The sequence below is a fragment of the Pomacea canaliculata genome, linkage group LG5 (assembly GCF_003073045.1).
Source record: "Pomacea canaliculata isolate SZHN2017 linkage group LG5, ASM307304v1, whole genome shotgun sequence".
NCBI lineage: Eukaryota > Metazoa > Mollusca > Gastropoda > Architaenioglossa > Ampullariidae > Pomacea > Pomacea canaliculata.
The window spans coordinates 10265385-10337473 of record NC_037594.1 but is presented as its reverse complement, the minus strand read 5'-3'; the positions used below and the strand labels follow the sequence as shown (position 1 = coordinate 10337473).

Here is a 72089-nt window from a genome sequence, read left to right as displayed (position 1 = left end):
CTATCATTCTGTATACATATTTTTTGTTTTATTATAGAATTTTATAATAGGCAACATGTTTGATGGACTGTACAGGATATCCAAATAAATGTCTATACACTTTAATAGCTGATAGCTCAATGTTTCTTTTCAGATTTAACCCATTGGATTGGAATTAATATTGGCAGCCAGACTAACCTTCGAACAAAGGAAATTCCTCCTAAAAATAAATGCTGCTGGAAATGTTAAAACACAGCTGTTGAAGTACAAAGACAGTTTCTTGAGATTTTCAATTCCATTGTTTTGCCTTATCGGCAGTGCCTGAACCAAAACAGACTTGATGTCTGTAGATTCTATTACATTTTAACCATGAAATGTATGTTAATAACACATTGTCTTTGTAATTATTCAAAGTGTGTATACATGTTTTTGGGAAAGAAGGAAACCATAACAAATAGTGTACATTTCAGCAGCTTTTTATTTATTTGCACATGCTTGTGATATCAGTAAATAATGATACAAAATATATGTGTTGGTATCATTTCCTTTTTGAAAAATTGAAACATGGATTATACAAATTTATGAAGAAAATACAGCATTCTAAGTTTTTTAAAAATACTGGAATGCATCTGAGAGAAATATTTTAACCAAGCAATGAAAGTTAGACACCCACAACTTTTTTGGCAAAAAATTACAGTAGAGAGTTTTGAAAACCCTTATGTTTGCATTCTCACAAAGACAAAGGACTTATTTTTGTCAAGCACCAAAATTGCAATGACTCAATCATGAAATACATTAAGAGAAACTGATGTGTTATGAAATTTTAATTCTGCAAGTAGGAAAATAAAATACAAAGATATTACTTCTATGAAAATGACAATTTTACATCATCTGACATTCAGCCTTAATAGTGATAGCACGGTATGACATTTTTGGGACAACAAGATTCTGTATCCTGCTCAAGACCTGTCGTTAACCCATGAACTTTCAACTAGCTTATTACTTACACGAAGTACTTCATGCTCTAGAAACAACTTTTGCTGATTTTATTTGTTTGAAAAGTAGCTATAATTGCTCATTACAATATTAGCACAAATTATCAGCATTAGAAGAATTCTGAAGCTTTACGTTCCTAAAGCTAGTAAAAGCATGACTGAATTTAAGTACATGAACAAGAAGAGAGGGATTTTTTTTTAAACTGAAGAAATAAAATACAAAATCTTTTTTGCATACATTTGTGCTCTGCGTGACAATATTTTACAAATTTTATTCAGTTGTTGTTTACATGTTTAAATATCACATCCTGTGTATGAATTTGCTGTAATACAGGTATCACAACTTGAAATGTTTCAGTACTGATGCATGAATAAAAACTATATGCACATGCTTATGTATTTATAATCAGATCATATTTGTAGATGTTCTAGGAGATCAGGCAACTACCAAGCATAGAGGTGAGCGGAATGTCAAATTTCGATGTGGCATAAATATCCACTTTAAAAAATTGTGCAAAATTAAGTAATCACAGATATAATAATGCTGATTTTGGAACAGCCAAGATAAATATTTTCTGTACACATGTAAGAATGCATAAAAAAATGTGAATAGAAAAAATACACAGACCCTTAGAGGAAGGAGAGAACTGAAGTTTTGAAATATAGTTTTGCTGCACCTTGTGTGATTAAACGTGATGTTCTTACAAAACCAGTAAAAGAAAAACCTTTATTTATCTTCTAGTGACCAGGCAAATAAGAGCAAAAAAATGGCCCAAGTACAAGCTACCTGCTAAACCATATGAAAGAGCAACTGATTTTTTAAATATTTCTATGTTATATGTGCAAATGTACAGATTACCAAAGTAGAATACTACAAAATGTGCAAAACTATGCAATAATTCTAACAGCTTGCTCCACAATATAAAAGATGAAGCTGATTAGAAGTGCTAAATAAAGTATGGTGACTATTTCTTAATGTGTATCCATAACTCTGATGATGCTAGTCTAGATTAAATAGACATCACCAAAAATCTGATTATTTTCATATATATACTACTGCTGAAAATAGATAAAATGGTATTGTCAATGAATCAACATTCATGCAAAGTTTGAAATCAATTTCTCTGGTGGACAGTCTCTGACTGTACAATAAAGCATTCATAGAGGGTAATAACTATCACCATTTTTTTTTTAATCTGGATGCTGAGGGGACTGCACATTGGTCTTCAGGTTTTTGGGATCAACCATCTCCAACGACCTCAGCTAGGACAACAATGTTCTGTTTATCATCAAGAAGGCCCAACAACTTTACTTTCTGCACCAGAAAAAGTCTGGCTTAGGAAAGAGATTTTGGTCCAGTTTTACTGGACAGTGATTGATAGTGTTTCAATATTCTCAATCACAAGTATGGAATGGCAGCAGCACCCAGAAGCAGAAAATTGCAAAAGTGTGGTAAACACTGTTAGATTGCTATTGGATGTGACCTACAGTTTGTGCAGGGCATGTAGGATTGATGCATCACACCCAGCTAATGGATTGTTTGTCACATTGTGAGTGCAAGAAGATCAATGTCTTTGACATTTTTTATTTGCATTTCGTATCTGTGTTTGTTTGTGTAAGATTTGTATTTGTGAAGTGAGTGGCGGTCATCATTAACATATATTCCTTGTGCAATGTCACTTGGCAAATAAATGAATTTTTCTTCTGCAATGTTAAAATTACTACTAGCCCATCAGACACATTGTTTCAGGAGTAAATAAGTGGGTTAGGGAAGAGCTAGAAATTGGAATACAAAATAATGTTTACTGAAAAAAAAAAACCTGCAAAAATATTAGATCCTTTAGCAAAACAAATTACTGTACAATGCTGGGTTTGGCACAAAAACAATAATCTCAGCATTTCATGGCAAGAGGAGACGCTCCTGAATAATTCAGGCATTACAGTAAACCATTTATGAATGCCATAGTCAACCAGAAGCTTCTTCAGAATTCATTTTGGTTTCTAGTCTCTGAGATGATGGCAAGTAAGGCATTAAAACAAACTGCCGCATGGTAGGGTACTTTAATTTGTTAGATACTTCTTTGGCACGAAATGGTTAATAATGCACTTTTTATAAGGGAAAGCAAGGTAGCATATTTAACAAACTAATAAAGCTTGACTCTTTGGGTTTTCTCAAGAAGTTAGGCACACAAGACAGCATGAAGTGATGCTGAAGGTCTATTAATGTAAATTAGAAAGTAAATTATAGAACATCTTGCCTAGATTTTTAGTACTATGCCCTGATAGCAATACATGTATAATGCACAATCACATGGGTTTTATTATCACAGCAATGAAGTCCTGAGATAACATACTGACAAACACACACAAGCCCTGAATAACGTGCTTGTCAAGGGATTCTGATCCAGCTGATCTTGTAGAGAGTACCCATTTTTGTCACTGTCAAGGTTGCAGTAGTTACAGTCTCTTTTGCAATGTCTGCTAAGTATGTTACATCAATAGTAAAATTTTAGAGTGTAACACTGAGGAACTTGATTTGATGAGGAAGCAGATGGATGGGTCATCATCTGGATATTTGAAGATAAGGTTTTGTGAAAACTTGGGAGGTGTTTTGTGAGATGTGTCCCCGAGAGTTTAAAGAAGGACTACTGTTTGTGTTAGAAAACCCTGAGGTAGTAGTCTGGGAAAACCAAAATGATGGCCCGGTCACTCCATTCCGTACTTGTGGTAGTCTTGACGCAGACTGACTGTAAAGAAATGTAGGTTCTCAAATATTACAAGTTTTATGTAATGTGCACTCATATATTGTTAGGAGGCAAAAGATTACCTCATTACAATCACATAGCAGGTGAAAGACTATATAGGATGATAAGTCTACCTTCTGAAACGAGACATCTTCCCTCTCAATCCCCACATGAAACTCAGATGAGTGCAATGTTGCTTTTTCATTTGTTTTTTTTTCCATGTTTAAAAATATTTATGGTTCTTCAACATACGTGTCTTTTGTTTTCCCTCCTGAGCTGTCTTTGGTCTTAGGCAGTGATGCTCCTGGTTGGCGAATGTCATGAGTAGCTGGCATAGTTGCATAATTAGGCATAATCCACTGAAAATAAGAAACACATTAATAATATCAATCATGAAAAGGAACTTGTAGAGAAAACAATTTAAAATGTTTTGCTGCATGATATATAGTTTTGTGGCCATCCAACTGTTCATGAAAAAGAAACGACATGAAAAGGTTTGCTGAGTACTGTAAACCAAATCTTCAGTTGCAGTTCATACAATCTAAGTTGGCAAAAAAAAAAAAAAAAAAAAAAGACCACCTCCCCTCAACTACAAAAGCTGACAAAATCCATAATATTATCACCAATGTTTTAAGAAAAAATATCTACAAGGTAAGCTACAATTGTGACACTTGATAATCTAGTTGACACAAGCAACTAAAAATTGCATTTCTTTAAAACAAATCTGTATTCTACTTGTCAGGTCATTTGTTGTATTGCTTTGAATGTGTCGTATGTTGTATTGCTTTGTATTTTAAATACAAGTATATTAAGTTTTACAAAAAAGGTATATAAATAGGTCTGTTGCAACTGCCCAAATTCAAGTGTGTTTGACAGAAATATTTCTTAAAATCAGCACCTTCATGTTCTCACTTATAATTGTAGACACACCTGTGCTAGAAGGTGAAGACCACAATAAATAATTGTTCTCTTTCAAATATTCTCACCTGGTGTCTATGGCCATCAAAAGGACTTTCCAAATGAATCCTGTCTTCACAAAGTGATTGCAGCAATGAAATGCCTTGAAAAGAAAAACAGTACGTAGGACTGTACTACTTCATGCTAATAAAATATTCAAGGCTTTAGGATTTTATTCAGAGAATGCTTAAAGTCCTGTAACCTAAACAAGCAATCACACCAGCTGTTTTGAGAATGGTATCCATCTTTCCATTTTTACTGCCTTTCCTTCTCCAACCCTTTAAAGTCAGGCACTCATTTACTTCTTCAATTTCTCCCTATAATGATTATTATTATTATAATGAATATCATGTGTAAAGTACCATGAGCTTGGTCATAGGGCTAGGGATAAAGAACTATAAAAATAACCTTTATTATTATTAATATTAATATCAGAATGTACACCATCATTTGCATACTCAGGTGTGCATGAAATTCAGTCATTTAAAAAAAAATCAAGCATCATATTGAATTGATAGGACAACAAATCATAGCTAAAACTTACGTTCACACTATGTCCAAATAAACTCTTTCTGCCTCACTCCTTCCTGATATAAATTTATTTTTAAAATAGAGGATCAAATTTCAAATAAATTGTGAGCAAAACAAAACATTCCAACTCACCTTTCTGCTCTATATGATTATAGCGTTGAATCCACTGATGTAAAAGCAGGTTGTAATAGCGTGGTTGTTCAAAGTATCCCAAGTACTTTTTGGTTGATGGGGTTGGAAACACTCGTACAAACCCACCCTTTCGATTGTCTTCATCAACAGATTCTGTAAGAATCCTCACATCATCAGGAGTCAAAGTGTCAAGGATAGTCTGGAGTGCCTGCTACAAAAAAAAAAAAAAAAAGGAAAAAAAGACAAATATATGAACTTTTTTGGTAAATTCTTACATCAAGACTTATCAGATAATATGACCATAGGAGATGACAGGCTACATCTGCTCTTTAACCATCGAAAGTTCACTTCCTGATAGTGAGCTAAGCATATGCCTGGTCGGGTGTGCAACAGCCCTCGGATAGATATAAAAGCAACAACAAACCCAACGCAATTTTCAACCAGCACTCAAGCTTATTAAACAGTAAAGAGGTCAGGAATGGATGAGTAGGATCCTTTACATCATGTCATCTGATATGTCTTGAAGAAAGAATTTACAATAAAACTTTCATTTCTATTTTGACTTTACTATATGACGTAACCATAGAAGAATAGAAATCAGAAAGAGTAAAGCAAAACTACCTATCCACTTGTAGCAAGTTGTAGCATGCTGTGCCACTGAAATCAGGCCCAAAAGGTTGAAACAGAACTTTTCAAAGGTGGAGTCACAACACAAGATTACAGCAGACACAATAATTGTACACTACAACAGAAGGTAAGACTAATTGCAAACACCCATACATCCTGAGTGTACAGGAGAACCCACACTGGAGACATGTGTAGAAAGAATGTCATAAGCATCATTAATCAATGCTTTAAACTAGGACAACAGCTAGGATGTGAAGCAAATCCTTGTCCTGACAGACTTGAAGAGGCAAGAAGAGTTGTGCTCTGTTCTCTCAAAACAGCCAAGAGTGCCACAGATTGATGTGGAAGGCAATATATGTTTTGTTCCAGTAGTAGGTTTTCTTAAAACATACACTTATGCACTATCTTTAATGATATCTGAAATTTCAGATTCATGTTTTGGAAGTAGAGCCACAGTAAAAACCTGGTATGCATTATTTATTAATTATTAATAAACACAAGCAATCATTTTTCATCTAAATGTGAATCCACATTATCTATAATAATCAAAATCACAAGATACAGTAAGTCGGTTGATTTTGCTGATAAAACTGACAGAAAACAGGAGGAACATCCACTCATGTCCCCCTGTTGGATCACCACCTTGCCGCGGTCGGGGGGCTTGCGTGTCTCGATGACCCTAAGAGCTATGCCGACAGGAGCATCAGCTCCTAGCAGGGTCACCCAAGTCGGACAGGTCGAAGGGTAGAGACCAGACAAAGAGTGGTCCATGAGTGCTGAAGTCGGAGGTGGTGGGCCGCAAGGCGCACCCTGAAATAACCACACCACCACGCAAAACTGCCTATGCCACTTGAAGACAGTATTGATAGAAATGGTGCTCGCCCTGTGAAGATCCGCCAGGCAGGTGCAGTGCCGGGCTCCGTGCCTCAAAGGAGCCCACCCTCAGCTACTGGAGGTCCCTTCAACTCGTCTCGTGGAGCCAGGGGACGAGGAAGGAAAGCGACTGGCCAGAGTACCACCAAAACCAAGGACAACCCCATCAACATCATACATTGGAACGCAGAAGGGGTTGCCAACAAGAAAATAGAACTGGAACAGTTCCTGTACCAGAACAGCATTAACATCTGCTGTATACAGGAAACCCATTTACAAAAAGAAAAGCCCTTCAAGATCAGAGGGTACCAGACATTTAGGAGTGATCGTCAGGGGAGAAAGAAAGGTGGAGTGTTAACCTTAGTCAGAAACAACATGAATGCAAGCGAAACGAAAAGATACATGGACGAGGCAGAATACATAGAAGTCAAGGTCACCATCACAAACAGCGTCCTCCATGTCATCAACTACTACTGCCCCAGTGACAAGATGCTGTCCCTTGACACTATCCAGGTTCCAGACAGCGGCTTCCTCATCGCCGGAGACTTTAACAGCCAGTCCCAGAGTTGGGGATACAACATCCTTGATAAGCGAAGAGAAGATATCGAAACTTGGCAAGACGAGAACCATCTAATCCTTGTCAACGACCCCACAGATCCACCAACCTTCTACTCGCGCCGCTGGCACACAACAACAAAACCAGACCTGGCTCTCTGCACAGACGACATCCACAAGAATTTGAGCAGAACAGTCTTAGACCAGCTGGGAGGAAGTGACCATCGCCCAGTACTCCTTACCATCACAGGAAGTACGACACCAGAACCCCCGCAGCACGCCAGATGGAATCATAAGAAGGCACAGTGGGGGCTGTTCAGAATACGAACAAATGAGCTCACGAAAGACATCAAGGTGGAAGGACTAAACATCAACAACGTCGTCAAAGATTTCAATGCCAGTATCATCAAGGCAGCCAAAGAAACTATCCCACGAGGGGTGCGAAAGGACTACACTCCGTACTGGACAGCAGAACTTCAGAGAGCTCACGATGACCTGACAAAAGCCAGAGAAGAAGCAGAAACCAACCCCAATCAAGAAAACAACATCAAGCTGCAAGAAACAAATGCCAAACTGCTAAGAACAAAAGTAGAGTGCTAGAGAAGAAGCTGGAGAGAAAAGACAGCAGGGCTGAATATGGAGAGAGACACCACCAAGCTGTGGAGGCTGACCAAGGCACTAAATGATGAGGGTAGCAAGGGACAGAAGATCACCTTTGAAGAAGATGGACAGACACTGACAGATAAGGCAGCAGCAAATGCATTTGCGCAAGCATATGCAAAGGAGAGCAGCATCACCATCCCACCGCATCTGCAAAAAGAATTCAGAAAAGAAGAGAAAGAAAGGAAAACAAATGGGGATGTCCATGAGTCGATGCAGCAAGATATCACCATCCAAGAACTGAAGAATGCCATCAAACAGCTGAAGAAGAAAAATCTCCAGGTCCAGACAACATAACGAATGAGATGCTACAACACCTTGGCAGCACAGCCCTCACTAAACTACTGGACATTTTCAACCATAGCTGGAGAGAAGGCCAGGTACCTCAGTGCTGGAAGGAAGCCAGGATGATCCCTGTTCTGAAAAAAGGGAAGAACAAGTCACGAATCTTGAGCTACCGCCCCATCAGCCTGATAAGCTGCGTCTGTAAAACCATAGAGCGCATCATCAATCAGCGCCTGCAGTGGTACCTGGAATCTGAAAGCATCATCATCCCAGAACAAGCAGGCTTCAGAAGATACAGAAGCACCGAAGATCAGACAACGCACCTAGCGCAGGTCATAGAGGATGCTTTCCAAGCCCAGAAGGTCACCCTAGCGGTTTTCATTGATATGCAGAAGGCTTTCGACAAGGTCTGGAAGGATGGACTCCTGGTCAAGCTCCAGCGAAGCAACATCAGCGGCAACATGTACCGGTGGATTAAGTCCTACTTGCACAACCGAAGAGCCAGGGTGCTTGTAGACGGACACTGTGGCCGTAAGGTGCTGCTACGACACGGAGTACCACAAGGGGAGTACTCTCGCCGACCTTGTTCATACTCTTCATCAACGACCTGGTACCAGAGCTTCCAAGGGGAGTCCAAGCAGCACTGTATGCAGATGACCTGGTCATATGGTGCTCAGAAGAGTATGCAACAACAGCAACCTACAGGATGCAGCTTGCACTAGACAAAGTGGCAGCCTGGGCAGATAACTGGTGCGTTACCATCAACCGTGACAAGACAACAGCCACTCTTTTCTCTCTCTCCACCAAAGCGCAAGCTGGCAGACTAAAGTTGGGAGACACTCCACTGACACTTGAAGACCAGCAGACGTACCTGGGAGTCACTTTTGACAAAAGATTGACATGGAAGCAACACATCCTAAACGCAGAAGCAAAAGCCAGAAGAAAGCTGAACATCATGAGAAAGCTGGCAGGAACACACTGGGGCGCCAACGAAAAGATCCTGAAGACCGTGTACCAAGGTACTGTAAGACCACACCTTGAGTACGGATCAAGCACCTGGATGACAGCAGCCAAGTCACACCTTCAGACTTTGGACAAGGTGCAGAACCAAGCACTGAGAGTAATAACAGGCGCCATGAGATCTACGCCAATAGACAAGATGGAGCAGATAACAGGCATACCCCCATTAAACAAGAGAAGGGAATGCAAAGCACTCGTGCAGGCCACCAAGTACAGGCACAGTGAAGACCACCTGATGAGTGCCAGACAGAAACAGCTGTCCTCGGGAAGGCTGAAAAGATCCAGCTTTGTGCAAGAGACGCAGGCACTACACAGAAAATACCAAACAAAGCTTCCTGCACAGGTCCAGGTACCGACTCTCTACCTCGATCCTCCTCCTTGGAAAGACAGAACAGGGAACATTACCATCTGCACCACAGTTCCTCACCTCACAACAAAGGATGAGCATAGCGACGTGAGCAAGAGAGCCCTGACGCTAGCCATGCTAGAAGGAAGGTACCCCCAGGAATCATGGATAAGGGCCTACACAGACGGGTCAGCCACAGACGCTATCCAGAGGGGAGGGGCCGGCGTGTACATCCAGTTCCCAAATGGACAGTGGCAGGCAGCAGCAATACCAACTGGCCTCCACTGTACAAACTATAGAGCAGAAGTAGAAGCCCTGGTCCACGCAGCAAACATCATCAGCAGCAGAGCAGACCATGACAGCCAGGTCGTCTTCCTGACCGATGCTCTGTCGGTGCTGCAGGCAGTCAACAATAACAAACTGCCAGACCTAGAAGCCGCGCTGCTAAACATCAAGTGCCTCAGAACGGCTCTGCAGTGGATCCCATCACACTGCGGGATAGATGGGAATGAGGAAGCTGACAGGATGGCTAAGTTGGGTGCAGAGGACGAGCAAGAAGACAATGCAGTCAACATGTCAGAGATGAAAACCATCATTAAGTCTCTGTACAGGCCACAGCAACCACTGGACAGTTACCATCAGCTGTCCAGACCGGACCAGGTCGCTATCTTCCGCCTCAGGACTGGGCACAACAGGCTGCTTCACCACCTACACAGGAAGTTGCACCTAGTGCCGTCCCGAGATGCTCTTGTGGAGAGCAGACCAGACTGTAGAACACATCCTACAGGACTGTAGGAATCTCCGTACCCTGAGGAAAGAGACGTGGCCACAGTCGGAGACCCTGCACAACAAGCTGTACGGGCCGGTGGAGTCTCTGCAGAAGACCACCGATTTCATATCAAGAGCTGGTCTCCAAGTGTGAAAGAGGCGAACGACAAAAAAAAAAAAAAAAATCCACTCATGTATTCTATCATGTTTTGCTTACTATCCCACCAACAATTTAAATTTAAAAGAGACCGGATGTCATGTTGCACAAACCAAGGGAAGTAATTTTTGTTTGTTTGTCCCTGTACTATTAACCGTTTGCGAAATTAAAAAAACAAACAAACAAACCACTGTACACATGTGTACAGCGTGACTTCTTAAACAAAGTTTGCCACCGTCTTCGGCTTGCTGGTGCGACCGTAATGAGTTATAAGACTAGACCTAATGGGAAAGATTACCATATCACTGTTACCCACATTTCTTCAAAGTAATCTACGTCCCCCTGCTCACCTCATCTTGATGTCTAGAGCAGTAATAAATATGCTTGGCTCGTTCATCTGAAGCCAGCTGGTTGGTAAGCAATCGCTTATCTATGCAGAAGTTATTGGGTGGTATATGTGCACTGCAACACAACAAACCATACTGTGACAGCAGTAACCTTACTTTGGTTTCAATTGTAAATGAATCCTTTGGCCAGGATTAATTTCTTGCAGCATACTTTGCTAACTCTCTTCCTCTTTAAGGCATTTTTTCCTTTTTCATGTTTGACTAAATCTTTTATAGTAAGAATACTTTTACTCTTCCTGCAATCAACTTTACATGCTCTTCCTGCAATATTTCCCTTCAAATATTATTCCTTTAAATTTCTTTATATGCTTTATTATTCCTTTCTTGTATTTTTATTTATATATTGTTTGCAAATGTCACAAGTGTATATATTAGTGTGATGGTATGTGGGAGGCAAAAGCAACAAACCTTAAATCTGATGTTGCAACATTCTGCTGGTTTCCATGTGAAACATCATTTTTGTCTGGAATTCGTAAGCCTGCCAGGTTCAGCATGTCACAGATCAACCGCCCCTTGACAATGACGTCTAGCTGTGAGTTGGAGTGCAGGCTGAAAAGTTGAAAACACTGTAACTATCAAGTATTTGAAACTGTCTTATGACTTTGTTCTACAGATCTATGGTTCACAGATTAATAGCAGCCATTCTATAAAACACATACTTGCACATGGTGAACTATATCAGTGTTTCCCTTTCCACACTCTTTAGATTGACATAATGCCTTTACTTCTGCTCCTAGAAGCTCAAGAGTGAGAGAAAAGGGTTGGGTGGGAGTAAAGAAGAGGAACTGGTATATCAAACAGAAAGCTAACCTGGGTGATATGTTGACTTCCAGCACCCAAGGCTTATAGTTCTCATCAAGCAGGATGTCAAAACCAAAAAGTTCATGGACCACATAACGGCTTCGAACACTACTTTTAATCATGCTGTTAATTGAAGACTCTGCACTGAACATAAGAGTAAATGTTTAAAAACATGATAATGCTTAAACAAGTCCCTCATGTCAACAATTTTAAAACCAATCAATGCATACAAAAATATTTCAAAATGAACGGTTCAGTTAACCAAATATATAACATCACAACAAAAGCTTTCCTCCTGAAATCAGGCAACAAAATGTTTAGTGCCAGGAGAAGATTTTCTTAAAAAATATAATTATACACTTTTATAATATCATTAACACAAAATATGCACTTCTAATACATTCCTAGTCAAGCTACAATTTCTTTTACTTCTTTTGTATCTACTAATTAGTTAATCTTATTTTATAATAGCAGATAACTGATTTTTAAACATTCAACCTGCAAATGTAATCTCTGCTGTGTGTCTTGTAGATGCTTCTTCTCTAAGAATATAATATGATCCTTAACTCTTTGAGTCTGGGCCAGACAAATGGATCTGGCCCCTTCAGCCTCTATTAAGACTGTGCTGCCCACCCATGTCCATCATATTCAATCATTTTTAAACAATCATGTTTGAAAAGAGTTGCATCTTTGCTGAAGCGATAACCTTCCTGAACTTCGCTGTCTTATGTCAGAATAAGTACTAGTTGAATGTGTCCCTTCTGTGGTCTGTGGGGGCCATGCAATGGTGCTTGTGGGTGAGCAAGCATCCATGTGTGCCTGCTCGCATGTATGTTTTGGTATCTATGGTGGCTCTGCAAGTTGTGGATCATGTCCAGTCAATGTGGGCAGTATCGTGTGTATGTGCTGGAAAGGGAGTGTGGAAACAAAAGCATGCCAGAAAGAGGGGTAGTGTGTATGTATGTGCATATGTATATGGAGGAAATTTATGAGGGTGAATAACCAACTGTGTGAGCAGTAGTATGCAAGTATGAGTGCATGATCAGTATTTGTCAAAAGATTGGTGACCATCATCATATCAAACTTCTTGTGTACAATCACTTAGTCAATAAATTCTTATTCTTATCCCTTAATATAGGAATAGGAAGATGTTAACTTGAAGATTTGATTTTTTTCTGGAAGTACCTTTTCAAAAACAATGATGACACAAATGCACATGAAAAGACAGGCAGCAATTTTTCTTCTTTCTTCATTTTTTTTAGCCAATTTCTGACCATAATATTGTTCTTCATCATCATAAGTTATGTTTATTAACTTCTTTATTGCATGTAATGATCAAATTCACTAAACAAAGGGCTAAACATTGCAGTGATTATCAATTGTGTCTAAACCTGTATCAAAATATTCTTTTTGGAAATATGATTTCATATACTTAATTTCCTTTGGATTTACAAATGTTATTTCACAATAGAATGTGGTAGGAACAGTTTCTTTCTCTTAACTTTGAATTTTAATTATAACTTTGATTTATCTTTCTGTCATGTCTAGTTTATTTTTTTATGAGTTTTTTTTAAAAGTCCGAATTTGTGCATTCCTGGGGATCAAAATCAAAGGTCAAGGCCCAGGCTCAACGTATTAATACTATAAAACATAAAATAAGTAAGGAGTTACCTGATGAGAGTTTTGACTACTTTGTCCTTGATATTTTCCCAAATAGCTGCTGTATTGACACCATGCCTTTTCAGGTAGCTCCATAGTGACTTGAGGCTCCTGTCCAAACAGCATGTATTATAGGGAAATATGTACTTTTCAGTTACTCTGGGTGTAAATTTCAATGATAATCAGCGAAGAACAAACAGAAAAAAGACAGTCCTACTTAAATATTAGAATTACTCCATGACAGATGCAAGGTATACTCTTCTATATGCATAGTAACCCTAGTGCTCTTCCATCCCCTTATCAAAAATGAAATCCCCCAGAGATGGGGAAATTGATAAACCTAATTTCCTTTGGATTTACAAGAAAGTGCTATTTCTTAATGGAATGAGGTAGAACAGTTTCTGTCTCTTAATTTGAACTGTAATTATAATTTTGATTTATCTTCCTGTCATGTCTACCTTTTCTTATGATTTATTTGAGGCCTCATATTTGTGTGTACTGAGAGATCACAATCAAAGGTTAAAGCAAAGATACAAAGTATTAAAGCACTAGACCAAAACAATGCATATGAGTAAATTTTAGTATCATTTGTAAAGTGTCATGGGTTTGACCAATGGGCTGGGATGTTTGTGGCATCTGCTTTACTGATACTTGTCTCACAAACATTGCTCTTGAAAATTATGCCCTTTTTATGATAATTGAAAGGAAAGAAACATCCATGTGCACACAGAAACCTAATGAATAAATAGCCATGAAGCTTGATTTACCACTTGTGACCTTGGCACTCTGTGTTATCAGCGTTGCTCTGATATTCAGCATTATGTTTGTTGACACTGTAATTTGTCAGATGCATGAACTTGTTGCCCAGACTCTTCGCAGACTGTGAATACCTGAGAAAAATATGATGACAATGAGTATTACAGTACTAGAAAGCCTGCTTTGAGCTAATTTAACAGTACTTTATCTCCTACTGTTTAAAAATATAACAGTGACTGTAAAACATGTAAGAAAAATGCTAAATTATTTTTTTAAGACTGAAGAAATAAAAACAAGTAATCTGAAGTAATCTTAAGCTAAAGAGATGAAACTCACAAACAAAAATGATAAAGCAAATACCACAAATATAGCAGAACAGTTGGGGAAACTTCTCATGAAACTTAACAATCCACTTTGTCAAAAATATATCCACCATAAAAACCCAGTACAGTGTAATATTCCTCAAGATACCATTACAATAAAGTACATTTCCTTTCACAGTCATTTGCAATATTTTCCCTTGCAATAGTCATAGCGATTAGAATAAATTCAAAGTGATATTATTCTGTATATTATACATTTATTTGTCTTCTCTTTGAGTGGATATTGTTACTTTCTTCTATGATACCATAAATTAATACTGTGAATGCTATTTTTCTTGTTAAAAGATGGAAGGGCAATGTATATTCTGCACTTTGCCCATGGCTCTAACAAATGTTATCTCTTAAAATAAAGAATGGGTCTTTAAAAAAAAAATGTTGCGTTGCAATGTAAAAGAGAAATTTTAGTCTAACTGACATAAAGATATAGAAGACCCAGCCAGTCTCAACAGATGGTTCTACAATAATATAGATTTACAAAGTATAAATAAAATAAGGAATGAAAATGTTATTACTGTCTTACAATATTGAATTAATATAAAAAATATCAAGATATAGACTTGTCAAATCTATTTTAACATAAAAGACAGGGTAGTAAGCCATGTTTTGAACATCGTGGCTTAAGATATGAGGTTTATCTGCATTACGCTGCAAGGTGTTTGCTTGTTAATCTGCACCCCAAATAGGAATGTTTGACAGTACATACTAAATGTTAGTTCTTGACCAGAGATGACGACTCTGCGAACATACATTATCAACACAAAGAAAAATCAGATCACACATTTTCAATAAACTCTGTGATAATGATTGCTTACTTGCAAGAAGCAAATCTTGCAAGGCCATCCTCGAAAACATAAGCTCTTAGTGGATCATAGGAGGTGACATAAACATACACCCGCATGTCAAACTTGCTGTCATTGATCAAAAGTGGCTTGGCTAGATACCTGTCAGCAATAAACATTTTGTTAGCCATTTGCTCAAAGTATATACTCATGCAGACAATAATAATTTGGTCTTCCTCTACCCTTACATCAATAAATACATACAAACATACTGTTTGGATTAAGTAGTTTTATCTTTATCTAATTACCTGAAATCTATCAAATTATGCAAAACTTTAAAGAAGAAAAGTCCAGCCATCTTACAACTGATGTTGACTGTTAATAACATTTAAAAATTGCATAATAGGAAAATGGTCACCTAATTTATCCTTCATGTAAACTTTATATTTTAAAATGTTTACTAGTGCAATAATGATGTTAACACTGCTTTATATTAAATCTTTACAGTTCATGGGTTCTTTCTCACTCACAAAGAGGACGGAGCTTAGATGTCTTTGTAGGAGGAGTGGGTGGGAGGAGGGTGAATAATCCCAACCCTCAACTGTGAAGCTGAAAGTCACAAGTCTGTGCCCCATGATTGGAAAACTCCTCTATGCCTACTTACAGGAATGGGTGCTTGATATACCTGAGTTCATTGCAGTGGGAGAAGAGGGTGTGCGTTCTACATGCCATGCCCTTGACATAAATGAGCCACCTACATTCCCTGTCCTTAAAGAGTATTTGGTTCAGCTTGATCCCCTGCTGGTGTTATATCACAAAAAGCCATCAGTAACAAACACAATACTACCAGTGCGGCAACACTGGTTTCATAGCTGTTTCTGAGACCTTAAAGCAGGCCTATGAAAACTGAGTTCTGAGGTCAGTCAAGCTGAAGTGGTTGATACAAGGCATAATCTTGTACAAATCATATTACAAAATGTAAGATGCATATCCATGTGAAATGACATGATTTAAATGTTTATAGATAATTAGTGACTCTATAGCATTTGTGAAAATTGTTCTGGTGATATACAATTATCTTCACATATTCACACCAGTCCCAACTAGTTCAGTGCACGATAGCCTATTATAAGGTCCTAATTGCTATTTTAGATAAGCAAGTGCAATAGTTTCATACACGTAGGACTCCAAAGGAGTTTACACTGTGCTGTGTCCAATGCATTTTGAAACAAATTAGAAACTTGAGCTCTGTGAACACATTTTTCATTCTCCCATGTTTATAGTTCTCATTCATAATGAAGTCCATTTTGTCAGCTAATTATTTCTCAAATATGGGATCAAAGCCCATACAGCCCATGCCATACAAACATCTTATGCTCCACACCATCTGCAATGTAAAAGTGTGGAAGTGTAAAAGCTAAGATAATGAAATAAAAGTATGCTATAGCATCACATCCCTGACCTACAGACAAGTTCAAGGTGCTTCACAAATCCCATTAGAAGATGTGAGGTAAAATGAAGCCAGATAACTAACAATACTTTCCATGAATAACCTATTTCCGATGGTGTAAATAGAAAAGGACAAAGCAGTCAAATAAACTCACTTTTGAACGATAACAGCTCGTCTTCGAGGCAGCTGGCTCCATTTGTTGATGACTTTGATGCCTATTCCTCTGGCCGAAGCAGGCTATGAAATAGAAATATTTACTGCATTGAAAATTTAAAAACAGGAGGAAAAAACCCCATCAATTTTAGAAATTATATGCTTACATAAAAGTATGCATAAAAATATACACTTGAAAAATGCAAGCAAGGAAACAAAAATCAAGGGGGACCCCATCAATCTATGGATATATATATATGCTTTCATGCAAATATACCAAAATATATGTGCAGAACACATAAATTTTTGACATTTGAGAATATCATGATCTATACACAGATGTGCATTTTTTGTATGAGAGAGGACACATAAAAATATACCTGCACAAACTGAGGTTACGTACTGCTGGAATTCACAAAATGACAGACATGACAGATGTCATTACACCTCTATTGCTCTTCATAAGTGTTGCATTTTTTTTTTAACATTTTTTTAACAACAAACAATCCAAATATGCAAGACTGGGTATTTTATTTCTATATACCGGTTTAACAATCCATTTCTGGCGAGAACTGCCATCTTCAAAGGCACGTTTCAGCAGTTTAAAGTCAGAAGGCAGCACAAAAGTTTGTGGAAAGAAAGAGAATTCCCGTTTTCCAAAATTTAACTGCATCTTTGATAAGTTTCTCCACAGTCGATCCTTGCGTCCTAGCTGGAAAGAGCCTGGAAAGTGGTTTATCTGTAAAAAGAACAATTTCTAAGAAATTTAGACAAATAACCCAGAATCACACTTTATCAAAATTCTAGGTATAAAAATTCTCTAATGAAGTCAGTAGAAATCAATGCATGCAATCCGTCTTATAAAGCCCAGTTTCCAATAAATATACAGCAAGAATGTGTGTGTTTGTATATCAGCACACATATTCTGCAACACCATTCAAGTGAATGAAATTTCTTCTAATGCTCATAAATTTTTCCTGCTGTTTTTTTTTTACATTATTTTTTTTGCAGACAAAATCTCTGCTTCCCACTATGGAGAAGAGAACACAGGCATTCAAGACCTCGAGATGCTGTGCTGAATCTTGTAAAGGGAACACAAAACCAATAATTTTGGAACATGCTCACCATCCTGGTAGGTCACCAGGAATCCCTTCTCACAACTGTAAAATAGTTTGGCCAGGTAACCTTGCACAATACTTTTTTAAGTCCATCCTTCGGGGTACCTTGGAAGAGGGTTGACACAAAAGTGGACAGAGGAAGAAATAACTGGCAAACCTAAAGGAGTGGACTGGTTGTTCTGTGCAGGAATTTGTATTCGCCCAAGGACCAACAGACAGCATAATCACTTGTCAATTGATACCAGTCAAGGGATGTATGTGTGTATGTATACACCATGATTGAGAATAGTATTATTTAAGGACATTGCTAAAGAATGAACTCATATAAAATTAGAAGACTTACTATGTATAATTTCTGTACGTGTGGCCGCTAGTTTATAACATCAATGAACAATTACCTTCTGGTATTCTCGTAAGGATTTAAATCCTGTTGACTTCATGTGTTTTCCAAAGCAACCAATCCAGTCATGGTTTTCTAAAGCAGAATAGACAGAAATAATGACAAAATTGATTGCTTAAGTTAGTATATCCCATATTTCCTTATTATAGATTTATTTTCACATATATAAATCCACATTTTACTTCATCAAAACACTGTAACACTTAAAAGATAAATGCTGTCAACACTTATGAACAAGCCTAGATAAAAACTGTTTTTTTTCAAAAATTCCAAAATGTTATGCAACAAAACAATGCTAAAAATATGAAGAGATGAAAGAGAAACAATGAAACTTTATTTTATCATGATGCCATGAACTGTAGATCCCCACTAAATGCTGTACAGCTTCTGAACTGTGGGTATCTCCTTTGTTCAGATTTGTAGGTTCAGTGCTTTATACATCAGACAGTTTTCCAGCCAAGTTGTTGCCTATGGTTATGGGCACTGACTGACTAATCCAGAGATTGGTATAGAACTGATAAATCAATTAGTTGTGGCCCGAAAATAATTTTAAGATTCAGACCCTTGTCTCCTACTACAACCATTTGGTTTGTTGTCTGGCCTTAGTGATGGGTTTTGCTACCTTAAGAACAACTAATGATATGAAGAGATGACAAAGATTAAAATCACAGAAAGGGAAAGATAATGAAAACAAATCTGAAAGAGAGAAGAAGAGACCTATCATCATATAATGATCATAATGAATAAGACAAAGAAAGAAAGATGATTTAAAAAATAATAATTTGTACATGACAGCAGTACATACTTTTTGTGACACGAAAGTGGGCTCTTGCTATGGCTGATTTCACAATGTTTGGTGTGATGGGGCTCATGCGCCACTTCAGCAGCTTTCGTATTGCCCATGGTAATTGTTCCACTATATATGCAACAAATACATACGCACGTATGTGCGCACACACACACACACAACAGAAAAAAAAAAGATTAATAGTGAAGTCACAGAAAGAGATCAATGGGGGTGGTTTGACATCACAATGATAAACATGTGACTAGGGCAGTGCATCTACCTAAGGCCCTGCACTTTTGATAGTTGTCAGGGGCCCAGTGTTTTTGATTAATAAATAGTAAGTAGGCTCCCAATCAACCCCCATGCCTCAGGCACCGCAAGGGCTAAGAACCGGCCTGTATGTGACCAAGATAGGGCCATTTAGACTGTGCCGCCAGCATATGTAATTTCACTCTGAATGTTGCCACTCTCTCAAAGGCTTCCCAACAAGAGTGTTTCCTGTCACTTCACCCTCTACTTGCTCCCATCCTATCCCAATCTCTCAAACCCTTTTCCCCCAAATATTTAATAAAAGCAAGGCATAAGTACTTTCCTTTTCGTTCAAATAAATCAATTAAACCAGCTTGTTTAACAAAACAATTATAGCATACTTAGAAATAGTAATTACATTATCATGACAATCCATGCACATTATCCTAATGAGAACCTACCATAAATATACTACATAAAGTCAAACCAAGATCAGATAAATCTAAAGACACCTTTCTTTTCGCTTGCTATCTTCGGTGAGTAAACAATGAGACAAAATTTTGGTCAAAGGAAAATACAAGACTAAAAAAAAAAATTAAAAAAAAATAAAATAAAAGCAAATCAAAAGAAAATATGAATTCTTTTATCTTTCATCACCAAAATCACCTAAAATGACAGTATCTTATTCTTAGTCTAATCTCTTCTATATTTCTCATAAATGGTACCTTTTTCTCCTTCTCCCACAAAATTTATGGTGGGCGGAATATTAGGAAACAAACTCGGGCACAGAGCTGGTTTCAGAACGGTCTCTTCTAAAGAAGTCTGAGTTTCGATACAGCAATAAGCAGGCTCTTCATTTGTTGTTTCACTCTGAGTAGTAGAATGGTGCTTTGTGGCAGACTTAAAGCATATGGTAGAGGAGGTTTTGTTAGACAGACTGCTGGTAGTGGTGACATCGTCTGAGTCAGCTGTAAAAGATAGTAGGATACATTGGTCATATACATGCATGCATACACTTTTGTAAACCTCTAAATTGTATATGTTACATGCTATACTATTTAAAGGTATGAATGTTTAAGGAAATAAATTTTTTCTTTTTGTTTTGTTAGATGCATTCTACTCTTCTCCACTTTGCTCAGCTCATATATAAGCCCAACATGCTATTTCCATTGCCATTCTCTTTCGATAAATTTCTCTTTTCTCAACCAGGAGAAACAAACATACTAACAAAATATTACAAAATAGTCCAATAACTAACAGTTATTCAAGAAAGGTAACAGGCTTTGTCATATTTTGCTTACTCAATATTTGTAATGGTTTCTTTTCTTTAATGAAAACAGGACATAAAAGAAGATTTTTTTGTTACCAGCAAATATAACAAAAAATGTAAGCATAAACTTTTACATACTATCACTATCATCTTCATTATCATCCTCATACAGGTCATCGATACCATCATCTTCATTCCAGTCATCACAGCTTGCCTCACCATCTCCAGGTAAACGCTCTCTTTGAAAAGAGTATTTAAGCAAACTGATTAAATATTGTGTGTGTGTGTGTACACGTGCATGTGGATCATATCAAGAACTTAATAACATCCTGATATAGCTGTTCATAAATTTCTTAATGACTAGGCGAAAATCTAAGCTCTTCAAATTGAAGACAATGAAATAGATGAATGACTTATACCAAAGAAATTCATAGTATAGAAATACATCACACTTAAAGCCATAACTAAAAGTTATGCCTGTTGAACATGAATAAGTCTTTTGGAAATATAGCTATTGTACATGAGCTCATCTGTTTCTATTTTTTTTAACCTTTACTAATAACACGCATAAAACTTTCAGTACTGCATGGACACAATGTGCGAAAATACAATGCAATACAAAAATTGTCACATTTTTTAGCATTTTATTTAATGTACCTCTCCTTTTAAGGTACACACACAACTCATTTCAGACATGTGCCTTGGTACATAGTTTTGTCAGCTAGACAGTGCCTGGAGACAAATTCAAGGCCCTAGTAATCACAGGTCTTTGCCAGCTCACCCTACCTGCTATACACTGGAGTGCCTTATCTCTAAATCTGTCAAGTATGAGATCTAGTCTTGTCCATATGCACAGTCTTAAAACAAGCGAGTGAAATAACTGTCATCCACACAGAACTGATCTTTTAAGCATGAATGAACAAGAATAATAAGCAAAGATAAATGCATTATAAATTTCACACACTAAAACACTCTCTAACATACATACACAATGTTTAAATTGAGGCAGAAGGAATAGAAAAACAGTTGTGTTTAAAAGCAAACCAAAGTTAAGCATTTACAAATCTTCAAAATTGCCTGAAAATATTTATGAGTTTCCCACCCTGTTCCAACACTAACTTTTTATACTTTAGGACAGTTACTACTATTTCTGAAACCACTGACAGCAGCTATAAAGTATCTTCACAGTCAAAGGTGCACAATACTCGTCTACTTAACAGCTATCTATCTATAGATCTGTTATGTTGGAATATAGATGTCACAATTAAAAAAAAAAGAAACTGTTATCAACATGGATTATAAAGTCCCTTTCTAACCCCAAGCATTAAAACTATCATTCATTTTAACTATATCACTATAAAGAAACTTCAAGATTGATAAACAAAGCAAAATTTATGTGGTTTTTGTTCATTGTTCATTTCAAATTAATGCCGGCAGAGAAAGAGAAGTAGAAAAATTTGTGTCTTACTCTGATGGTGTGGAGTCCTCATCTTCCTCATCTGAATTTTCTTGAACTGGATACTTCTTCTCTCCGTTAACATCACCATTAACATCACCATTAACATCACCATTAACGGAAGGTGCACCATCTCCTCCAAAACGTTCTTCACCAGCTATAGGTAATTCCTTTACTTTTTTTTCATTGTTGGATTCTTCTAAAGGTTTCTTGTAACTGAGTTTACCAAGTGTTGCATGTTCCTTCCATCCAGTTTCTATTTTTGTGCTGCGCAATAAGCTACCTTTACGACTGTAGACAAGTGGGTTACTATCTTTAAAATCTCCATCACCCTGGTTGAAAAAGCCATGAAGAGGAACAGTCAGGGGTCCTTTCTTGCCATATCCACCTTGATGACCATGGCCTTTCCCACCAGTATGTAGTGATGATGGAAGGCTTGGCTGAAGCTTGAGCGTGTTGATATCCTTACCGACTGGTGAAGACTTTTCTATGTTAATTGATACAGATAATGGTGAACGGGTTTTGTTACTGCCAATGCGGAATGTTTTGTGTGCATTGCCTCCAGCCAATGAGGCATCCTTATGAATAGTGTAATTAGCTTCAACATATGTGCATTGTGGGTAATTTGGATTCCATTTACCAAAAGTATTAGACTTTTGCTGTACATCACAGCTCCCTGCTGCTGCCTTAGCAGCTTGAGCGACATGATTAGAACTTTCTGGAGGGACCAGTAGTCCTTTCCCGAACAATGACTGGCTTTGATCTGAGTTATTTTGCTTCTGGATAACTTTCCCAGTAAACTGGTTCAAACCCGGGGATTTTTGAAACTGAACATTAGAGTTCCCGGCTTTTAAAGAAGAATGGCAAACTTGTTGTGGTGGTAATGTTGCATCTGGAGGCAAGTCTTTGCGCAAGCCACTCTGTGGACGCATGAAGGTGTTATACTGCAGTGAACTTCCTGAATAATAATCGAGTGCAGCCCTACGATCATTTGGAGTGTTTTGAAGGTTAGATAAACTGGCAGAAATGATTGCTATGCCACTAGGTGATGCTATATATCTCTTTCTTTGTTTTTGCATATCATCATTTGCTTCTTTAGCACTAAGAGGTCGATTGTAAGGATTGCTTATGCCTTTCACTGATTTGCTCTGTGAAATCATGGTATCACCAGTTATGGCACTTTTCTGATGCTCTAATGCATAGGTTGGTGACTTTTGCCCTGTAGCATGAGAGTTAACAAGGAAGTAGTTAGTAGTCAGTGCATTTTGTAATCCAGTTACATCAAGTCTACTTTCTAGCTCATAAACAGTTTCATATGTCTGACTGTGAAGTTCTGCATGTCTGTGCAATAAAGAATCATCTTTAAGAATAGGCTTGTCAGCCTTACTGTGCTGAGGAAGCTGATTCCTAATGGACAGGTCCTCAAGACTGTTCTGCAGTTGGTCCATAGACAAAGATTATAGATTTCCAAGATGGTGTTAGCCTGAAAAAAGTCAAATCTCTCATATTAACAACTGAAAAGAAATTTTAAACAATGAAATTTAAAATATTGTATACTATCAATTAGAATTTAGAAAGACAACCAAGGAAAACAAATTACTCAGTTTGCCAAAAAAAAAAAAAAAAATCTGGCTTTTCTAAAAAATAACACAGGAGGAAAAAGTCTAAGACTAATATGTATTCTTTAGAAATATATTTTGCAAGAAATAAAATATATAAAATGCAAGAACTTAAATAAACCCTTAGAACAATAGTTAGGTTTTTACATCTTTTAATAAATATTTCACCTTAACAATAACTAAATTAGGAGCTGCAGACTGTTATAGTCACCTGCTCATTCTACTGATGATTATTTATATTCTTGGCGTAAAACAGTTCTGTCACTGTCATTTAAAAGGATACAATACATTGAAAAAAAAAATAATTAACTTTTAATCTCTGTATCTCTTACAATGTGACACGTACGATCATCCATCTGGTTCAGACGAACCGAGCTGGATTTTACATTTTCACTTTCCTAATCCATCAGTGAAGGTGATATGCCTGTTCCAAAAAGATGTCTTATTTCAAATTAATTCTTTTATCACGACAAATACATGTTTGCTGCAAGAATGTCACGGATGTCAATTAGGTTTTCTTCGCCAAGATAATCGAAATCGTTTGGCAGCCTAGTGTAAAAGAACTTTTAATCGGTTAAATCCAACAAGGGATGTTGAATATTTAATAAACAATGATTACTCGCCTCGGTCAAAGCCTTTGTTGATAACGGTCACCCATACTTCGCCAGCGCTGCGCGGCGCAACGCTGCTCACGTCGTCCATTGATCAACACTGCCTGATGCTTAGATACAACTACTCATACAACGAGCGTACGTCTAGGTGCTCCAATCAGCATGGAGTTTTCAAACTCCAAACCAATGAAATCACCGGTAACTAGACTGCTGTTCTTCCTGAAAAACATTTTTTTTAAAGGGAAGTAACTGTTAGAGTGATTAGGTTCACAGGTTAAGTATTTATGTTGGTGACTTGTATTCAAACGTACTGCAGCGGCCAGCGGTATTAAATTATTTCCATTCACAAAAACGCGCAGAGCTCAGTCTATTTCTTATTGGATTACATCTGAAGATTTTGATTGTGTATGTGAGAGAGAGAGAGACGACATGTACAGTGAAAATACGTTCTATTTATGTCAGGATAGCTGATAATATGTATAAATAGTGATCGCAATGCAAAGCATCACATGTTGCAATTAAAAAAATAAGTACAGAAATAAAAAGTTTTCTAAATTTGAAATAATATTCCCCAAAATATTAGAATTGATCCACTATCATTATTACTGAATTGACTTTATTAAGCTCGATCTGAATGTAGCACTCTTTATATATAGTCGTGTACGGACTAGCTGTCAGTTATGTCTTCGGTTATAGTCGGCATCGAACGGGACTGACTGACTCTTTCTCACTCCGGCTGGGTGCATAATAGCCTGCCTTGAACTGCTACCCCCTCCCATCCCCCGAGCAGCCACTGGCTAATGGGTCTCTAAATTGTTACACCTGAAGTTACGAAGATGCCTGAGCCACTATAATTGGGGGCACAATGACCAGACAGGGCGGGGTAATATATGTGTGTCCAGTGGCGCCACGTGGCCTGGGAAAGGGGGTGGATGGTTCTGGAACGTTCGACGGTAGAGAGGATAGGTAGCATATAGTTTTACAGTGGAGAGGGGCTTTTTTGGATTTGGAAGTGAGAATGGAGAGACTGCAGGCCATGCAGTCGCCGAGTGAAACTCTGAATAAAAACTATAGTTATGCGGCAATTTCGATCTTTGTTGTTTTCTTGTACGACTAGTCCACCCCTACGTAGCCATCATTGACTGACGTGTTGGTTACATTAATAATAATAGGATTTGTATAGCGCATTTCCCAACACGGAGGCGAGCTTAATGAGCTTTAGAAGAGACCAGGGGCAGTGGGGAGCGAAGCCGTTGTGATGTAGACGTCACAATCAAATACAAACACATTATTATACATAAACGAACATCCACAGCTAGGTTAGAAATTCAAAAACTCGAAGGAACGCGAGATAGGAGAGTTAGGCAGAAAGAACAAGAAAATGGATGAGTTATACTATGTAGGTGTTTAATTTCGTGGAATAGAGAAAAATCGTATTACCTAAATTAACTTTTTTCGCCATTTAGTCTGTAAAAATAAATATTTACATAAAAAATTTACACAAAATATTTTCTTTTATTCTTTATGCGCTCCATCAGCATCCTAAAATTCTTTGCAGAAAACACTTGAATGACGCGAGTTTTTTTTCTTATCCAAAGTCCAAAAAAGGTTATGCGTGTAGGCTCATATGTATGAACCGCCCGCCCCCCCCCCAAAAAAAAAAAAAAAAACACAAAAAAAAACGATTATACAGGGCAGTAACAAAATAATCAGCCATGAAACTTCGGGCAGATCTGTAATTAATGCCTTTTATGAACAGTCCTTGTCGAAACCTTGCAATAATTAAATGAACTTGGCAATCGAACGTGCGGACGATGTACAAGACTGGAAGAACAGCACAGCAGAGTCCTACTACAGAAGATTAGTCAAGAAAAGTCAAGGATTCAGAAGTGAAAGGGAATGCACCGACCATGCAGTTCTTCGATCGTCTTACGCACTAAACGTATAGTGAAACAGTCACTTGAATGGAACTCATCACTCTACAGAAACTCTGCCGATCGAAGTTTAGAGAAGCATTTCAGCTTCCATTACCCCATGTTCTTGAAGATTCTAAGAGCATATCGATTTCCACAGAAAGTGACCAACATCCCGAGAGAGACGTATACATGCACCTACTGTCGAGACCTCTATCACAACATATAGACTTTAAAGACTTTTTTTGTGTGGCAGATCTCGGTAGATATATGTGATATAAATCTATATACATGTAATTTGTAAATTTTAGCTTCCAAAACCGATCCATTAATTAATTCAGAGCGACTGTTCGGGTTAACCTGACGTTGAAAATCTGCATTTCTCGTGCTAATTAAAGTAGCAGTTTTTCAGAACCAGAAGAAACGCAGATTGTCGATCAGCGTCCGATTAATCCGAAGTGTCGCTGATCATTCTCTCTCTCTCTGATTGGTGTTGACTGCTGGCAATGTTGTGAGGGTTCCCGTACCGAGAGAAAAGGCGCGGGCGCTGCCTTACGCCCGCATTTTGTACAGGGCAGCTTGGGTACTACGTCACCCGCTGTTGCTGCCCGTCTCGCGCTGCGCGCCGCTCGCGCGACCACGCGTGGGGTGGAAGGGGGTGTGGGGTGGGGAGGCTAGGCACTGTCAGCAGTACCTGCTGACCTAAACAGCGCTCCCGCTACATTATATTCAACACGCATTGCTGGGTAGTGGGTGTTACACGAAAATAAGTGTGTCATGTGCGCTCTTATTCATGATAGTAAATGTCTGGAAAGGACGCCTTTATTTGGCAGTGGTAACTGGTATACCGAGCATCTATATAAATCTGGATCCCTATACCTGTCCCAAATGACCAAATTAGGCAATAGACCAATACTGCGCATGCGCATATCGATTTTCTACCTCTGACCTGAGTCACTTCCGGGCCGGCGACGAGCAAGGAAGTAAAGTTTCAGCTAAGATTGCCGTTAAGCATTTTGGGATAAATCTGTGCAGTTTGAAACAATTCATCAATTAGGAGAAAGGCAATGGCATCTAAAAGCAAACTTCCAGTCATTACACAAAGTAAGCTTTGCATTTTCTAGTTAATTCACCCTTTCAATCGCTGATAGTGAAAATGCAGACGACAGAGTTTTAATGGGCGTCTAACAATTTGAACATTTACTTCAGTGCCACGACACACACCAATATATGCCATAAAATTGACGAATATAAGTTGTAGCTGAAACTTATAGACACATCAGAACTATAACTTCTTACATTACCATTTCACTATTTTAAAGATAGCATGAAATTACTGTGCAGAGACAAACATACAGCATTATTATACATCACAGTTGTAACAAGTCTTGTCACTTTATAAAATTAACTGTATTGCTTTGACGTAGGTAAACGCGCATTATATAGCGGTAGAACACAGATTCCAGTGTTCTTTTTACAATTTTCAGTATTGATTTATTTGACACGGTTGGAGGCCCAAATCATAAAGTCAAGTCTCCACTCCCCCCCCCCCCCTTCTCAAACATGTATGCTTGCATACACATACAGAGATAGGAATAATAATATTTGCTTTGCCAACATACATGGCATTCACAGCAGCTGACACATCTGAAGTAGTCAGACATAAAAAAATGGTGCAGTGTTATTTTTTTCCTATAAAGTTCAGCCAGTTCAACATAAAGAGCACTTGCTTTTTTTTTTAATATCACTTCTAAATCTAACTATGTGCCTTATTTAGTATATTTGGTTTATGCCTATGTTTAGGTATATATATATACATGTGTGTGTATATATTATACAGAAAAGGTCTTTGCGGCACTTCCAACTGCAGAAAGAGGAAAACCTGTTAAGATCACTGGAGACCCCAAAGGAGAAAACTTCTTGTATTGCAATGGTCAGAGCATTTTCATTAGGAATATTCAGGTTAGAAGTTCGTTTATATTTTCATTTGACATGTTTTACATTTATTATATGCACATTCCCCAAGACTTCCCCAAGTCACTACTTGGATACATTTTAATTTGTCAGAGGGAACTGAAGCCATATTTGTGTTTTTTGTTTCTTGAATAAAGTTCCATGAGTAAAGCAAGCAGTAATACTCTGATCTATCAGTTTTAGGCATAATTATCTATGTCAATGTGTCTTTTGAACCGTGCTTGCATAAGACCGTTTTTGTTTTTTTCTGAGACTATAAGATAATATATCTATAGCTCTTTAGTTTGTTTTATTTGGCATATAGATAAAATTTCCAGCTTTTAGGTGGTACAAAAATATTTTTTTAGAATTTTGACATTAGTACATTTTTTTTTAAAGATTAGTCAAATGTATATTTTTGTTTTAATCTTTTCACAGAGTATTTGAGATAATAACGTGTGACTGTCAGATTACTAATTATAGGAAGAATGCTACTCCATGTCACAGAAGAGAAGCCATAGTATGTTAATTCCAATAGTACTGTCACTTTGCTTAAGTCAGGGGTGCCTAACCTATGCCCCTCAAATCCAGCCTGCTCATTTTAACCAGACTCAACATAATTTCATTTTTAACATCATGATTCTGGCAAAACCACCATGTTCTGGCCTGTGAGATTTTCAGTGTGGCCCTCGGGCAAGAAAAGGTTGGGTATCACTGGCTTAAGTGCATGCCCTGTCAACCAATATGGAGCATAACTGTAGCCAGACTATACTTCAAACTGAAGGACGCTGTACATCCATACATCTAAATGGACAGGAGAAGTAATATTAATTGTAAATAAGTACTTGTAGCCTATATGCAGATAGACAGTGTGGGCTTTATGATTATTATTTCATTTGCATTTCTTTCCCCTTATTTTCTTAATACTTACAGGAGCTTTCCAAAGTGGATGTATACACAGAACACTCCAAACCTACCACCATTGCACGTTATTCACCCTCCCGCTTCTACATTGCTTCAGCAGGTAATAAATAAATTAAAAGAGATGAAATGAAAATGAAAGGAATAAAATGTTATCAATGTTATCTATCTTGATAGATATAGCTAAGAGAAGGAGTTTGAACAAGCAGTTTTATTATAATTAGACTGTTGCAGTATATTTGTTGGCATTGTAATATTATTTTAATATAAATATAAACTACAATGTAATTTATCAACTACCAATTAAAAATCTGTCCTAATTAAAATACATTTGAAAGACATCAGTAGTTAGAATAGGAAGTATGGTAAAGGGATCTATCAATTTTTAAAACTATTTTTAAATGATTATTTTATACCACTATCATTTAGAAGGATTAGTGGGGAGGAAAGGATTATTACAGCATTCTTTTAAAGATGTGTGAGAAATAGTTCTACAAGAATTTACATTGTAAATAAATATTAAGCATTGACATACTTGCATGTGTGGGCTTAAAATATAAGCTTCTTTGTAAGATAACTTTTAGCTACCTTCTTAGTTACTCATAAAATATGATATGATTTTGCCTACTCTGTTTGTGTGCTGCTAGACATAGCAGGAAAAGTTCGAATTTGGGACACTGTCAACCCTGAACACATTTGTAAAGCAGAGTACCCTGCTCTCGGTGGGGCAATCTTGGATCTGGACTGGTCAACAGACAACCGACACATTGTAGTTTGTGGAGATGGACGTGAAAAGTATGTATAATACATGGCATGAAAAATACATGTTGCAGCATTCACATTCTGACTTCATATATAGCATTCACATTTTCATAAAAACGTTGATGCTAGCATTAAAGTTAACAATATTATTTGCAATATTATTATAATGCAGTATTATTTTCAAACAACTGATTTTACTTATTCTGGGTGACTAAAATGAAAGAGTAGACCAATTGTCCACTGGGGGACCTTCTCATGTGAGTGCAAGACTGGCATAAGTTCTCTGCTATGTTCCAGCCTGTCTTCCCGACACCTGGTACCTCCAGTACCAGTTAAGGGATGAAAAGAAGAAAAAGAAGATTTTATTTATTACCCGATACTAATTCCCCAAATATGAGTGAATGGCAGGGTTCCAATCAAGTCCTATCAAGCTGTTGTAGTGCAGTTCTCACATGTTGTGGAAAGCTCATATTCCGTTATAATTTTGAATTCTTTATCTTAGATGAAGGGTGTTGGCAGTGGCAGTGATAATGACTAAATTTATTAATCCCAGCTGGCAGTTATACTCAGAAACAGTTACAAAAGTTACAGAAGGAGAACAAGTGCTGGTTATTGGATAAGGAAAAGGTGTTGATCATTTTGGAATTTGTTTCTTTTAAGCTGAAAAAGTCAAGCAGTTCGGTGTCTTAATTACTTTTTTGCATTTATTAATGTACAGCTGGCTGCATTTCTGCAAAGGTGTTTCATTCTGCATTTAGAATAAATTTCCTTTCTACTATGTCTCTTGTGGCTACTTTCATTTCCTGTTTTTGATCATATTGTTTTCATGAAATTTTCTCCATACAGCAGATATTTATGTTGGACATGTTTATTATAAAAGCATTAAGCTCATGTAAATAGTGATTTCAAATGTATTCCGTTAAAATTATTTTTTATTAATAATTTATATAAAATTTAAATTAAAACTGGTTTTTACATTGTAACTATAATGTGCAGGTTTGCCCATGTTTTTGCAATGGAAACTGGCACTTCTGTAGGTGAGATTATTGGACATTCCAAAAAGGTCAACACTTGCTCATATCGACAGTCTCGACCTTTTCGAATTGTGACAGCAAGTGAAGATCGAACTGTGGCTCTGCATGAAGGACCTCCATTCAAGTTTCAAAAAAGCTTTCATGTAAAACACTTTTGTCTTTTTTCTCTGTGTTATGATGGTTAGTTTTGATTTTATGGAAAATAGTATTTTTACTGATGTTATTTTTTTTATTTCTTTTGATTTTATTTGAAGACTACAGTATTGAGCAAAAATGGATTTCTCTGGATATATATTCAATAGATATTGAATGTTAGAACCCTTAAGGCAAAAGCTGCTCAGCCGTTTTGTGACAGCTATTTGACAAGATTTTTACACTATAATCTAAGACTTGCAGCTTGGGTAAAAGCAGGAGATATTAGATGATAGAAAAGACCACATATCATTTAAAGAGTTGACATTCCACACCTAAGACGAAGATTGAGACTGAGTAGTTGATTCTTCTTCGTGTCATAACTGCTCTGCTGAATTCAGGAAGCCTTATGTTTGCTTTACAGAATCACTCAAATTTTGTGAATGTTGCAAGATATTCAAAAAGTGGGGATGTCTTCATCAGTGGAGGTGCGGATGGAAGGGTATGATTATGAATACATTTTAAATATATTTGTCTGATCCCTTAACTTCACCTAACAGTCCTTCGATTAATATTATTTAATGCCATATAGGCCTGCCATATCATTTCACCAGAAGTGAGCTGGACATATTTAATAAAAGCCAGAACAGTGTAAGCATTAGTAAATAATTAAAGTCTCACAAATGATTTATAAACATGTTTAAATTTAAAGAGAAGAATATAAAATTTCTGAGATACATTTGTTCTGTTAAAAAGATAACAAGATTTAACATTTATGCTTTCATTCCATTCCTTGCAATCGGTATTTAAAAGAGAACAAACTGTTTTAACATTGTTCTGCAGCTCTTCAAGTTTGATGGAAAGTCTGGTGATGAACTAGGAGAAATAGGATCCCCTGCTCACAAAGGTGGCATCTATGATGTGAGTGTTTTACTATTTGGTAATCTTCGGTGGTCAGTATTTATTATTAAATGTCACTAAATTTCATTTGGTCATGCCTCTGGTGTAAAACTGACTGCATGGCATAATGGTGATTAGGTAAACAATATGAAATAGACAATGCCAAAATGATGTAAAATACAGTCACAGTTGTTGTTTTTTTTTTTTGTTATCTCACTACACTCTGTCCAATAAATATTAGGTATATGATTCCTAACTAGTAGATGGTGTGAGAGGTAACTTTAGGGAAAAATTCATTCTGCCTCAAAGTATGATAAGAGGTTAGGTTGGTTAAGATAAGATAAGATAAGACTTTATTTGTCCCAGAGGGCAATAGATAACAGGTGGAAAGATAACAGCTGTACATCAAACATAGCTTCATCTTTGCAAATGCTTCTGTTCTTTCTTTTGTGTAGCATGTATGTGATACCAATTTTTTCCTCTTATGATGCATTTCTGTGACAGTTCTCATGTGTGGTTGTCATGGCTTGTCGTAAAACACCAGTCTCCCCTCCCCCTTAAGATCTAGTTGGTTGTGTGGGATTTTTGAAACATTCTAAAGACAGCTAGTTTAACTGGTTTCTTGAGCAATCAATATTCTGTTTAAGCACTACAACTGTACAGACTTTAGTCCAATCATCTATACTGGCTTGTATGTTTGACACCAGCTGACATTCAGTCCAGATGATAAGCAGATCTTGACAGTGTCTGGAGACAAGACTGCCAAAATATTTGATGTACAATCAGGAAATCTTGTCATGTGAGTTGTGATTTCTCTTCTCATTAATATTTCAGTCCCTAAAACTGGTAAACATGAACATGTAAATACCTTCACACTCCCAAGCATTGTTAAATACACATTCACTTTTACACACACATACAAAAGAATTCTTATATGCTTGTAAATATTTTTGTGGGTATTAAGTTGTTTTGTTTTTCTTGTGGAAAATAGTTTTTGAAATAGCCGATTGTTAGAAAGTAGAAACATAAAATTTACATATATTTTATTATCCCTGTAATGTCTTCAAAATTATTTTCTTATTACAACATGCAGTGTTAAATCTTTAGCTACTGCATCAAGTATCTCCCTTCTTTGAAGGGCAGCCTGGTGGAGCAACAGTTAGCGCCTATCACCAATACAATGAAGGTTGACTGTCCTGGGTTCAGTTCTCATCTCACGCTCGCTGCTCTTTTTCTGCATGTGGCATCTGTTTGCAGGGCTGGCTTTTTTGCTGTGATATAGCCTTAGTTGTTGGTTCGGTGTAAAACACATATTTCCCCCTCCCTTCTGACGTTTTAGTTAACATATTTGAAATAGTATGTTTGCAAGCGTCTGTTGTATGTGTGTGTTGTTCATACAGAGATTTTGTCATGGGGGACAAGGACTGGCAGGACATGCAGTTGGGATGCTTGTGGCAAGGTCCAAATATCATTAGTGTCAATGCTCGTGGCCACCTGATATATCATAGCCTGGAGACACCAGATCAACCACTCAGGGTTGTCAAGGTGAGTTTCTTATGTGATAGGGGAAAAAAGTGCACTTTTTGGATGGGAAGGTATTGTAATGATAGAAAATGACTGTGATAAGTTTTTAACTTTATAGAGACAACAAATACCAAAACAGTCACAGACATATTATAGTGGAGTGTTTTTGAAATAATTTTTTTTAAATTTGTATTTATTGTTAATTTTATTGAACTGGCCTGCTATGAAATGATTGATTTGTTTAATAGTTTACATTCACAAAGATCATTATAGAATTTTAAACTATTGTATATAGCGTTTGCAAAGATGGCATTAAAAGTGCATTGTGTCTTTGCATGAAACACAAATCAGTCTTTGCTGCAATCACAGTGGCACATGGACATTTTGCATACTCTGTTTATTATTTCTCCATTGTCCAGCCAAGATGGTTTCTGAATAGTAATAACTATGAGTGTGTGAGCATCAACTAGACATGACCTTATGGGGGTTTAAATGGTTGCACCACTCTTGGAATCTCTAGAGTAAGAAGGAAGTAGTATCAAGGAGGGGTATTGATTTAAATATTTCTATCCCTAGCCATGAAAGCTCCAAGAACAGTAGTAATGCTGATGGATAACAGCAAGGATTGTTTAAAAAGTAAAGCAAAAATGATCAAATAATTCAAAATTGAGGAACAAAGGATTTAGACAAACTATGTAGGATCGGAGAGAAAGAAAAGTGGGAGGCATTCACCAGTTGCAAGTGATACTGGCAGAAGAAATGTGTCTTTTACCCTGACTCGAGTGTCTAAACTGTTAAAGCTCAAGAAATGTCTCTTAAACCTTGACTTGAATGTCTAAACTGTTTTAGCTGAAGGGAAAAACATTGGAAATAAGTGTGGCGATGAAAAAGCTCACCATATTGTTAAACAATATTTGCAGGGTCACATGAAGCCTATCACATCTTTGGCTGTGACCAGAGATGGCAGTAAATTCTTCACTGGTGGTCTAGAAGGCATTGGTATCCTTTTGTAATAGTCATTACTGACAAGACTTGACTAACAAGGAACATGCATTTTAATTTTTCTGAGACAAATTTGTAGAAGGAACCAGGAAAATAGAATGGAATGATTTCATGCTATTTTTGAAGGGGAGAAAACTAAAGTGTGTATGTCAGTGAGACTGCTTATGATAGCGCATTATTTCTTGACCAAAATGAGTATGGTGGGAAGCTGGTTCTGGCACAAATGATATAGTTCAAGGGCCTGGACACACATCAGAAGTGACAGACCTTGCAGTGGATGATGACATACTTGTCAGCATTGGTGTTGATGATTTTGTTCGCTTCTCGTCTGTTAGCACTTGTCAGTTCAGGTTGGTGCAAGCTTTCTTTCTCTTTATCTTTTGATAATAGTGTGTCTACTTCAGCATGTTCACCTTAACACAAAACAGAATAATCTGGATGTGAAAAAAGATTTATTAAGCCTTTTCCATTTTATATCTACTTTATCCGTACATTTATTTTGTGATTTCTGACAATTTTGTTATTCTTTGTGTTGGTTTCTAGAGATGGTCAGGCTTGCAAACTGGACTCTCAGCCCAAAGCTGTTGATGCCTGCAATGGTGTAGTTGTGACAGCATCTGTGCAACATGTAAAAAAAAATCAATATTGCCTTCACCTTTTCAGATTAGATTAGCTGGTTTGCACATGCTGACTGGATAGTTAATACCTAGCAGTCAGATAAACTGTAAGTGGCTTAGTTGACTGAGCAACTAATACCATGAGATGTTCTGTACACTTGACTCCTTATCTCCATGTTTGGAACTTGCATTACTAGCTATTTCCCCTCTCATTTATTGCCAACACTTTTTTTGTTCATTTATTTGCCACTTACCTTAATGTCTTGCAACTTATCGTCATTCATCCCTAGACTGGTACGAGCTGGCAATCAGCACTGCTGGTCTGCTAGTACTGGTCTTTGTTAGGTGGGAGAGAACCTAAATAGATGCAGCCTCTGACAAGGATTGCTGCCTAGACTTTCTGAGATGTAAGCTAGTTCTACATGAAATGTCCCGTCTAATGTTTTGTTTTCTGTATCTTGAAACTAGCATCAGAGGAATATATCTACGCATGTGTGTGCATATGAGAAGAGTACATAACCATGCTTATTATTAAAGCATGGACATGTAAATATATGCTCTAGCCCGATTTGTAGTGAAGGGTTAAATCTGGCTCTGTTTGGCCTAGACAAATACTTCCATGAAACATAAACATATCAAAAAGAGAAAAACCTTATGAAAATATTTTTTTGTTTTGTTCCAGCTGACTGTACTTTTAAATGGTAAGAAAGTGTTTACCTTGCCAGTCAAGTCTGAGGCACTCTGTGTTAGCATTCACCCTGGTGGATTTTTTGTTGCTGTAGGACACAAGGTATGTCTGAAATTTAATTTCACTCCTAAAAAACCCTTTCCTGTTTAATGATCATTGTATCAGCAACATTTTTAGTGCCAAAAACGAGACGTATATTCTCTAACGTTTGTGTTGTTGCTTTAGGACAGCAAAGTTCGAATTTACTCTCTGCAAAATGGAGCCTTGAGTGAAAACCAGACAGTACCTGTGAAAGGTGAGCCGTCTGCCCTTGCCTATTCACCAGATGGGGCTTATCTGGCAGTTGGAGCAGACCGCCAGGTTTTGGCCTTCTCTGTCCCTGATTACAAGGTAAGTCAAAATGTATCCTGTTCCCTCTCTTACAGATAATTTGGAAAGGGGGAATATTGCAGCTTACCGATTCATTTTTTTTTTTCAGGAACTGAGTAATGGGGAGACTCACACAGCTCGTGTCAAATGCTTAGCATGGTCACCAGACAGCTCAAGATATGTTACTGGTGGTCTAGACAGTATGGTCATTCTCTGGGATGATGTTAACTGCTCTTTTAAAGAGAGGCCCAAAATTAGAGGTAAGTTGCACAGACCTTCTTCAGATGATCTTTGGCTTCCACCAGGTATCATCAAATAACAGAAGCTGCTTTAGTTACATCAGCAGTAAGTCTGTCTTTAGTTTTTTTAGACTATTGAGAATTTTGTCATTGTTACTATGGCAACAATAAAAAAACTGAAACAAAATGTGAATGTGTGCTTATTGAGATGCTGTTTCCTTGTCTGAAATACTTGTTTGATGTTATTCAGCTTTAACAATTTTTTTCATTATTTCAAAACTTTCTTTGATGCATTTTGTCTTGGTTGTGCTGAAAAGAATTTTTCTAAGCAATTACATTAAATGTTTTTGTAAGATACTCATTTTTATTTCAGCACACACAATGAGTCATGCCAACCAAATCGCTTGGCTGGATTCCCACACTGTCATCACAGCAGGCCAGGATGCCAATGTCAAGCAGTTTTCTGTTACAGATTAAATCTGTGTATCTGGCCAGAGTAGGCATATTTTTTTAAGTTGTGTAAATATTTTTGATGTTCTTGCAAATACTTTAACACTTGTTATTCGATTAGTTGACAGGATGCATTTTGCACTTGATGTGTGTTTTATGCACCAAACTGTATGTTTTAGGAAGAGACTTTTATCTTTATCGGTTAATAAGATTTAATATGATCATGATTTGAAATCTTATTGATTTTTCTTTTGTTGGCATTGTTAAAATCTTAAGGACTAATCTGTATTTATGGTGCAAATAACTAATATATCTTTAAATGTTCAGAAGGGACTGATATTGGCAATGTTTATAAGGAGTGTGCTCATTGATCTAAAGATTGTGTTAGCGACTGGACTGAGACACTGCAAAAATATCAAGTAACTGAATCTCTCAGAAACATCATATTATGAGATTTACTTTTCTTCTAGTTAACTCACCTGCCCTGATAAAACAATATTTAAATATAAGCCAGGTAATATAATTGAAAAAAAAATCTGATTCAACTAGATGCTTCTATAAGTTCATTAAACCTCAAGAAGTCACGAACTATATCTTGCATCTGTCCATGGAAATATTTGTTACCTTGATTCTTCTTTCAATACTTACAACTGTGTGAGCTGTTAGCTAAAATTGCTCAGGACTCTTTCATGTTAAAATTTTCTGCTCAGTAATAGAGTAAGTGTGAAGTGGATTGGTTCTGCTTGTGAATTTTGAGAAATATACAGTAGACAGTCGTGAACATGGTTAAAATGCTTGCACATTAGTTTTGCCTTTGCAGATATCTATGGAAACTGTTTTCTTCAGCTTTATATTATAGCTGTTCAATTATTCCCTGATTACTTCATATAGTTCAGTGGTCCAAAAGGTAAGTGAATAGAAGGACTGAGTATGTATGAAAATTAAATCTAGAAATTAAGGCATCAGGTTACCACCTTTCAATTTATCCCAGTAAATTTTGTTTTTTTAAAAGAAATTTCAACTGAAATATTGCAGTAAAGATGACAATCAAAATCAGCAACCATTAATACAGTCTGCCGAGATGAAACTATAGGCACTGTGCAACATTTGTTGCTGCATGTTACCATATTAGCAGACAGAAGCATGGAGTAAATTGTCCATGTTCAGTGAGTTAATAGATATTAAAGTTGTATCATCAATCAATTAAATGAGCTAGATTATTTAAATTAAGCTCTCAAGACACAGAAAAACTGGGCAAATATAGAGCAAAGAAGTGCTAAAGAAAGGAACATGTTCAAGGCTTTTAGCTTGCTTAGAATGTTATATAGTCAAAGGTATTTTATCACTAAATGCATGCAGCATTTTTATCAGCAAAGATGGTGCTTGTTTTTCCTTATGGAAAGAGCAGAATAAAATAAAGTATTTGCTGTAAATATGTTTAGAATTTTTTGTGAATGCATTGTCACCTTATGAAGACGTTAAAAAAAATTGGGGATGACTTTGCAATCCTTATATGATTTAACGTAAGTGCCTGGGTGAACTGGTTAGCAGTCATAAACTGATGGAAATTCCTGGACAGGAAAGAATAAACAAATTCTTAATAAACCCACCCATGGGATGGATTGTATGGTAGCTTGTTTTCTCCCACGACAGCTTCAATTTCAGAGGGTAAATAGACCCAATGGGCACTTCCTTGTGCAGAAAAGATTAGAAGGCTGTTGTGTAGAAAAAAAAAAAGAATGAATGTCTTAGGAGTTGTGTGTTCAGTATCAGATCTCACAGTAGAATGTAGTACATACAACTTTATTAAGAACAAAGGAAATCTTTCACTTGTATTAATAAGGCCACACACAACAGCTGGCTATATACAACTATATCTTTTAATCTGGTTGTAGATAATTTCGTAATTGAATGCATGATAAAACTCAACAACATGTTTAAACATGTACAGATAGAATCTATAATCTTTAACTGTACAAGTGCCAGTCAAGTACATATATTAACTCCCAATCATAGTTTGAGTGCTTGTCACTTTCTTGTGCTCCTGAAATTGTACCAGAATGATGACAAACATCTTGATAAACATCTACATATTTAAGCATGTACTGCAAACCTGCACCATTATGGGTAAACATAAAGTATGAAACATAAAGCAACCATCCATCGCCACTTTGTCAACACACCATTCAAGATGGACAACTTTCACAGAATTACAGAAAGACAATTTAAAAACACTGGAATATTAGCATTCCTCCCTCCACCCTTTGAAGTATTCTGACTACATCTGCATAGACAATTAGATATGGGTGGAATGGAACTGTCCTCTTCTTTTTTTCACCTTATCTTTCAGAAGGTGCTGCCATTTCTGCGGTCTGAAAGCTCAAAAGTGTATGAAATGGAGTGAAATTAAAAATCTGTTACTGACAAAACACCAGCCAAAGCTTACATAATGAATAAACACAAGGGCGAGCTTTTCATAAATTAGTCTTGAGAACAAATCAACATCACTGCAGATGTTTTGCAATGAGTCTCATCCTGAAGAATGTTAAAAACTCAACAAAGCCCCTGGTTTTCAGATGCCCCTGTTAATTGGAAATGGCACAAATTATGATTTCCTTGTACACTATGGGTAATGTGTAATATGGTATGGTATAACCTTTGGGAATAATGCCCCCATTGTTTACTGCAGAGAGAAATTGGTGTTTTACAGTCAGCAACTAAGGCTATATTACAGCAAAACATCCCAATTTGAGTACTCTCTGATGGCAAACAGTCCACATGTAAAGGTCCATCAGTTCTAAGCAAATGCAGTGGCTTAGATTCTATTTCAATGACAGCTGACTGAAAAAGTAGATGTCACAAATGTGGTTTGCAAACAACTGGTTTAAGTATTTGTTAGGTTGATGCCATCAAATCTCTGCACAAATCTTAATTCCTTCCAACAATATAGCAGCAAATACAAGACAAGCTGTGGTATTGAGTGGGTCTCATAACCTGCCCATCATGTTTTAATACAAACACACATTCACTCCTAGAATTGTATATGCTTCTTTACAGACACCTGGTGTATGATATACTTTTGCATACTGAAGGACAACATAACATAAAAATATTTCACATTACCATTCTCCACTCCATCAAAAATTCCCCACAGTTAGAAATGCCTTCTTTGGGTGCAGAATTAGAAAAAGTTTTTTTCACAATAAGGGTTTTTAAAAAAAATTTTTTTCATGAAGATCATGTAAATTGTTTTTAGACGTCTTGTAATGAACCATTGTCTTTACGTGCTGGTTTCAAGTTTTTATTGCAGATTTGATAGGAGGTTCCAGACTATGATAATTGAGTTATTTTAACAGTAGGATAATCATAACTATCCAACTGGCCATAATGAACAACCATACCAACAGCAATCATAAACACGTAAAAAGGTAGCTAAAAATTAAGTGACAACAGAAATCCCATAATAGTTACCCAGATCAAATCCCACCATGAACTTGTACGGGAACAAAAGGTAATCTGAAGTTAGAAATCAAACCTTAAGAGGCAAAATTGTGTTCTCAGGCAGTAACACTAATTACCTAAAACAGCTTGTTCACAACCACAGCTACACTCGGCCAACAGAAATATAAGGTCAGCTAAACCAAAGCATGCAAGAGTAGGTGTAGTAGTGGTATCACAATAACAGGATGACACATCCTGAGTTTGAATTGTATCCAGTCCTGTTGACAGATGCACTGATGCTGACAATGTAGTGTTACGAAACTCAGACAGCAGCTTTTGTCACAAAATCACAGGGAAGGCTAAAGGATGCAGTCTGTCTCCTTCATTAAAAGGATGGAATGTAAGCAATACAAATAATGCCTCTTCAATCTTCTTGGCAAATGTCATCCCTTTACACCCTTAAACTGACGTTATGTTGCATAGGCATCCACACCATGCAAAGAGATGACAACATCCTTCAATGTTTCAGGGCTGGTTGTGATGATTCATGGATGACTAAGCCTCATAAATTAATATGGATCAATGGACTGAGTGTTCACTAGCAACTAAATGTTTCCTCCATGTCCCAAGCCTTTCCATGCCTACTCATCCCCTGTCACAGACACACATCACTAAACATTAGATGCAGCAGATATTTCAAGCACGGAGTGCAGCTTTAAATAATTCCCATACATAAAGTGTGATGACATTTTCACAGGTGAGCAGAGCTTGTCTTTGAATGTGATCTTCAAGCACTTGCTTCATTTCTTAATGTTGCCAAATGATGCAAAGGCTTGATCTGTACGCTGCTGAAAAGAAGACTGCATGGCACTTGGAGCTGTCATGCCCATAGGGCTGGTATTCAGGCCACCCATCATGCCAGCTGTCATGGTCATTCCTGGTGGGATGCCATAGCCTGCACAGGTGATAAGTACTGCTGGTATCAACAGTCATCATACAATTTACTGAGGCCTCATACAATGTCATTACAAATGGATAACAGACTTCCTAAACTAGGCATACAGTACGGTAAAGGTGACAATGACATGTTGAGGCCTACGTTTAGTTATATTTTAAATGAACTTTACTTCACTGCTGACATGACAAGACAAATGGGTGCCAAGGTCTTTCTGTTTATTATGCACAACTCAAAATCAGTATAATTAATAATTAGGTATCTGTCCATACCACACAGATTCCTGTTTATGCTTTATTTCTGGTTAAACTTAACCATTGTAATTATCCCCTTTCTGCTGCTCTAGCTACTCTACTCATAAAGTTCTAGCAACTCTCAGAACATGGCAAAATCTCTTATACATCACTTTTGCGTTCTCCATCAGCTCCCCATCCCATAAAGTACACATTAAATATGAACTGTCCATCCTCTGTGCTGTTCTTATCATGCCTACTTTCATTCTATTCCCCTATAATGCTTTGCTCATCAGATTTGCATTTTGACAATGCCTGTGCCTAAAGCATATTGTTATCAAAACTCTTTTTCTTCTTATTATTTCATCCAGTTTGAAAAAAGTCTAAACTAAAATATCCAAAATCTGCAATTTTTTTATAACTACAATTATCTTAATTTCATTTTAAACCAAATGCATCCCTTCTGTAATACAGTATTTTGAGTAAAAAAATTGTCTTACCCATAGGTTGTCCCATCATTGGATGTGGGGCCATCATGGGCATGCCTGTAGGGCTCTGCAGACTCATGGCAGCAAATCCTGGAGCCAGGCCTGCCATGCCTTGCCCTCCAATCATGCCTGGTGCCATGCCTTGCCCTCCCATCATGCCTGGGGCCATCATGGTATTTGCCACCATTCCTTGTCCCATGTTTGTCCGCATCATGCCAGTTGGAGAAGCAAGTCCTGCAAAAGATCATCTTTTGATGACGCAAAGTATTCTGCCATGACCAAACCAGTCTTAAAAAGCAGAAAATCACTATTCAAAATAAGTATGTATATATAAAATGAAAAATAGTGGGCAGAAAAATTCTGATGCAGGGAAAGTGATGAGACACACCAAAATCTCCATAATATGAGGGACTAAAGTGACAAGACTTTCACAAACCTTAACTGATTAACTAATTATTTATGGTAAAACCTCCCTATTAAGACTTGCTAAAATCCACCAAAATCAGTCATAACTGAAAAGGGTAAGCAGGGAAATCAACCAGTCTGCTTTCATCCCATGACTTCAAACAGTTATATATATATAAAAAAAACAACTCTTAAAACCATATCACAGTGCTTTTCTTTATCCCTTTTGCTTGGTCATGGTTACATATTTCACGACTGTTGTGCTTGACTGAGGATTTATAAAGAAACTAACACTCCATGTAAAGCAATCAATCAATCCACATGGTAGACAAAGATGCCCCCTTGAAACGCACGTGAATCTCTTAAAGTGATTTCTGCAAAAAAGTTGCAATATAGCACAAACAATTGGTCACAAGAATCTTACTTTTATAAACACATAATTCAGGACATGGTCATTGATGGTGAACAAAGAGACAACAATGAATAGGGGATGGTAATTTCAATCCAAAACTATTATCTCCCCAGCCATAGTGACCTCTCAACTGATTGGAATTGACCCCACCGGACTACATCATTCCATGTAAGACCACATTATCCCCAACAGGGAAAGTCAAAACGACCCAGGCCCAGACTAAATGAATGCTTGATTAGAGACATTTGTCTGCATACACACTTAATATGAAATTTCCAAACCCCAAAATAAATGATGACAAAAGCTTTCATGAAAAAAATGATTAAAGAGAAAATTGTTTATATGCCATTGTGAGATCTGTTCTTTGTGTATTGCCAAACATCTTTGTTTAGTAAGGTAGTTGAACCTCTTAGAGCAACGTACTATTTGACATTAAAAGCTGCTTTTGTCATTGGTGATTGGTTTTTCTTTCGGGCCTGGGTCAATTTGACTCATGTGGGTAGTAGATACGGTTTAAGGTCAAAATGACTGGTAACCCTATGAACAAGCAGTTTCATTAAAAACTTATTTTACATTATTTCTGTTGAAAGTTGTAATACAGTCAAATCTCGCTACTATGCCACCCCGCTACTATGCCACTCTCGGTATTATGCCACTTTTGCTCGGTCCCGACTATAAATTCAATGTAAAAAAAAAATTACTATGCCACCCCCTACTCTCGCTACTATGCCACTTTTTTGTGATTGTTAAAAGGCACAAGTTGTGAAATTCCGCGCAGTGCTCGACTATTATACTGTATGGTAGTGTGGGACATCGCAGTTAGTGGGGATGGAACATAGCACGCACACAGGGAGGGTGGAGGCTGGATGGGGGGGGGGGTGGTGGCTGGCCGGGTGACAGCCACGTGACAGAGGGAAGGTGTGAGGGGGTCGACTAGCGACAGGATGCAGGTGCGCGGATGTGGTTGGGAGGTGGAGGATGAAGAGGTGAGGGGGAGAGGGGGGGGGTTGGTGTTTTACGCCGCGTCAGCAACTATGGCTATATTACGGCAGGCAGCCAGTCCTGTAAACAGATGCCACGTGCAGAGAAAGAACAGCGTGCCCGAGACGAGAAATGAACTCTGGGCAGCCAACCTTCACTGTATTTGTGACAGGCGCTAACAGCGCTAACCGTTGCGTCACCGGACCGCTCCAGGTGAGGGGGAGAATGAGAGGAGACAGCTAGCGAAGCCGACGATTCTTGAGAGCTTTGGACCAGACCTGGTCAAAGGCCTCCTGTCTCTGACCGGCCCGCCCGCCAGTATATATACTATATATATATACAGTATTAGGTAAAACTGAGTTAACTATATTAGTCCGGCCCTCTAAAACCATCCCAATTTCTCATGCGGCCCCTTGGGAAAATTCATTGCCCACCCCTGCTGTGGACTGACGGGTAACTTGAACAAATAAAGCCGTTTTTATGAACCCTCGCTACTATGCCACTCTCGCTACTATGCCACTTTTGCTCGGTCCCGGTAGGTGGCATAGTAGCGAGATTTGACTGTAAAGGAAAAATGGTTGGTCAGAAGCAGTCTATTTGAAAATGTGCTCAATTTTTTTTCAGCACATGACTTCCACAAAAAAAAAAGTTGAATTAAGTACAAAGTGTTGGATGTAAGTCATACAGAGACAATGTTTATATGCATGTGGAAAAAAAAAACTAAGAGGGGTGGCAATATGGAAGGTCTTAGTGAGGAGGTTTTATTGTATTAGAAACTAATTTCTATTACTTTTTGCATGTCACACCAAACATAGTTTCTTTCAATATTGCTATTCATAATGTTATTGTCCGAAGCAAACTCGATTACACTAAAAATAACTGGCAATGGTATGAGAAAATGCTTTCCACTGATAATTCTATGACTGGAAAAGTTGTTTATAAACGAATGTGCATGAAATCTGTAATCATGAAATAGGACAAATACTTGAAGGTACTGTCTGCACCCTCAGATAAAAAGCATGACACAGCTGCAGAACTTTTAGAAATATAGGGTTGCAACAGATTGTATTAAAATATAGCCCAGACAGTTTAGCAGATCACACAGATGGTGAAGCAGAATACCTTTTGAACATTACCAAATGGATGCCCAGGCAATAATTACTAAACTCAGTAAAATTTGTGGAGGAAAAAAAGAGCAAAAATAAGAGGAGGAATTTGAGTTAACTCCCAATTAAAATGTGATAGATGAACATTCATGCAAAAAAGCAAAGATAAGGGAGGTACACAAAAAACACTGTTTTCAGGCTGTAACTCAAATGTGAAGTCCACAGAGGAAAGAAGCTACTAAATATACTGAAAAATCATAATCCCAATTAAAAAGTACTTATGAAAGAAAACAGCTGACAAAAAAAGTGTAAAGTCATTCAGGGTTTTATGTATGCTTGTCAAGTAAGATAAAAAACTTTAAAACATTTTGATCTTAAAATGTAAATGTTAAAAATAGGTGAAGAGCTTATTGCCTAATGGACCAAACCTTTCAGCTTCCATAATAAAGCATCAGCAAATAGTTTCCATTTATTTCCCCTGTTAGAGTCCATGATAAAGTATGTATTTAGCAAATTACATTTCCAGATGCTGACCCAAACGAACTGCTATGAAATTGAGTATACTAACCACAAGGCTGCAGAACTCCCCTACCATTTGTTAGTAAATGTTACTGTCACTCATTAATGTCGACAGTCCAGATTTTAAAACTATCAAAACCGATATTGGGCCAATAATGCTCTTAAAGAAAATGAATTTTTGAGTAGTAAATACTGAAAGACTTATTCTGATGAAATAAAAGTATGAACTCAACACCTTATCTCACATATTACTGTTATTTTGATCATTACACCAGCTGGCAAAGACAAATCTCAGAGAATAGTTATGTTGGGGTGGTGAACAGTGAGTAGTTGTGAAGGAGCTGAGACTGTACCCAAGTCATTGATTGCTGCACTGAAAGTGTGCATGCGCTCTCTCTCTCTCACACACACACACAGAAGATTTTTTTTGTTTTTATTGTCTAGCTTATTTTCCCCCTCTAGGGGCAATGAGAGAATATTGGGACAATAGGAATGGACAATTAAGCTTGCATCTTTGCTTAAAGTAAGTGGAAAAACATTCCCCACATATTTTGTAGGAACAAAATAAATCTAATAAAACTTTCCTCGGTTCACAAATATTCATAAGCATCAAAAGGAAGTCACTTCTGTTCTAGGGAAATCAAAATGTGGTATGATCAATCAGACCTGTTTACTCAGTCAAAAAGCCTAAAGGAAAAACCACTTGATATTGTTTACAGACATAACAATTGGTAAGCGAAAAACATGGTAAGATATGAGACAAGAGCTCTGTTACTCATCATTAAACATTTGCTCGTTGTAATACAGCCTATTCTCCAAAAACAACAACAGCGCCATTTATATACCTTCTGTCCCCAGAATGTGTAATAGGATGAGACCACTTAAAAAAAAAAGTCTCCAAAGCCAAGCAAGAGACATACAGATTGGCTAGCATGCATTATCAACAATCTCATCTTCATGCAAATTAGGCCTGATATTCCTGTACACACCTGTATTTGCAACATCGTACCATCTTACAAAACCTTGGATGGAAAAGCAGAAAATGAAAAAGTTAGTACGGTTAGTCCACACTTCTTGTTAACTCACAGCAGATATTTTAATTACAGGTATGGCTCCATGCATATAGTTCCACATGGCATCAATGGTTAATACTGTTACATGGAAGAGTGTACAGATTTTACATTTCAATTCTGTGTGCAGTATTAGCAAGAAGCAAGTAAAGCAGCAACATTCCCCTTTTCTTGCTTTTATGTGAAATAAACAAGATCCATGATCTAAAATCTCTAGGTTTTATAAGAATCTATCACTTCTATTACTTCATTATTTCTTCCCCACTCAGATTCTGTTAAATACTATCACAAATCAAAAGAATGCTGCTCCCATTAGAAATGGAAAATTTGGTAAAATTGTTTGAAAAAATATCTCGTCCTTTTAAATCTGATATAATGAACCAGAAAAGTAGCAATAGCCAGGCATTATCATCGTAACATTTCCCTTGTAACAACTTTGGGAACAAATGCCCATCACCATATTTAAAAAAAAAAAACAACTAAAAAACATACCTGGACTTGTCATTTGCTGCTGCATCTGGTTCAAACTGGGTGTAACCATCTTATTCTGGCGAGCAGCAGGATTCAAAGCATCTAGACTGATATCCACTTTAGAATCAGACCATGTGCTAGGCATGGTCTTCTGGAACCCAAACCACAAACATAAGCTTTGTTTATTATAAAATATAAAGTGGTATAAGACATAACAACACCCTGCATACTTAAAAGGAGAAACAGTTTCACACTTTTACCAGTCTGCCAAGTAGCCAACACTTTACTCAGCATTTACTGGCATCGTAATTACATTTAAGTGAGGAAAATTTTTTTAATACAAGTAACAACACAGAAAAGTTCCCACCACTAGGAAACACCAATGTCTAGGTGGTTGTAGGTTGGTTCGGTTAATGCCTGAAGCAAAATCTTCCTTGCAAAAGTGACCAGTGTGTTTGGCAAAAAGATGCCATGCAATTCACAAATGCCAGCTGACAGCTGCAAATGTTTACATTCTGCCACGAACAGTATTCTAACAAAAATTATGTACGATGAGCAAGGGGGTCTTTTTGACTTGGATTCTGTTAAAACTGATGAACCATTATAGTTCATATCTCTGTGGATTTTATGACTATTTTGGCTGTATAAAAACAATAGGTTAAATATTGCAACCACCCTAAATATGAGCATGTTATTTCCATTGCAAAATATTAAGAGAAAGTAGGTAGCATTAAACTATAAGCACAATGCAGCTTTTTCTGTCTTATAGGAAATAGTAATGGTGTGACTACATGCAAGGGTTGTGCTAAATATAACCAGGAATTCTATCTAGGTTATCTTTACATGGGATTATATGGCAGTGACTGGAGCACCATACTTTTAACCATGTTAATTTAGAACTACTCCAGCAAATGCAACACTACAATACCAGTTGCAATTTCTACTATTTTTATTGTTAACACAACAAAATCTGTAACAGGGGATGCTAGTGTAATACATATTATCAGTTCCAACTTAAAACTGCATAAATGGGTAAACATAATATTAAAAGTTGCTCATGATGTTTATACCAGTGCACTGAAAACTAAACAAAGTTTTGCAAATGGGCATTGTCAAGTCATAACCATATGAATGATGCATATCTATAAGCAGGTATTAATATCAACTACATTACTACAAGAATGAACAACGTACTGTGCTCACAAAGCCAACAACTTTGAGTTACCTGCACCCAGCACTACAGTATTATAAATCTGCATAAATTACCTTGAATATTTAAGCTGCTAAAGAAATCACAGAAAGAATTAAAGACCTACAAGCAGTTACTTCTGTAGGCAAGCAGCTAAAGCCTAGCTTTGCCTCACATTTCTCTGTTACTCTAGCGCAGGGATAGCAAAACTCTTTTCAAGTTCACCAGATTCTGCTATAAGATACTGTAACCCATTCTGTTTTGTAGTAAAAACTTTATTTTAAAAACAGTTGTAAGACCTATTTTATTTAACAATGTAGAGGTACTGTATTGAGACATCAACATCTCTAGTCAAAAACTGTCTACAAATGCAGTATACTGATCTCTATTTTCACCAGCAGAAAGCTGCACCAAAATTTTATTGCTTACCATGTCTGGAAACATGGAGTGCTTACAAGCATGCACAGATAAAAGCTAGTATATCACACACCTCACATTTGGATGCTATCCATTCTCACTTCATAATCTCAAACCTATTGAGAATGTCCCTCCCACCAAATTGCCTTTTTTCTTGACATGCAGGTCAATGCAGTAAGTAAAACTTGACTTCCATCCCAAAATAACCCTATTGCCCTGTAGCCTCAGAAAATGATGTTAAATGGACAACATTCAAGAGGTTTGAACAAGGAAGCATTTATGACAAAGGTGTAAGATGTACCATAGCTAAGTGCAGCATTTAAATGAGATGGAGGTAAATCTGAACTTCTTACAGCTACTCTCACACCAGCCAATGGAACTCTACATGTCCCATAGCTGGGTAAGACTAGTTTATACTGCAATTGTAAAATCCTAACATATAATCATGATCCCTAAGCAGTAAGGACAACACTAGCATTCGTGTATATTAAAATCATGCAAACAAAAGACCTGACAAGCTATATATGTTCATTAAAGGCAGTAAAATGACTCGACCAAAAATGTAAAGAAAATGACTACAAGCTGATACACAGCATCAATGAAGAACATTTTCCTGAATCTAGTTGCTTTGTTGTCCTTTATACAAACTTATGTTGTCAAACTGCACTTTGCATTGATTCATTTACACAATGCAAGCATTTATAGAGTTAGCCATCATGCTAGGGAGGCAAGGAGTTGATGGATTAGCTATTTCTGTTCTACATACTGCTGATGGCATGCTTTTAATGTATTTAAACATAACTGCGTCTACCACCTCATGAAATGCTGCTCTTTTTTACCCATAGATGGAAGCGATTAACCTCTGGACTATGGGTATTTGAAATATTTCATGAAGCGCTGATGAAAATTTGCCAGATAACCTGATCCCATACCATGTGAGTTAGGCTTTGCAAGGATTTAAGAATTCTTAGAGAAGACAAACCTTGGAGGAAGTGACCACTGTCTCTGTGGTACTGACAGTTGTGGCAATTTCCTAGTCAGACAGGTAAGTACATTACACATATACCCCAAAACAAAACATTCAATCCGAGCCTATGCAAAGCAATAGAAATGATGAAAATAGACATGAATTCATGCGTGTGAATGTACATATTTAAAAATCCAAGTGCCTGCATTCTTGTTTGGAATCTTTATCCAATCAGATGCACACACTTTTCCCTATCTCCCATCTACACACTGACCACGAAGATGATTTGGACTATTACTTTTTTTTCTCAGAAGTTAAGAGAATGGTTTTAAGAATGAGTGATTCATTTTTCAGCCACCCTAACATTTAAGACATCCACTGGCATTACGAAACACATATTGTAAATGCTACTATGACACTCTTTCAGAGAAAGATGAAACACCACAGTGTGCTCCAAAATGCAACATATCACATACTTAAAAAGAATAACAATGCAAACCCCCCCAAAACAACAATCAACAATAACACATAAACAAAACAAACAAAATACGGAGAGATATAAAAGCATCTGCCCATGCTTGACCATCTTATGCACACACAAGAAGACTGTACTACTCAGGCCACAAAAATAAGTGATAAAGATATCTTTCCTGCTACAAACAGTACCTATGCACCCCAAACAAGCATCCCTACACAGCACACTCAAATGCCTGTGTGAAATATACACAAAACTCACATTAGCCATACTTTGTTGCTTTCCTCAAAAACATTCTCTAGAAATAAGTGCTGCAAAAAATAACACAGCCAGCTAGAAGCGAACTACACAAAAATTTCTCTTTTAATATGTTGACAAATCACTTTTAATCCATTTATACTTGAACCTACAGAGCCTTCTGGATTGTGACAAGAATGCAACAGATACTGCTGATTTTTTTTTTAAAATTTTTAAATCAAGATACAAAGATTTCATCCAACAGATCATAATTAAACCAATGCATGTTGAGCATTTTTTTTTTGAGGGGCTGTCCCGATTACAAAATGAGAGATTACATAAAGGGGTCAACTGCTTCCTCCACTATCATGTGCACCAAGTCTGCCCAATGTTTAAGAAGTCCCTTCAAAAGCGTACCAGCATTGAGAATTTTTCGGACTCTGTGTCCAGTAATAGAGCGTAGTTGCCCCTAAACATAGCAACTGTAATATTGTAGTTTTTAAACTGTAAGATAACACGTACCTCCCTCTTGTGTAACCGATTTCCCCAACTCTAAGAGGTTTTAGTCTTTCTATGCATAAAGTAGCTTAGTGTCATGTGGCACATTAACCATTATCCAATAACAAGAATAGAACAATGAGCCATGAAATGCACTGTTGAGATCTAAAACATAACACGCGTACACAAATCCCCCCCAAAAAGAACTGTTTCATACAGTGGAACCTCACCTGCGAGCTGGCCCAACCTGCTGAGGCAGGTGTGAGAGGGGCGAGGGGGAACATCCCACCTTGAGTTCCCATCCCTCCTGTCTGCAGAATATGAAAAAGACACCTATGTTCATCCTCTTCTTTCGTGGATGTGCTGTAAGTGTTCTTTACTAATAGCAAAAGCCACAGGTTCAAGTGCAGTGTATTGTGTACCGACACATAAAAGTGATGCGATGTTACATCTCAACAGCAAGCCACCTCTTTACTGTCCCCTGAAGTTTACATTTGCAGAGAAAATGACGTAACACAAAATAAAAGTTACAAATAATACCACCGAAAACTATACAGTGGAACCTCGGTTAGCGAACGCCTCGGATAGCGAATATTTCGGTTAATGAACAAAAATTTCGATAAAAATTTGTCTCGGATAGCGAACAAAATTTCAGATAACGAACAGCCACGTGAACCACACGTGACCGACCAGCATGTCATCATTCGCGCTCGAGACACAGTTACGATCGGTCGTTCCTTATCTGTGCGCATCCTTCTTATTTAGTGATTTTTGTGCTTTATTTTAATAAGATAATCCTCAATCATGGCTCCAAAGAAGATTGAGCAATTAATAGTAGTGGGGTAATGACAAGGAAGCGGCCAACAAATGATTTGAAAAAGGAAATGATTTCAAAGTATGAAGGTGGCATGCGTCTGTCGGATATGTTATGTCGTATTACCGGAGAGTTTTACAAAAAAAAAAAAAAAAAAAAGGCAGAAGCAACAGACACTGGACAAGTTTTTTCCTTTAACCTCAAAGCTACAGAAAAGGGAAGTAACCCCCGATTTTACAATGTCACGTGTGCTCATGGAGGGGGAATCAGTAATTCCACCCCTTCCTCCCCACACCTGCTTCCACCCACGCCGTCCAAACGGCAAGTTTTCTGATGTTTAAATGCTTTCGTTGATGTTTTGATGTTTAACTCCATTTATATTGTATTATAACTGTTCTCATTAAAACAAATACCTATATAGCCTGTAACTTTCAAATATTAGCGAGTCAAGAGGGGCTGGGAACCAATTAAATCTATTTCCTTTATTTCTTATGGAAAAAATTGTTTCGGATAACGAACATTTCGGATAACGAACAACTTTCCAGAACGGATTAAGTTCGTTAACCGAGGTTCCACTGTACTTCAATATACTTACTTTAAGCACCTCTTTCTACCTACAACATCAAGGTTTAAAATAATATCTATCCAGACACTGATGAATGAAAAAGAATTTATTTACCTGAGGCATCAAATTTGTTGACATGACAGGTTGCATGGTCATGGGCATCCCCATTCCAATGCCAGCCATTTGTCCTCCCATCTGCAACGATAACAGCTGTTATGCTGACAGTCTATATTAATACAAGCCAGGCATGACGTAAGAGGCGACTAAGGTGGACACCTCACCTAGAGGTAAATTAGGTTGTGGTAGGGCTAACAACCCCACCATGTAAAAAAAAGCATGCTACCGAAACTAAAACCAGAGAACTCGTCACAGATGGCGGAGGTAATGAAGCACACCAGGAGACTGGACTAAAGACGGACGACAGCCAAACCCGAAAGGGAGCTGGCACCCCGACAGTGGATTTACTGAAGCCGAGGCATAAGTTGAGGGTGGGGTGCTGGAGCGTCCAGACCTTGTACCAGACTGGCAGGATGCACCAACTAGTCAAGGAGTTTGACAACTACAACTTGGACATCCTGGGAGTCAGTGAGGTCAGATGGACTGGCATGGGAAAGAGGAGACTAGAGTCAGAACATACCATCTTGTTCTCAGGAAGATCAGACGCTCAGCACTCTGAAGGAGTGGCACTACACCTCAACAAGAAAACTGAAAAGGCACTGCTGGAATGGAAGCCTTATGGATCCAGGCTTGTGAGAGCAAGATTCCATTCAAAGTACACCAAGCTGACAGTGCTAGCTTGCTATGCACCAACAAATGACTCTGAGGCAGAAGACAAGGATGCTTTTTACGATCAGCTCCAGGCAGCCTCAGAGAGCGTTCCAGCCCACGATATGTTGCTCATCATCGGCGATCTCAATGCCAAGGTGGGAAGTGACAACACCTGCAGGGAGAATGTCATGAGCAAGCATGGAATTGGTACCATCAATGACAACGGAAAGAGACTGGCAGACTTTTGTGAAGAAAACAACCTACTGATTGGAGGCACACTCTTCCAATACAAAGACATCCACAAGGCAACGTGGACATCACCAGATGGGATCACAAAGAACCAGATAGACCATGTCATCATCAACCGAAAATGGAGGAGCTCACTTCAAGATGTTAGAGCCTACAGAGGAGCAGACGTTGCCAGTGACCACACTCATGTGATAGCCACAGTTTCTCTGAAGCTACGTCGATCGTGAGGAAAACAGGCACGTCAGCAGAGAGTGGACTCTGGCAAACTGAAAAATCCAGCCACCGAAAGGGCCTTTGCTATGGAAGTAAAGAACAGGTTCCAGGCACTAGGAGACCAACAAGAGATGACCTTAGACGACTTCAATCGAGTCTTACAGGAAACAGGAGAGAAAATACTGGGCTTCCAATGGAAAAAGAAAGAACAGTGGATCAGAGAAGAGACATGGAAGAAGATAGAAGAGAGAAAGGCAGCCAAACAAAGAATCAACAGCACCAGATCTGAACGCCTGAAGGAACAACACAGACAAAGATATACAAAATTAAACAAAGAGGTAAAGAGGATGGCAAGAACCGACAAAAGAGACCACATAGAGAAACTGGCAGATGAAGCAGAAAATGCAGGAAGTAAAAATGACCTGAAGACACTGTACAAGATAAACAAACAGCTAAACAACGGGTTTAAGAACAGTGATGTGCCAGTGAAAGACATGAACGGTAATGTCGTTGAGGGAGAGGCAGGAAAACTACAGCGCTGGAGAGAGCATTTTGAGTGAGTTCTGAACAGACCAGATCCCCCTCAGCTTGCAGACATCCAGCCAGCAGCTATAGACCTTGACATCTGTACAGACCCGCCAAGCCTGGAAGAAGTGACAGCAGCAGTCAAGACAATGAAGAGCGACAAAGCACCAAGTGTAGATGGAATAACAGCAGAGATGTTTAAAGCAGATGTGAATGTGATAGCTCCAAAGCTGACTGAAATCTTCAGGCAAGTTTGGGAATCAGGGCAGCTCCCGGCTGTGTGGAAGACAGGCCTCATCTTCAAGTTACCCAAGAAAGGAGATCTTGGAGACTGCAACAATTGGAGGGGCATAACACTTCTTTCCCTCACCAGCAAGGTCTTTAGCAAGATTGTTCTGTCAAGACTGACGGCAACCCTTGAGAAAGACCTCCGACCACAAGAAGCAGGATTTTGTCCTGGGCGATCCTGCTCTGAACACATCTTCATTCTGCGACAAATTCTGGAGCAGAGCAACGAATGGAACATACCACTGTACATCAATTTCATCGACCCAGAGAAGGCTTTTGACAGCATTCACAGCGAGTCCTTATGGAAGATCCTGAGGCATTATGGAGTCCCTGCAAAACTTGTTCAGGTCATTGCAATGCTGTACAGCGATTTCAAATCCCAGGTTGTCTGTGACATGGAGCTCGCAGACCCCTTTAACGTCAGTACCGGGGTGAAGCAGGGCTGCATTCTGTCGCCATTCCTCTTCATCCTGGCCAAGGACTGGATCATGAAAACTTCTACCGACAGTGAGAGGAGAGGGATCAGATGGACCATGACTATGACAGCAACAACAACACTTGAAGACTTGGACTTTGCTGATGACATTGCCCTGCTGTCACACCGCCACCAAGACATGCAGGAAAAAACAAATGCCTTCTCAGAAACAGCTGGAAACCTTGGCTTGAAGGTTGAAGGTCAGCACACAAAAAAACTAACAGTATGAGAGTGAACGCCAGAGTCCAAGACAGCATCAAACTAAATGGAGAAGAGATTGAGGAAGCTGACAGTTTACCCTATCTTGGGTCCAAAATGTCAAACACCGGGGATGCGGAGGTGGAGATTCGAGCCCGACTGGCAAAAAGCCAGCCAGGCCTTCGCCTCACTCAGGAGCACATGGAAGGCAAAAAACATCAGCCAGAAGATCAAGCTGAGAATCTTCCAGTCAACTGTCATCAGCACCCTCCTTTGCGGATCCAAATCATGTAAGAGGACCAAATCCATCTGTAACAGACTTGACGTCTTCCAAAACAGATGCCTCAGGCGCATACTTAACATCTTTTGGCCAAACACCATCACCAACGAAGAACTCCACCGAAGAACTGAAACCGAGTCCATCACCACGCAGGTTCAACGAAGGCGTTGGCGATGGATTGGACATGTGCTCCGCCAGCAGACAGCAGACCTCTCCAGAGTCGCCCTGCGATGGACCCCAGACGGCCGAAGAAAACGAGGCCGCCCAAAGGAAACTTGGAGAAGAACAGTGGAAAGGGAGATGAAAGGAAAGGGCTTGACATGGGGTCACCTAGAGCGGGTTTCAGCCGATCGACATCAGTGGCGGACTCTGGTTGAGGCCTTATGTGCAACCTGATGCACGAAGAGGAATAGATAGCTTATATTTCATATGATGGATTACTTTATGCAAGTGGCATCATTATTATTTTGTAATTTTATTTAATAAGAGCAGACTCTCCAGTACTCACTATAGGCATGTTCATAGCTGCCGACATAGACACCTGTGTGTTAGCATTTAGATTCAATGATAAGGATGTGTTCGCTGTTGCTGGTGAAAAGACATCTAGGAGATCACCAGCAGAACCAGCACTGCTGGCACTCTTGTCTGTCATTGGAGCTAATGTGCTGCCATTACTAGCTGCCTTGAACTGACTGAAGTCTGCAAATCCTTGACTGCTGCAAAGGGGAGAAAGAATGTTAAATACTTTCTTAAGACCTGCCTCAACTACTTTGGTAAGGCCTACACTACAAAGCACAAATGACCATACTGACACTGTTGTGTTCTTTTTTCCTTTTTTTAAAGGCTTCTGAACAAGATTGGGTTGGCAACAGTAGAAGGCAGCCAAAATATCAAGTTGTTCAAAGATTTAAAAACCAAGGAAGACTGATCTATTAACTTCAATCTGTTCTTACCCTGTGGGTGATCCAGCATTAGCTGTTTGGAAATGAGCAAAGTCACCAAATTCACCACTGGTGGCAACTGCTGTATAAAAATAAAAAATAAGCACATTTTAAGTTGGACCCTACTGTTTTCATCAAAGATGATATCTTTTATCATAAAGGATATAATGAATGCTCTTTCACCACCTGATTTGTGGGAGTACAATTTAAATCACATTTAAACTCATCTAACACACAGCCACTTTCTTCCTCTTTAACGTTATCTTGTTTTCAAACCAATCTAACTCATCTTCTAAATATCCATAAGAAACATGGAAAATACATTTTCAAAACTGCATGAGCAGAACAGATATAAAGATGATAAAATGAGAGTGAATTCAAACTAAGTTTCTGCACACAGTATATTTTGCACACAATAAAGATGCCCTTGAAGAGATTGGTGGCAAACTGCAGGCACTCAAAAAAAAAAAAAAAAAAAAAAAAAAAAACAAAAACAAAAAAAATGTTCCGGAAAATCAGCATGTTAAACATTATCTCAAAAGAAAATGCTTCACTGTGATATGTGATGAGCTTGCTATGGAACTGTTTTCTACTAATTACACATAGGTAAATGAAAGGGCAATTAATAAACAAGAAAAAAAAATCTTTTCCTTTTAAAACTTCATAAGACGTCAATCCAGACATCGAAACATGTCACTATCTGCTTGCAGGAGGAGGGGGGGAAACCCCCCCCCCAAAAAAAACTTCTAAAGCAGATATGATCAAACTCACTTTGTCCTGCTGCCCTAGGATCAAAGTCATCAGTGCTGGCACTTCTGTTGCTTTGAAAAGTGTTGAAATCAGCAAAAGACTCAACACCATTATTTCCAGAGGCCAATCCTACATCTATTAAGTTAGGTCCTGCAGGTGTTGTAGGTGCTATGTCACTTGTCTGACTCTGAAAAGAAAAATATAGTCATTTCAGTTACGCAGCATTTACCATCAAGAGGAAATGATCAGTGAAATTAACTTTGCAAGGTTAACAGACTGGCTGCGATATTTATTTTATACGAATTGTAGCTGCATTTGAATGTCATTCACAAGGAGCTTGGTGTACTTGTGTTACTGTGAAAAAGGAAGGAGAAACTTTGTGTATTGAGACATGTCTTATGTGTTCATTTAGTGTGCCTATATTTTCAACAAACTGTTCCTTGTCCCGACACCTAAAACCCAGAAACTGGCAGATAATGCTGCATTTCAATGTGCTTGTAGTGTGGGGCAGTGCATGTTTACTTTTTGAAGACTCGACAAGTTTGCATTCAGAAGTACAAATGTGTTTTACTTTCCAGTCTTACCTTTGTGTCTGCATCTTTGCCCAGAACTGAGGCAGCTCCTAAGTCCAGTTTCTTCCCTATAGAACGTGTGCGGCGATTGGTAGTGATTTTTTCTGTATGTGTTGTCTGTGTACGCTCTACAGAAGTATATTCATCATCATCTCGAAATTCATCTTTGAACTGACGGTCACGATCTCTGTCACGGTCATTCCAATCATCCCGGCTGCGGTGTCTATCTCTGCTGCGGTCTGAATCCCGATCCCAATCATGGTCATGGAAATCAGATTCACGTCCCTTGTCCCGGTCATCATCATTTCGTTCCTCTTCACTGCAAACAACCGTTGAAGTAAAATTACAGAAATGGCAGAGTTAGATCTTACTTTTTCAGCGTTTCTGGTGGTGCAAATTTCCAAGCTCAATAGCAAGATATTAAAATGTGTCATTTAAGATTCTGGATTAAAATTACCATTGCAGCCAAAGAACTACCCTACTTGCCCAAGACTTTTTGACTGGAAACTACTGGTCATCACATCAATGAGAGACAACAAGAATGTGGTAATGTAACACCAAAGTGAATGTCACAATCACAAAGTTACAAGTCCTCAAACTGGAAAAGTAGGGCAAAAGATGTAAACAAACAATTATGGGCTTCCCCATGTATATTGTGTGGAGTCAATATAGAATACCAAAAATACACTCTTTTTGGACAGGACTGTCCAGCACTGGCAATATTAAGAACAGCAACGCAGGTCTGTTGAAACCTCTCATGTTATTTACAGACGTAGGCATGACTAAAGAAAGATGAGATTCCAATCAAAATGCAAAAGAATATTTTTTTCTTGCCACAACACACAAGTATGCATTTTGGAGGTAAATAATAGACCTGAAAACCCTTTCTAAAAGTTTTATTGAAATAAAAGTTCATCAGGCATATAGCAGCTACAAAGAGGGTAAAGGAACAAACAAATCCAGACAACATTGCATGACCCCTCAAAAAAAAAAAAAAAAAATTTACAAAAATGTACATGCAGAATGAGCACTGACTTTTCCATCCTAAATGGCTGCTTTGGATTTGTAATAAGTGCTTACAATGTTAAGTTTTCAGATAACCACTCAACACCACAAGGAGATTAATTCAAAGATTGTGAAAACAAAAATTTTAAAAATAAGGTTGAAAGAGTTAGTAATCAGGTAATCAGTCAGTACAATATATCACTCTTTATCTTACACTATTTCTTATCTTTATCTTATCTTATCACTCTTTATCTTACACTAAGGGAAGGTGAATAGTGTAACAAAAATTGAAGACAATGCCTACTTATATATCTCATTTTATGACTAAGATTTTACATACAGTCAAATCTCTCTACTATGCCACCCCGCTACTATGCCACTCTCGGTATTATGCCACTTTTGCTCGGTCCCGACTATAAATTTAATGTAAAAAAAAATTTACTATGCCACCCCTACTCTCGCTACTATGCCACTTTTGAGTGATTGTTAAAAGGCACAAGTTGTGAAATTCCGCGCAGTGCTCGATTATTATACTCTATGGTAGTGTAGGACATTGCAGTTAGGGGGATGGAACCTAGCAAGCACACAGGGAGGGTGGAGGGTGGCGATGGGGGTAGGTCGCTGGCCGGGTGACAGTCACGTGACAGAGGGAGAGCAGGAGGGGGTCGACTAGCGACAGGATGCAGGTGTGCGGATGTGGTTGGGAGGGGTGGAGGATGAAGAGGTGAGGGGGAGAATGAGAGGAGACAGCTAGCGCCAGCCGACTATTCTTGAGAGCTTTGGACTGACGGGTAACTTGAGCAAATAAAGCCGTTTTTACGAACCCTCCGTATTATGCCACTCTCGCTACTATGCCACTTTTGCTCGGTCCCGGTAGGTGGCATAGTAGGGAGATTTGACTGTACTCAAAATTATGATTTTTTTAAGCTTTATGAAAAAACACTGATACTAATTTCTTTTAACTTCATAAGAACAGAATTTTAGCACCCATCAAGAATGTTTAGAACATGCAGAAATTTAAAAAAGCAACTTTTTATCACCTGGAGGAATTGAAAAAAAAAAAAAATAACAGTACAATTTTTAAGCATACTACATGCTGTAAAAATCATAACTTTATATATAAAATCATATATACATGATCTCTATCATATAAGAGACTTCAGATTAAGACCAGGGCTTCTGCTTATGCAAAAAATTGTGTACAGTACGCATTAAAAGTTCGGAGGACCCCTTCAATTTTCGTCAATGGGGTCTCCTTCAAATTTGGCCAAAGAACAGGGACCCCTTAAAAATCTGAAGGTGTTCCTGGGACCCCAAAGAATTTAGCCTTAGCAGAAGCCCTGTTAAGACCATTTAAAGTTTGGTATTATATAACATTTTTTTATAGGTCTAAACCCGCATACAGCTCAAAAGTACCTTGGTGGCCTTAACAAGTTACTAAGAGACTGTGTACATTAGCATGTCAGCACTCCATTATGTACAGCAGGGGCACAGAACCTTTTTTTTCCTGCGGAGCCATTTGGATATTTATAGCATCTTTTGTTGGCCATACAAAATTATAAACTTAAAAATTAACCTGCTATATTTATTTGGTCACAAGGTAGTTTTGCCAGTGTGTAATGTGCACATCCCCAGCCTGTCTGAGATCGACTGTCAAGTCACCCAATACAGGCAGACAGGCCTTGGGCAGCTGACAAGAAACAGTGTCTGCACTGTTATGTACTTGCATGTGTTCTGTATATCCTGTAACGGATGTTCCTTATTGACCCTTAAAATTTACTTTATTATTTTGATTTATTTAATATATATTTACGTTGGTACAAAAAAGAAATCCTAGATTTATTGAAGTTTGGTCATGCATGTAGTTCCTAGGCAAAGCCAGACCAAATGATTTCATATGGACGCTCCTCACCCCTGATGTACAATCACAAGTGATACCAATGACTGCTACTTCCTTCAAATGTATCTTATACCAACTGCTGAAAATGCATTTATTATTAGTTCTTGTACAATTATAAAATGTATAGAAGTATAAGGAGTACTTATTATATTGGTTGTAATAATATTTTGAACTTCCATGTCACCAAGTTTTTCTTTGGGCTTTTCTTTAAAAAGAGCGGCCCGGTGGCGCAACGGTTAGCGCCTGTCACCAATACAGTGAAGGTTGGCTGCCCAGAGTTCATTTCTCGTCTCGGGCACGCTGTTCTTTCTCTGCATGTGGCATCTGTTTACAGGGCTGGCTGCTTGCCGTAATATAGCCTTAGTTGCTGACACGGCGTAAAACACCAATGCCCCCCCCCCCTTTTCTTTAAAAACAAAATGCACCTGCAATTTTTTTAAAAAATGTATACACTGAAAAGTAAATTGTGCAGGGTTGTTTCTGTGATAAATCTGGCAATCTAATAAGTAACAATTCACAATGTTTCATTTGCTTTAAGCCCCACAAGAGAAACAAATCCTATTTAAACAAACTTTTTGTTTTGATGCTTTTGATCTGACACTCATAAGGAATTTACATTATTCTCAACATGAGTAACCACACTAACCATGAACACAATGAACTTTTTTTGTTTTGAGACCATTATTATTACTGTCTGCATGAGTACCTACTCTGAGCTAGCCTTTGATGGTTAAGTAAAAAGCGCTTTATAAATTAACTTTTATGTTGTTATTATTTTAAATCTTCACTGAGACACAAGAGCTTTTGGGGCGCCAAGAGGGGAATTTTCTCTTTATAGCTATACAACAGATTTAATACTTATAGAATTCATTCTATAGCTATACATTTCCTTCTATACTTATAGAGTGCATTCTACAGCTAGAGAGAGGAAAACTTGGTAAAAACCAAAAAATGTTACTTATGCATGTATTATGCTCAGGTTGCTATCCAATTCATTTTACGTATGCAATTCCATTCTGTAGCTACTTAATGCATTCTCACTAAGCATTTCAATTGTATATACTTATAGAATGAATTCTTTAATTACAAAGTTGAAATGTATACACAACAAGGCTGGTTCATTTGCATATAGGGCAAGAAGGTCAAAGATCTAATCAGTGCCCTGGAAATATGGCCTCACATTCTTCTGTGTATTTACAAGCTAGACATCTTGCCAGAGTCGTCTGCTATAACGTCTTTGAGCAATTGCAAAAAAAAGTCAACCAATTCTGAGACAGTTTGGGCCCTGTTTGAGACTGCTTTTGGCTTACTGAACAGTAATCAGTATTCACATGTACCTCAAATTAAAATAAACAAAGGTACTTCATCAGAGTCACAAAGCTCTCATTCAGCCATAATAGCAAGCACAACAGGAAAGCTGATGTGTGGCCAGTCGTCAGGGGAACCAACTGTTTGTAATTTATGAAAGTTTATCTGTCGGTTTAGTTTAACGAAAGTGATATGCTTTTAAATGCATGTGATTGTTCGGATCAAAATATATTCATAGCGCTATAACAGCCGACTCTCCATAACCCTCTACTCTGTAAATACACAGAAGAACGTGAAGTCATGTTTCGAAGGCACTAACTGGTTCAGCTTTGACCTTCTTGCCCCATATGCAAATGAGCCAGCCTCGTTCTGTATACATTTCAACTCAGTAGTTTCTTTAATTCATTCTATAGGTATACAATTGAAATGCTTAGAGACAATGCATTATGTAGCTACAGAATGGAATTGTATATATAAAATGAATTGGATAGCAACTTCTGAGCAAAATATAAATGAAATACTTTGGTTTTTATTGAGTTTCTCTCTCTCTAGCTATAGAATGCATTCTATAAATATAAAATGCATTATATACGTATAAAATGCATTGTATAGCTATAAAGAGAAAATTCCTCTCTTGGTGCCCCATAAGAGATGGAACGTCCATATAAAGAACTTCACCGAAAGAACCAAAATCAATGTGAACAAACCATTCAATATAAGCTTAGTCCAACCACACCATGCGTGTCTGACCAAGACCAGTGAGTACTCCATGTCACATGCTCTACTAGGACATTTTGCACCAAGTGTTACCTGAGATTATACACACTGGACTTCAGTAAGTGCAGTCACAAGACCATAGTAAAGAAGAAACAAAGCAAGGCATACTTGACAAAACTGGGCAGGCAAGCAGCACAGCATGCATAACGTACTAGTCATACTTATCAGGGCCGCGCCGGCCAGATGCTCGCTGCCACAAGTCCTTGGCTTTGTCGATGGCTTCTCCTACTACTGACTTCTTCCCATGGTCCCACTCTTCTATCTCCTCCATTCGCCGGCCCCTCCTTGGCTCTTCATCATATCGATCACCTAAGAAGATATGTAAAATGTTAAAGACGAAAACAGGATAGCAAAGTTATGGGGAAAATTCCTGTAAATGGTTTCTCCATCCGGTTAAGTTCCATAGCATTTGGTCTTCTTGGATGAGGACATTTACACTCTTGCTGATTCAATATGTTAACTAGCCACTTTCAAGAAGCGATTCACTATTTTAAAAAACAAAACAAACCAGTAGAATGCTCACTGTATTTGCTGACACCGCCCTGGATTTCACCTGACACCCCAACATATTTATCCTTTGTCTTTTTCGCTTTCTTCCTCTCTTCACGTAAACGGTCATCATCTTGTATAAACTCAAGAAGTTCTTTTACTTTGTGTCGAACTGGAATTAAAGACATCAAAAGAAATGACAAATATATGCACTAAATCACTTTATTAACACTGCAGGCCAAGAGATATCCCTGTCTTGTAAGTCTGTCTTAGTAAGTATAATTGTGTTCTGGTTATTTATATATTTTTTTTTAAAGTGATTTTTCTGCTTACCATTAAGACCTTGATCTTTGCCATTTTCATCTGTGAAGGTGTAGCTTTCTAGTCTGCGTAAATCATAAATATGTTCACGAGCACTGGTAACCACACGTTCTGACCCATTTTTTACCAAATAGGACAGAAGAATGAGTGACTGAAAAAAAAGGGAATTGTCAGCAAAATATATATCACACAAAAAATGTGTAGGAAAGAGAGGTTCTTTAAAATGTTTTTTAAAAGATTTTTTAGGGATTGCGAATACACTCTCAAATAAAAGTTTAAATCTAAAGTGCTGTATATAAATAGACTGCCCATAGTAAAAGTTTCCAAAGTATTTCTTCCCAACCATCTCAAATATTTTTTCAGGATCATCAATGTTCAGAACTGCTGACTTCATCATAGAAAAGTTTAAGACCTATACTGTAAACTAATTTAAGTAAAAAAAAAAGCACAGGTTTTAAATAGTAAAAATGTTACCCTTCAAAGACAAAAATTATAAGTTATAAAAATAAAGCTAATGATTTATAACATGCTTGCTACTGAATACCGGTGCCAATTTATAACAAAAGCTAGTACCATACCTTGTATACTCGCCTCCAGTTTTTTTTGTTTTCAAGAAGCATGCGTTTCCACAGCATACCCATGACTTCTGGAAAATGTTCATACGTAAATGTGTACTGAGCTATCTCTTTCATTAGCTGCCCATGAGGGCCCCAGGCATCATCATTAGTTGCTTCCCGCACTTTTGTCTCCACTTCTGAATAATTCATTACCACATTTGTGCTGCAAACCAAAAGCAGGCCTGTGATAAGAACTCCACCCTCTTATGGCAATTAAAAATATGAATAATTAAAAAAGTGGGAACAATAAAAGACAATTTTAAACTATCATTTTTTCCCCAGAATTTTTGTGAGGTTCGGAATTTGGAAAGACATGCTTTTCTTCCATAATACTAACAGTGTTTGTAAAACTAAGGACAAGATGTGGAAAATGTTTTACTAGATATTCTTAGCCTTGATACTTCTGCCGATACTTGAGTTTTTATGCAACAAGAAGGAAAATACCCAACCTTCCACTGAACCTTAAAGAAGCAGAGCCAACAAATGGTTAAAACCTGAGAAAAAGCTAAGAAAAAAATCTTACTATACCTGATATCTCACTTCTTTAACTTAAATTATTTGACAGCAAGCTGCTTTATTTAAAGTTATGATGATTTAAGCATATTTTCTGCCAAATGTTTAAAACCACAAAAGATGTTTCAGTCTGTCAACCCTGTTTAAAGACATTCAACATTAATGACCATTCCATTGTTGACACAAAGTTTGGACAAACTTGCAAAGGACATATTATTCTTTGTATAAGTGATAAAAAAATTACACAGACTCAAACTTGTTTGTATGCTGAGGTCTGCGTGTTAGTAGCACCAGGGATGCTAACAGTAAGACAATGGAACACCAAAACAAAACATTGAAACAGAGTTTCCTTTCCCACTAATGTTTTGGCCATTTCCAGATGTGCCAGTTTACAATACAAAACAGTTCGAGAGCCATACTGTGGTGACAGGTCACATAAATCTAGATTCAAATTTGCTGAACTTTGCAGACTGTCATCACCACAGCTCTACACAATGAAATATTAATGACAATGATGGACTTCTGCTTATATTACCAAACCGCCACAACAGAATGACAAGATATCATCAAAGATGTTTGTACATACATTATAATAACTATGTAGCAAAATATTGATTAAATAGCTAAATTCATGTTGGATTAGTTACAGAGATCAACTTCATAAACTGTTACAGATAAATAAGCACTTACATGAACAGTTTACAGTCACCTGATTAATATAGTTTAAGTACACATTTTCAAATAAATATAAAAGATATGAAAATATGCAGTTTAAAAACGAAATATCATGCACAGAAATAATGAACACAAATGATAGCTAGATAAATAGAAAAACTACTCTCATTTCATGAGTCTGATACTCTGACTTTGGACCACAATATCCCTTCAATAACTTTATCTATCACAGCCTCTAGTATTTTGTTTCTGAAATTCTAGATGCAGCCTTAGAAGTTAAGTTTAATGAAAGTGATGAATTTGACTATTTACCTCTAACACTGTCATGAAATGAATTTACTTATATCTGGTGACTGTAGCAGTCTGAGTTTTAAAGGGCTTTACATTCAAGTGTGAAGTCTCATCAAGAGTTTTTTAGACTTAAGTTGCTAGTTGGATCATTAAACAAAGTACATCCGTAAACTTAAGATACATGATGGCATGATACATTACAAGTGATCTAAAAGCTTTTTTAAAATATAAATCTGTATGTATTGTCTGTTTCTACTTCTCTTACATTCTCTAGTGCAAACCTGTCACTTAGAAAAACTTGATACAGTAAATTTTCAGTCTATACTTGATCTGTCTGCTTCATAATAAAACAAGTTAAAAAGCATGCAAACCACTTTTTTCTTGTAAGTGTAAAGCTGAACATGTTATACCATTTCTCTTAAGCTGCACACTTTGTTATCTTGATGGCTTTGCCTCAGACTATACGACCTGTTGATGTCCTAACAACTGAGTAATTACACAATTCTCCTTTCATGTATTAGATTTGAAAGCTCCGAGTGTTACTTTTTGTACTCCACTTTTTGATTTTTTTCCCCCCAATACAAACCATTTATAAAAAAAACCACTCTTCCCTCTGCCTCTCCTCTTTGTATATGTGTGTGCTATATTTACAGTTTTAGATTATACTCTATAACTTCATTTACATATACACGATCATGTCTACTTATATGGCAGTACTGCCGTAGAATCTCCTTGTTTATCTGTTCTGTTTATCTATATTTACTGTCTGTTCAAGCCCATATGACAAACTTATGTGACTTAATGCATGGTTCTATTTGATTTCAAAACTAGTAAGCGATTTCAGAAATTTGTGTTTTGACTATTTTTGGAAAATATCACATAGGCCAGAAAAAACCCTTTAGCTTGACCAGGAACATTTGATAAAGAATCTGAAGTATATTGGAATGCTGCCATGATGCTAATATTATAATAAAGTATACACTGTGTGCTACTACGTAATCTTTTTGTTATATAGGTGTGTTGTCAGTTGAGGGAGGGGCAGAATTTGAGGTCATAAGCCACTAAAACTTTTTTCTCTGAAGACCCAATTCCTATCTTTTACAGTTTGACATGCCGAAATAATTTTAAAGTGATTATTGCCAATTATTATTTCTTCATCCTGATTCTGCCTGAGCCATAAACAATATGCTGATGATGAAAAACTTGTATTCGTGTCAAATAGGAAACTGAGTCTATGGTAGAAAGGGGTCATCTCGTTACCAACAGTGACAAAATTGAAAATAGAATACTTACACCTTATCCGTCAACTCTCGTATTTTCCACATGCTAATCATCTTGACTTCTGATACTATATCAGAGCTATAAACTAAGATTGAACATATAAAGAAGTCGATGATTGTTGATATTTATCGAATGTCTTTCGTATACTGGGCCTGACGGAAGTTGTTCTTCCGACGGCCACTGCGTGATCACGTGATCGAACTCTTTCATGTTTCCGGGGAAGAGATGACAACACGTACGACTATGACTATTACTGGAATTACATTATTTGTAGTTCAGCTTAATAGTCTTGAAATTTTTTGTGTGGCATTTTACTTATTAGCTAATCACACGTTTAAGTTTTAAAAAATTCGATACCGAGAAAGATTGAAGCATTTACAATCACTTTTTTGGTTTGTTTGTTCTAGAGATTTGGATAGCGAAACTAGTCGGATAGGTTGTGCTAGCTTTACAAAGTGTTAGGCGTAACAACTTCCGCTATCAACTATCTTTTTCATTTTGACACGTAAGCAGCAGTAGGGAAGAAAAAGTGAAAGAAAAATAAACGATCTTTTCCATGCGTTTGCCTAAATACATGTATATTTTTAAAAAAAATCTAGCTTGTTCTTCATTAAGACCACGTATAGTATATAGTGCTGCTTGCTTATTTTTCTTTTTGTAAATAGAAGTTTAAACTTAGTTCTTGACTTAAGCAGGCTGTACGTTTTCCGTGCAACTTTTAAAAATATTACTTTGTATGAAAATATGCCTCTGTTTATTGTTACCACCTTCGCAGTTATCGTTATATATTTATATCTGTTCACTTCATCCAGCAAAGACATAATCACATTTTCTCTGCTGGTTTAAGTGCTGGCTCTCATTTTTTACTTTTTCTTTGACTCCTTGCGCGCAGCTAATTGCCTATACAGGCTAAACCTCGTTTGAGGGAAGTAACTCTCCTTTTCAGTGCAACAAATATGATTCACACAATTTAAATTACTTCCCTCTTATTCGGCGCCTTCGCATCTGGCGTCAACTATGGCGGGGCAACCCTAGGTCCTTGGGTAAAGACGCTCGTTACCGCTAGTTTTGCTCATTGCATCTTGCTCAGATATTGTATCAAGGTATCTCTGTAAGTAACACTTGTCACAGGGTTGGCCGTCGTCATGGGTCTCCGTATTCTTTGCTTGGAATATGTCATTGACGCCATGATATCCTAAGCCTAGCCCTAACTAATTGCCCTTGTGGATGAATAAAGTTGTATTGAATTGAATAACTCTAACCTTAACTCTAGCCACATTTTCCGATTTATAAAAGTGTCATGGTGACATAAGCTATCGTAAAATTGTACATTCCACTTCCTCATCATGTGTGTTTCAATAGGGCAGAATTACCTCCGCATGGAAGCACTTTTCTCTAAAACCAACTGAAAGACCGAATTCACTGTTTGTTGTGTTTTTTGTTTGTTTGTTTTTTAGGTGTTGGTGGATTTTTCATGAACTTTTTGATATAGTACAGGAATATTTACATCTACCCGTTCGTTTATAAAGTTGTGCGAAGGCATCAAAATAATGTACATCCACGAACAGGCCAGTTCTTAGCCCCCGCCCGAGGCAAAGGGCATGTGCGGGGCCCTCACGCCACGATCACACGGTTTTAGTTGGGATCTAAAGTCACATATCAATCAAAAGCGCGGGGCCCCTTGAAGCGCGGGGCCCTAGGCAGATGCCTCGTCCGCCTGCCCCTAAGCACGGCCCTGTCCACGAACACTGCAGAAAACTTGTCTTCCAGACTCGTGACATAGACTACCGACTAATAGTCATCTCTCTGATGCACAAAGTTTACGACTAAACACGACTTTGTAATTTTGGAAAGTGAACTTCTGAGACAGATTGATATAAGAGATTACCATTTATTCTAAGACATAAAATACAACAAAATGAAGAAAATTGCTCTTTAAATGCACTAGGAACATAGGAAGATTTAGAAGAAAACACACACACAGAGTTTCCCATAGCATTCACGAACAAAATTGTAAGGGCACTACATAAGCTACATTTTTTTTATAAGCGGTATTTACACTTGAGGCTGGAAACATATTTCACGGGGCAGGCAGAAATGACAATGTGCACCTTGTAAGTCGGGCAGTTAACAATTTATAGATGTGACTAAGGAACGCAGTAAGCTTTCGTAGAACACGTAGCTGTGACCGTACGTGACATGTTGTGACAGCCACTTCTGAAAATGGCCCTCGCTAGACCTTAGACACCCGGAACAAGGTGTTAACAAGGGACCAGTCAAACGCGAGGCGTAGACGAGAGAAAGGTGTGCCCCAACCTACAGGTGTGTATGTAATGACAGAATCACACCTTGCATCCTGACAGGTAACAGGTGTGTGCCTGATGCCGCTGCAAAGCCGTTCCAGTCCGTTAGCTAGCTTGGGTGTGTGGGCCTGAACAGAATGGGGGCAGGGAGGGCCCGCGGCTGTGAAGGGCACACAGCCTTGGTCATTGGATTTCTTCCATTTTTCTTTTCCTTGTAAAAGAAAGGTTGACGTAACATTCTCATTCTGGTAATTTTTTCTAATGAGTAGGGTACTACAAGTTTGATCCTTGAACGTAATATTTCCGTATTTACTAACCACTCAAGTGTAACCAATTCTATGTTCAAGTAGTAATGTAGGTCCTTGTGAACTTGTCCTAATGTTTGAAGATATTACTATACTGAATTAAATGTAGAAATTGACAATCAAATTGTAATCATATTATTATACAATAGGAAAATAATTTACGAGTACAATTACAAGGGACCCAGAGAGGTCGTCTGCCTCGGGGCCCGTGCTGGCTCTTGGCGGCCCACAGTGGGCGTAAAGTGTATCGTTTCTGTGAATATCTGGCACAGATGTTCACGAGGGGTGTCTGTCGAAGCACACCCACACGTGCACAAACACAGAGCAAATCGAAACAGACAAAGAGTCAGCTTGCATGCTTCTTGTTAGTGCGGCTGTCCTACCACAGTGACACATCTTCAAACTCCAACATCCGGCTCGGAAGACTGTTTACCACAGTTTACTAAAGTTGCTTTAAAAGTTTGGTTTCTTCCTTGTTACGCCTCGAGGAGCATAGGGCGGCAACAACACCTCGCCAGCGGACCCTGTTTTGGGACAGCCCCCTTCAGTTGGGCCCATGTGGTTCCGACGTCGTTTGTCTCGCTCTCTACTGTTCTTTTCTAAGTCTGCTTTGGTCTCCCAACTCTCCTCCTCCCCTTAGGGTTCCAGTCAAGTGCCTGCCTGGCAATGGTGTCAGCTGGTTTGCGCAGGGTGTGTCCTATCCAGCCCCATTTGTGCTTCTTGATGTCTTGGCTAATGGCATTCTGGTTGGTTCTTTTCCACAGGCTGCTGCTGGAGATCTTTCCAGGCTATCTTGTTCCCAGATTATGGCATAAGCATGGGTTGGTAAAGGTCTGGAGCTTGTTGGTGATGGTGTTTGTCACTCTCCAGGTTTCAGACCCCATACAGCAGGACTGCTTTCACATTGGTGTTGAAGATGCGAATCTTACTGCTGAAGGAGAATGCTCTGGAGTTCCAGGTGGGGCTTTCACCAGCACGCGTCATAAGCTCTTCTAGAGAGGAATCTTCCCGACAAGGCCCTCGTTGTGGTACTGTTGCGGCTTCTTCAACAGCTGATTTTTTTTTTTTAACATGAGTGGGTTGTTAGCCCAAAGCAAAACGTAAAACTCCCAACCTGGAGGGCCAGGGTGCAACACTTTCCCTGACAGACCTGTTCAGCTTGGTTAGACCTGCCAGGAGCACAAGGCTCCCACCGACATAGCTCTGTGGATCGACAAGGCGCGCAAGCCACCACACCACTACAAGTAAGTTGCACCAACTGGTGGTGGAAAGTTGCTTTAAAAGCTTCTAGGAACATGCGACTTTTAAGCAAGGACCATCGAAACAAAATTATAAACAGACAAGTACAGGAAAGAAACTTTGGCTAGTTCAGTCCAGCAGGGTCTGCGTTCATCAAGGACACCCCAAGCTGCAGCTGCATTCATCAATGGCAATCCAGCAGCAGCATCAGTCATCAGCGACAACATAACATAAGCTGCATTCATTATGGTCAACCCCTCGCAATTCAAGACAATTACATTAATTGAGGCTATGAAAGGCCAAGATGTCTCTCCTGTCTGTGGTCAAGTAGCAAGGATTTTTATGCGTGTGCTGTTTTGTCACTGTTATTTGAACTAGTGTACCTCACACTCTACGTTTATGTGTGTACCCGAGAACTGACGAAGGTTATCTCGTATTACACGCGTTGTTGTAAACTTGTATGCCTCACTCGTGAACCTCTGCTCGTGTCTGTAAAGTCAGGTTTCCTGCTTTCTATACTCATAAAGATCAGGTGAACTCAACACCTGTCTCTCGTCTCGTCATATGCACAAGTAACCCTTCCTCCCAGCCCTCCCCTCTAAAAACATACTTGGTTTCTTTAACAGCATTGGCGCAGTATCATTACACTGTAAATACATTATGCAATGATTGCTTTTCTTTTTTAATCCCTGACTGACGCAGCAACATTGTTGCCGAGTGTTGCCGATCGCTGGTGTTCGAGAAGCGTGCTGGTTCGATACCCGAGTAGCGCAGCAAACTTCCCCCAGTCGACAGCTGGCGGGGATGGGTACCTGACTCCATAGAAGGGTGGGAAAGGTAAGACAGCGAGGGACAGGAGATAGGCACCGTCCTCACGTAAAACTGGCCCCAGAGAAAAGTGAGGTTTCTAACATCATGGATTGTTGTCTGTCTGCCGAGACCAATGCTTAGCCTCTTGCGAAGTTCTCCGCTGTTAGTCTCGGCGAGCTTTAACAATGAATGTGACTAAACCGGAAGCTTTGTACAAACCTGCCTCGTTTTAGTAGTTAAGCTGAAACGTGAATAAACCGGAAGTTTTGTACACACCTGCCTAGCTTTAGTAGTTAACTGGAAAAGAAAAAATCGTCTGCCAGCAGTCCAGTAATACAAGGTCGTGCTAACACCACATTCCCCAACGACATGAAAAGGTTAGGGGACGTCCGTAACCTTTGAACATGTTTACTACTTTGCCTAGAAACACACGGCTATGCATTGAGATGGTGTACTGTTGGAGGGAACAGATCATTCGAGTGTTCGTGTGGAGATACTCACTGACGTACAGACTTGCTTTTTTGATGTTTGACATCACAAGCGCTTCAGAAGGGGAAAGAGTTGCAAGAGATAAGGAGCAAGAAATAACGCAGCCCCCATACAAGTAATCAACATCATTAAAGGTCCCATCTGTCAGTGGCGTAGGAAGATACTCGGCTTTGGGTGTGTGTGTGTAGGAGACTCCATAGTAACAGTCAACAACGTTCACATTTTTGCCCCCA

At 38.1% G+C, this 72089-nt stretch overlaps 4 protein-coding genes across 15 annotated transcripts in view; 2 read left to right on the top strand and 2 right to left on the bottom strand.

The window, feature by feature from the left end:
• Positions 1-503, top strand: part of LOC112563836 (tripartite motif-containing protein 59-like) — a 3405-nt gene extending 2902 nt beyond the window's left edge. Inside the window, exon 3 of one of the 2 annotated variants that reach the window (XM_025238210.1) lies at positions 134-503. In XM_025238210.1, coding sequence (XP_025093995.1) covers positions 134-139 — 6 coding nt within the window. In that variant the 3' untranslated portion in view covers positions 140-503. The other variant, XM_025238209.1, reaches the window with a different exon arrangement.
• On the bottom strand, positions 440-24668 carry LOC112563835 (tubulin polyglutamylase TTLL4-like). 4 transcript variants are annotated; one of them, XM_025238208.1, is made up of 19 exons: positions 24540-24668; positions 23685-23780; positions 22310-23516; positions 20980-21080; positions 20297-20539; positions 19341-19451; positions 18534-18610; positions 17562-17756; positions 17019-17101; positions 15448-15576; positions 14264-14386; positions 13509-13607; positions 11847-11981; positions 11445-11585; positions 10980-11091; positions 5339-5549; positions 4705-4778; positions 3971-4077; positions 440-3721 (listed from the first exon to the last, which is right to left on the bottom strand). In XM_025238208.1, exons 2-19 carry the CDS (start codon positions 23743-23745, stop codon positions 3538-3540), a joined length of 3393 nt encoding a protein of 1130 aa, XP_025093993.1. In that variant the 5' UTR covers positions 23746-23780; positions 24540-24668; the 3' UTR covers positions 440-3537. The 4 variants fall into 4 exon arrangements, with proteins under 4 accessions (XP_025093993.1, XP_025093990.1, XP_025093991.1 ...); XM_025238205.1 differs by having other exon boundaries at positions 22310-23780; XM_025238206.1 differs by having other exon boundaries at positions 5339-5546; positions 22310-23780.
• A 2709-nt stretch (positions 24669-27377) lies between these two features.
• On the top strand, positions 27378-38464 carry LOC112563559 (actin-interacting protein 1-like). The gene is made up of 16 exons (XM_025237613.1): positions 27378-27544; positions 28281-28402; positions 29327-29417; positions 29962-30109; positions 31073-31253; positions 31667-31744; positions 32086-32163; positions 32850-32941; positions 33543-33687; positions 34587-34665; positions 34865-35018; positions 35212-35296; positions 35968-36075; positions 36199-36363; positions 36452-36602; positions 36955-38464. The coding sequence occupies exons 1-16, from the start codon at positions 27508-27510 to the stop codon at positions 37056-37058; spliced, it is 1818 nt and encodes a 605-aa protein (XP_025093398.1). The 5' UTR covers positions 27378-27507; the 3' UTR covers positions 37059-38464.
• Positions 38465-38887: 423 nt separating this feature from the next.
• On the bottom strand, positions 38888-66917 carry LOC112563558 (clathrin interactor 1-like). 8 transcript variants are annotated; one of them, XM_025237608.1, is made up of 16 exons: positions 66723-66917; positions 63912-64113; positions 63346-63484; positions 63047-63184; positions 62676-62832; positions 57546-57852; positions 56983-57148; positions 56224-56290; positions 55779-55983; positions 52389-52469; positions 51126-51206; positions 49701-49751; positions 47134-47263; positions 46561-46593; positions 42161-42382; positions 38888-41427 (listed from the first exon to the last, which is right to left on the bottom strand). In XM_025237608.1, the coding sequence occupies exons 1-16, from the start codon at positions 66761-66763 to the stop codon at positions 41273-41275; spliced, it is 2175 nt and encodes a 724-aa protein (XP_025093393.1). In that variant the 5' UTR covers positions 66764-66917; the 3' UTR covers positions 38888-41272. The 8 variants fall into 8 exon arrangements, with proteins under 8 accessions (XP_025093393.1, XP_025093390.1, XP_025093392.1 ...); XM_025237605.1 differs by having other exon boundaries at positions 55779-55986; positions 56224-56293; positions 66723-66916; XM_025237607.1 differs by having other exon boundaries at positions 56224-56293; positions 66723-66916.
• Positions 66918-72089: the final 5172 nt, after the last annotated feature.

Bases quoted from the DNA above. Each gene is read 5' to 3' on its own strand.
- LOC112563559 (XM_025237613.1), top strand. From the start codon at position 27,508: ATGGCATCTAAAAGCAAACTTCCAGTCATTACACAAA. The intron at 32,164-32,849 runs GTGAGTGTTTTA...GTTTGACACCAG, and splicing joins ACAAAGGTGGCATCTATGAT to CTGACATTCAGTCCAGATGA. The intron at 36,364-36,451 runs GTAAGTCAAAAT...TTTTTTTTTCAG, and splicing joins TCTCTGTCCCTGATTACAAG to GAACTGAGTAATGGGGAGAC.
- LOC112563558 (XM_025237605.1), bottom strand. From the start codon at position 66,763: ATGATTAGCATGTGGAAAATACGAGAGTTGACGGATAAGGT. The intron at 63,485-63,911 runs GTATGGTACTAG...CTTTTTTTTCAG, and splicing joins ACTGGAGGCGAGTATACAAG to TCACTCATTCTTCTGTCCTA. The intron at 55,987-56,223 runs GTAAGAACAGAT...TCCCCTTTGCAG, and splicing joins AATGCTGGATCACCCACAGG to CAGTCAAGGATTTGCAGACT.
- LOC112563835 (XM_025238205.1), bottom strand. From the start codon at position 23,745: ATGGACCAACTGCAGAACAGTCTTGAGGACCTGTCCATTAGGAATCAG. The intron at 18,611-19,340 runs GTATGTACTGCT...ATTCTGCTTTAG, and splicing joins CCACTTTCGTGTCACAAAAA to AAAACCATGACTGGATTGGT. The intron at 14,387-15,447 runs GTAAGCAATCAT...TATTTTTCTCAG, and splicing joins GCAAGATTTGCTTCTTGCAA to GTATTCACAGTCTGCGAAGA.